Source organism: Sylvia atricapilla, chromosome 10, assembly GCF_009819655.1.
Source record: "Sylvia atricapilla isolate bSylAtr1 chromosome 10, bSylAtr1.pri, whole genome shotgun sequence".
NCBI lineage: Eukaryota > Metazoa > Chordata > Aves > Passeriformes > Sylviidae > Sylvia > Sylvia atricapilla.
The window spans coordinates 9439827-9507756 of NC_089149.1; the positions used below are offsets into that span (position 1 = coordinate 9439827).

At 50.9% G+C, this 67930-nt stretch overlaps 3 protein-coding genes and 2 non-coding genes across 6 annotated transcripts; 4 read left to right on the forward strand and 1 right to left on the reverse strand.

Annotated features, from left to right (window-relative positions):
• The first annotated feature begins 4156 nt into the window (after positions 1 to 4156).
• NMUR1 (neuromedin U receptor 1) lies at positions 4157 to 6796 on the forward strand. The gene is made up of 2 exons (XM_066326448.1): positions 4157 to 5051; positions 6290 to 6796. The coding sequence occupies exons 1-2, from the start codon at positions 4157 to 4159 to the stop codon at positions 6691 to 6693; spliced, it is 1299 nt and encodes a 432-aa protein (XP_066182545.1). The 3' UTR covers positions 6694 to 6796.
• A 16988-nt stretch (positions 6797 to 23784) lies between these two features.
• On the forward strand, positions 23785 to 31586 carry NCL (nucleolin). Of its 2 annotated transcripts, none has more exons than XM_066325908.1 (15): positions 23785 to 24047; positions 24659 to 24766; positions 25349 to 25634; positions 25968 to 26117; positions 26493 to 26660; positions 26886 to 26969; positions 27228 to 27363; positions 27608 to 27744; positions 28071 to 28197; positions 28414 to 28562; positions 28902 to 29025; positions 29131 to 29276; positions 29754 to 29880; positions 30330 to 30553; positions 30801 to 31586. In XM_066325908.1, the coding sequence occupies exons 1-15, from the start codon at positions 24030 to 24032 to the stop codon at positions 30884 to 30886; spliced, it is 2070 nt and encodes a 689-aa protein (XP_066182005.1). In that variant the 5' UTR covers positions 23785 to 24029; the 3' UTR covers positions 30887 to 31586. The 2 variants fall into 2 exon arrangements, with proteins under 2 accessions (XP_066182005.1, XP_066182004.1); XM_066325907.1 differs by having other exon boundaries at positions 23816 to 24047; positions 26493 to 26672.
• Positions 27080 to 27149, forward strand: LOC136365828 (small nucleolar RNA SNORD82). The gene has a single exon (XR_010744428.1). It is a non-coding gene; the product is annotated as a small nucleolar RNA SNORD82 (small nucleolar RNA).
• LOC136365829 (small nucleolar RNA SNORD20) lies at positions 29376 to 29452 on the forward strand. Its single transcript, XR_010744429.1, has one exon. It is a non-coding gene; the product is annotated as a small nucleolar RNA SNORD20 (small nucleolar RNA).
• Positions 31587 to 33767: 2181 nt separating the features above from the next.
• B3GNT7 (UDP-GlcNAc:betaGal beta-1,3-N-acetylglucosaminyltransferase 7) lies at positions 33768 to 41394 on the reverse strand. Its single transcript, XM_066325910.1, has 2 exons — positions 41120 to 41394; positions 33768 to 36676 (listed from the first exon to the last, which is right to left on the reverse strand). Exons 1-2 carry the CDS (start codon positions 41128 to 41130, stop codon positions 35476 to 35478), a joined length of 1212 nt encoding a protein of 403 aa, XP_066182007.1. The 5' UTR covers positions 41131 to 41394; the 3' UTR covers positions 33768 to 35475.
• Positions 41395 to 67930: the final 26536 nt, after the last annotated feature.

Here is a 67930-nt window from a genome sequence, read left to right on the forward strand (position 1 = left end):
GATGCCTGCACTCTGGAAAAGGTGCTGGCCAGTTTCTGAGCAGCTCAGAAAAGGGGATTTGCAGATCTAGAAACAACTGCCACTATTGTGAGAGGTTAAGATGTCACCTGGTTAGGGTGTGTGACAGGGGAAGAGAAGGTAAAAATGCTGAGGTGAGGTTTTTGGGAGTGAGTACAGCTGTTACACAGTGTAAAAGGCCTCTGGAGAGTTAGTAAGTAGAAATGCACAGGAGAGTGATGGCTAAAAAATTATTACAGGAGGATGTCCCACACAGACTAAGGATGGGTGAAACACAGCAAGGCTGTTTGAAAAGGCCACCCCACTGACCTTTCTGTGCAAAATTATCCAGATCTGAGCCTGTTTTGTGCCCTGTGGGTCTGTGTGACCTTTCCTGGCCTTCATGTCTAAAAAAAACATCTTTCTGCTCTCTAAAATTCATCCTCTAGGCTTGTCATCTCCAGGTCACCAAAGAGGGGAAACTTTGAGTAGGCAGCTCCCAGCAAAGAGAGAAGCCCCTTTTACACCCCCATGGCCAAAAGATTTGCTTACTTTTCAAGGGGAGAGGGTTCATTCTTCCCCAAAAGCTTCATGACCCTAATCTGTCTGTACTGGCTATCCGTGCCCTGGAAAATTTGCTGTAGCAATAGCCTGCGAAGAAGCTGCTCATCTGCTTCCTTCTGTGGCAGCAGAATGCAACCTAGGGGCTCTTGCCTGCTTCAGGATAGCACAGAGAGGACAAAGGAGTGTCTGTGCCTCAGTTTCCCTCTTGGGTGCAGTGTCATTCTGAGCCTCAGTGGCTTTTCATGTTCAGAACCAAAGGGTGTTAATTAAATCTGCAAATGGGACAGAGAGATGTGCTACCACCTGGAATTCGGGATCTGACAGCCTGGAGGCACTTGTGATTCACTTTGGAGTGAACCAAGTTTTGTCTCATCCTTGCTCCTTGCAAATCATCCTTCCTACGTGCCTGTTGTCCTCAGGAAGGAAAGGAGGCTTTAGGGAAACAGATGTTGAAGTTTGCCAAGAGCTCAGCAATATCTTCACTGCTTTGTTCCAATCCAAGCAGCCTCCAAACACCCCAGTCCCAGGAGACATCCCCTCATCCTCCTGGGAGTACAGGACACATGAGCCATGGGGGTTCCTGAAGGGACAAGGACAGAGATGCAGAGCTCAGGGGGTTTCTCTGTGGCTGCATGCAGGGAACAGCTTCTGCCCCCAGGATGGGGAGATGGCTGTGTAACAGTGCACAGAGCTCAGGGAGCACCTGGAACTGTGCTGGGAGCTGACTGTGCTCACCAGGGCAGTCAGAAAACAGAGGGAGACAGATGAGGAATGGAAGGGAGTGAGATTTCCTGGAATGCTTCTTTCCATGTTGCAATCCCTGAAGTGGGCTCATGCTGAGGCTCCTTGTGCCTCTGCACTGGCACAGATCTGTTCCCTGCCTCGGGCATCCCCCAGGGAAAACAGCCTGTGCACAATCTGGAGGCAGGGAAAGAAATCCCTGCCTCATCACTTACTGTTTGTAGATCTGCCACCCAGGGGGTGTGACCTGCAACGTGCCAGTTTCCTGGCACTGTCACCCATCCTGGCATTTGCCAAAACAGCCCTGCTGAGCTCTTGCCAGCATCATCCGGCTGCTGTCCCTGTGTCCTGTCCCAGCTGTCACCAGCACTATGCCATAACCCCATTTTACTGCGTCTTCATCCCTGGAGGGGATGAAGTCTCCTTTCCTCACTTCCATAGGAGCAGGCAGCAACTCTTCTCCTTCTCCCTCTCAGTTTCAGACACTGTTTCCAGCTTGTTGATTTCTTCCCTTGAGGAATGTCTTGTTTATACTCATTTACCCTCCAGGCCTTTGGCTTCAGCAGTTCCACTCCTCTGGGGGAAAAGATGATTTCCTGAGGAAAGCCAAGGTTCAGGGCAGCCATAGACTCTTCCTGCCCTTGATGTGTTTGCCCTGCCAGCTCGCCTCTGCTTGATGCAGGAGCAGAGGTAGGGCCAGGTCAGGGCTAAGACAGCCCAGGCTTTGCTGGTCTTGTGCTGTCATCCCTCATCTGCTCTGGAACTTCTTCAACCAAAATCAACGAGGAGCAAACAGTACATCTCCATCTGCTGTGTGCTCTGGCATCAGGAAGAGGATTGGGCCATGCAGGATGCCAGAGGCTGTGTCCTGGTTCTGGTGGCCACCACATCCAGGTGGCTCCTCACATCCTGGCCTCCAGCCCCAGGCTCGGCAGTGCAGGGAGCTGTGCTGGGGTTCAGCCCACGTGGGAGGGGGGCCTGGGGCTGGCAGCAGGTCTCTCCTGGGAGGTTTCTCCGCGTTCCTTCCCCAAGATCCCTGACCTGCCTGCTCCAATTCAGCCCTGCTGGGGCTCTTTCAGCTCAGCCTCTGTGCAGGGTGGGATGGTGCTGGGACGGGCAGAAGGAGGACGTCGCGGGATGCCAGAGCCCTTGAAGGTGTCATCCTTGGGGGGCGTCCACCTGCGCCCTGCCACCCTCGGAGGGGATGAAGGGAGCGGCGCGTGTCCCTGTGCCCGTCCCGCGGGGTGGCGCTGCCCGCGGCCGTCGCACGGAGCGGGAACGATGCTCCGCCGACCCCGATCCCCCGGCCCTCCTCCCCGGCTGCCGGAGAGCCCGGAGCCGCGGAGCCTCAGCCCTCAGCCCTCAGCCCTCAGCCCTCAGCCCTCAGCCTCGGCCGCCGCGGGCGGAGCGGGAGCCCCTGGGCTTCTCCGGCTCCGGGCGGCTCTCGGACCGGTCCTGCACGTCGAGGAGAGAGGAGCGGCGGGCGGAACGGGGATACGCAGCCCTGACACGCGTCCGTGGGGCTTAGGAACCGTGAGTGGGTCCGTGTGTGTGTGCATACACGTACATGTGTGTGCGCGGGTCTGCGCGGCGGCAGAGCACGGGTGTTCCGGGCACGGCGGTGTCAGCACGGAGCACGGGGAGGGAGCTGAGCCGGACACGGAGCACGGGGCGATGCTGCGAGCGCAGCAACTTCCCCGCACCCAAATGTGACGGGAGCCGGCTGGAGCCGCCTGATTAACGGCGGAGTGATCCGGGTGACCCAGGGACTGCACATCTGGAAGTGGGAGACCTCAGGAAGCCGCTGGGTCCATCTGCATTTCCCCGAGATGAGGCCGGACAAGCGGGTGCTGCACAGGCTCCCGCGCCGGACGGTGCCAGGGCGGCCGCGGGGCTGATCGATGCTTTACTCACCACCGAGGCCACGGAAATGATAAATGCCGGCGTGGCGAAGGCTGCCGGAGGGGCAGGAGACTCCTGTGCCGCCCTCCCCGGGACTCTCAGAGTCGATGGAGTTTATTACCTTAACGTTATTTCCTCTCTCCGAAGGGCAGCTTTTAGGCAGCGCTGCTTTTCAGATAAGGAGCCAGCCCCTGGCAGGGGCAGGGTCTCGGCACCGCGATTTGTTTGGCCAGCGGTGGGAAGGGAAGCCCCTGGCACAGCCCCCAGCCTCTCAGTTGACAGCGGACAAGAGGGAGAAGGTGGATAAGGGCAGGCGCCTTCTCCGAGCTGAGCTCCGAGGGGAAAGCAGCGGCAGGATTTCATTTGCCTGCCTCTTAAGGCAGTGAAGTCTCCATCCCCTCCCACACTCCGTCTCCAGAGCTGACCCTGTCCGGCGCAGGGGTGGTGGGACCTCAGCGTTCATCTGGAGTTTCCCAACAAGCCGTAAGTCCTTATCACGTTGGAAAATCAATTTTCCCTCTGGCTGTTTTATTGGTTGCCCTGCCAGCCATTCTACATACCCAGCAGAATTGCGGCCAGAAGAGATTTTTGGGGCTGGCTTTTGGGGGCTGTGTCCTGCTTTGCTTACAGAGCAGGAAAAGAGGACAGCCCTGCTGACATTCCCTGATGGGGCAAAGGGGCTGAGGTGGACTGGGGAGCTGCCAGGGTTGTTTGTGGATGGGAAATGGGGCAGGAAGCACTTGGGAAGCCTTTGGGAGTTTAGGTGGAAGTTTTGTGTGGTTTCCCAAAGGAAAAAAGGCTGTTTCTGGGGCAGGATGGGTGTGAGAGTGCAGAGCCCTGGTGGTCAGCAGAATCCCATCACCCTGACACCAGTGGGGAGAGGGACAGTGGGAGCAGGGGGTGCAGGTAAGTTGGGAAAACATCCTGCAAACCTCTCCATCTCTCCACAGCCATGAATCCCTATGTCAACAGCTCCAGCTCCGAGTTCCCCCTGCCCCAGCAAGAATTCCCTGTGGAGCCCATTAGCCCTGATCTCAGCAACAGAACTCACCCAGAGACCTTTTTTGACCCTAAGGATGCCAACCTGACAGAGGAGCAGCTGCGGGATAAATACCTGGGACCTCGACGGTCCAACTTCTTTGTCCCAGTCTGTGTCATTTACCTGCTGATCTTCTTGGTGGGGGCTGTGGGCAACACGCTCACTTGCATTGTCATCCTCCGGCACCGGTTCATGAGGACACCCACCAACTACTACCTGTTCAGCCTGGCCGTGTCCGACCTGCTGGTGCTGCTGCTGGGGATGCCACTGGAGCTGTATGACATGTGGAGCAACTACCCCTTCCTGCTGGGGGCCAGCGGCTGCTATTTCAAGACGCTGCTGTTCGAGGCCGTCTGCTTCGCCTCCATCCTCAACGTCACGGCCCTGAGCGTGGAGCGCTACATCGCTGTGGTGCACCCGCTCAAAGCCAAGTACGTGGTGACCAGGAACCACGCCAAGAGGGTCATTGTCACCATCTGGGTCTTTTCGGTCATCTGTTCCATCCCCAATACCAGTGTCCATGGGCTGCAGCCTCTCTACGTGCCAGGACGGGGATGGGTGCCCGATTCAGAGATCTGCACCCTGGTGAAACCACGCTTGACCTACAATCTCATCATCCAGGTCACCACCATCATCTTCTTCTTCCTGCCCATGGGGACCATCAGTGTCCTCTACCTTCTTATTGGCCTGCAGCTCAAGAAAGAAAAGATGCTGGAAGCCTTGGGAGCCAAGACCGGCAGTGGCCGCAACTGCCACAACACCCAGGGGCAGAAGAAAGTCAAGAGGAGACAGGTCACAAAGATGCTCTGTGAGTCAGTGCTGGGGATGGCAGAGCCAGAGAGTATATCCCAAGGCTGTGTTGGGAGGGTGCTGGGGAGAAACTGAGTCATGGACAGTCCAGAGCACTGAGGCTAGGTCATCCCAGAGGAAGGTTGCGGGTCTGGCTTGCAGGGTGTTGGGGCAAAGGCAGATCTGGTGATTCTAGTGCAGAGTAAGGATTGCTTGGGCCAGCTCCCTCCAAGCCATACTATATCCTCTCCTCGAGGGAAGTGCAGGGTGAGAAAGAGAAAGGAGGAGGGTTGGGATGGGGTAACCCACTCCCCATCCCTCCACCCAGACCTCAAATCCTGGTGGCATTGTGGGATTTCCCAGAAGGGTGGCACTTCTGCCCAGCCCCACAGCCTCTGTAACTCTAATGGGGCAATGACCCAAGGCTGGATTGAAACATCCTCTTTTCCACTGCTCTTCACCCTCGCTCCCCTTCCCAGCATGGTTCCCAGAGCCGCTGGCCCTCTTCCCAGGAGTGGGAGCTGGCTGCCCTTGGGTGGCTGCTTCTCCCCGGCATGCTGACCTCCACACGCTCCCAGTCCCGTGATGGCACAGCCATGGCAGATTGCCCAGCCCAGCAGCAGAGCGAGGGCTGCTTCTCCCTCACCTCCTAGACAAGTGGTAACTCTGCTTTCCAAGCCACTTGGGCTGGGCTGGGGACAAAGATGGACCTGTCCCCACAATGCCACAGAGATGCATTGAGGCATAGATACGGCAGAGGACCTCAGGACTGCTTGTACATGTACATACCTACACCCTTTCCTTTCCATCAGCAGAGCTGGGTTATAAAACAAAACAAAATCAAAAGCAGAGCACAAGGAATGGTCTCAAATAGCTCATGCTCCTTGAACTTTGCTGGTGAAGGTGGCAGGTTTCCAGAGGATGGATGCCAGTAGGGGAGTGAGTCCCCCAGCTGTGCTGCATGGCTGTGACAGGGCCAGCTGCCTGCCAGTGAGGAGTGCAGAAGTGTAGCACTGAAGGGCCTGAAGTAGCACTGGCAGGAGACGGAGGCAGGAGATCCTGTCCAGACCTCCAGCCCTGCCATGACAAGTCCAGAAAGCACTGAGGGGACCTTTCCCCTCTCCTTCTTCCTCTCTCTCGTTCTTCTTTGCTATGGCCAAAGCTGAAATGGGGCAATTCTTAGCCAGGGACTGGATATCTCTATGGAGTTGGTGATCCCCATCCCCCCAGTAACACCAGCTCCTTGTCTCCCCACAGTCGTGCTGGTGGTGGTGTTTGGGATCTGCTGGGCTCCCTTCCACACCGACCGCCTTGTCTGGAGTTTTGTCTCCACCTGGACCAGCAGCATGCTCCACATGTTCCAGTACGTCCACATCATCTCAGGTGTCTTCTTCTACCTGAGCTCGGCTGCCAACCCCATCCTCTACAACCTGATGTCCACCCGGTTCCGGGAGATGTTCAAGGAGGTGATGTGCCGCTCCGGGCAGCGCCGGCCGTGGGCGCGGAGGTACTCGCCCAGCGTCACCCGCACCACCACCCGCAGCACCGAGTGCGAGGCCCTGCCCAGCACCAACGGGCTGCCCCTCTCTGACCCCGAGGAGTACGAGCTGGAGGACATGGAGAGGGACCAGGACACTCCCCACGCCACGTCCCTCTGCTGAAGAGTGGGAGGATAGGGAAGGATTCTGGGACCGGCTTTCCTCACCACCAGCATCCATCTGACTGTGGCACTCATCCTGTGGTGGCGAGCGGGGTAGGGGTGATGGAGGGATGCCAGCCTCTCTGTGCCGTCCCACTGGGATGGAAAGGCTGGTTGTATCAGCAGCACTGCTCCAGGGACATGGTGGCAGTGGGCTTGCTGTGCCCTGGATGCACTGCAGTGCATCCCACTGTCCTCAGCACTAGGCCTGGCCAAGGCCAAGGCATCCCTTGTGCTGTGGAGACAGCTGACTTCTACGTCAGGGATATGTCAGCAATCCCTAAAAATATTCCATCCCTCCTGGCTCAGTGGGGTGAACTCACAGGTACTGGAGCTGGGGGCTTAGGCATCCCAGGCTGTTTTGGGACACAGGGATGGATGGGTGTCCCCAGAGGTGCTTGCACCTGGGCTGAGACGCAGGGGAGTATGAGAGGTTTGCATGTGATTGTGGAAAAATCCCATGGGGAAAAACGGTTTGTGGGTGTCTTCTCCCTTGAGACTTCTTCAGGGCTGTCTGGCACCAATGTGACCCTGATTTTCTGGCACATCTCTTCAGTGGTGCCAGCTGGTGCCTGGATGCAGGGTGCTGGTACAGCTCCTTTCTCCCAACCTTTCTCATGGTCTGCATTCCCAGCCCTTTGAGGGCAAGGGAAGGAGCACGGCTGCTCCCTCCAGAGTTGGAGTCCGTGGGGAAAAAATATGGGACAAAAGGATCTCTAGGCTGTCTGTAGTGCCAAGGCAGAGCTCCATGACTGTCTGTGTCACAAGAGTATGCTCCCCTCTCCCCTCTCTGACCAGCACGTGGTGGGTGCCAATCTCTTCTTCCTCTGCCCACTGTGGTCACCTGAACTTGTGGAGAATGTGGGAAGCCCTCCTCCATCCCTGCCCTGCATGGGCTTAGCATCACTGAGAATTAAAAAAAGCCACTGACCTCATTTGTGCCCTGCTTGTGTCCCCCAGCACCCAGCTCTGCTTCCAGCATGGGACTGAACCCAGGCCATGTTCCTGGGGAGGGTGACAGGTGGGCCATGTGCCAGGGTGATGGACACCTGATCTCCCTGGGGACTCTGCTGCTGTGGTGGGTCTGCAGGTCCAGGGACACTGAGGGCACGGCAGGGAGGGCACAAGTGGGATGACTGCACCCTTCCTGGTCTCTCAGGGTGAGCTGGGGCTGGGGCCTTTGCAGAGGGACAGCTGTCTCTGGAGCTATGGCCATCAGTCCTTCCCCAGACACATGGCTTGGAAAATGTCACGAAAATGCCAGGGAGCGTGGGCTGGCTGGTCATGCTCTCCCAGGCTGGAAGGACCCATCGATTTCCTGTCTGAGATCAATGCTGCTGCCTTCCCCATGTACACCAGGTCCTGCAGGATGAAATATTGAGGATCTGAAATAGAAGCTGAGGGACCGCCCAAGAAGTTTGAGCTCTTGTTTTGCCCTATTTACTCAACCCCAACTGCCTCATGGCTCACTCTGGAGGCTCCCCTGGCTCAGCATTACATGGCTGTGCCTCTGGTCAGTTTGGGCTAGCCTGGGGCTTGCTTGAGCAGAACTGACTGAGCAAACCCCAGGCAGAGCACTGGCAGCTGCTGCTCTGCTCTCAGCCCCTCCTAAGTACATTCCATGGGACCATAGCCAGGCCAGTGACCAAGAAGAGGCAGGGTTTGGGGCTTGCACACTCCCTCCAGCCCCATCTACCCAGTCCCGAGTTCAGAGGCAGTGCAGCTGGCTTCCCCTGCTCCCCATTCCACAGCCACATCTGCCAAGGGCAAAGCCCTTGAGGGGGTCCTGATGGGTGCTGCTGGGTGAGGGTGGGCATTGGGCTGCAGTAACTTTGCCTTTCAGGGTCCTGCTGATGGCTTGCAGCCTCTCTCTGGAGGATGTCAGTGTGGCCGAGGGCATTGAGATCTGTCTATTTGATCCTCTCTCTCTCCTGTTGGTGATGGTCCTGGCAGGGGACAGCACCCTGGTAGCCATGTGGGGCCCCTTGTTGCTGCTGGGTGGGTGGATGTGACTGATGCCTCCTTGATGGCCATTATTGCCCCATCTCCCTTCACCCAGCTGCTTCCTCAGCCATAAATCTCCAGGGAATGGCTTTTTAATAGGCAGTCGATAGTATTTTATAATGTAGTGACAGACGCCTGTGTGGAGCTTTGGGGTCCCTCGTGCTGCACACCAGGCAAACTTGTCCTGCTGCTCATGAGCAGCCAGGCTGTGCAGGGATACAGCCGTGGCTGCTGCAGCTCAAGTTCCTTAGTCAGTGTCAGTGTGTGTTCCCAGGGTTTTTTTACAGGATCCTCAGTTGCAGCACGGCTGGGATGGAGTTCAGAGCAGCCAGAAAGGTGAGGCACTGGCTTTGCCTTTATCCAGCCTTGTGTTCCCAGCTGCCCAGACATCTCCTGACCTGGGACTCCCCATCCTCCTTGGTGATCCCAAATTCTCCTCTCTGAGATGCACGAGGGGAATATGCAGCTGAAGCCCTGATATTTTGGGTGGTGATGCTGGGCCTGCCCCACCACCTGCTCCACATCCACAGCTGGGCCAGGATCACCCTGGAAAGCATCCCCAAATCTTGGCAGAGATGTAGCTGCAGCACGGCTGGTGGCAGTTCCTGGGTGGAGATGTATGGGCAAACTTTGCTCCCCTGGATGGGTTTTGATGATGTAGAGACTTCCTGGGTACCACATGCCAGCTGGACTCCCAAGAGATGCTGGAATCAAAGACTACTGGGCAAGTCTTTCAATCCTGTAATTAATAGTAAAATCTGCATGAAACCTAATAAAAAAGGAACTGATGTCCTCAGGGAGAATGGTATCCTGAAGAGCATTTTACACCTCTCCACCACTGGGAAGGCCATGGTTGATGACTCCTTCCTGCCTCAGGCTCATTGCAGCCCCCAGGAAGGGAATTACAGAGGTGTTTGCTCCAAGAACAATACTCCCCACTGCCCTGAGCCCTCAGGATCAGCCTGGCCCCTGCCACCTTCCCAGTATAAATTGGAAGGATTATTTCTCCTAGGGAGGTGGTAGAGAAACAAAGGGACCCGAGGAAATGCAGCAGGTGAGGATGGGCAAGTTGTTCCCACTGCTCCCACCCGTGTAACTGGCTGGGGGAATGACTGGTGCACCTTAGGATGGGTGGGCAGAAGGAGCATTCCAAAACACTGCCTGGGAGTCAAATAAATATGACCCACACGGGTCAGGGTAGAGGTGAATTGAGGGGCCAGGAGTTGCAGGGAATGTGTGGATGCCGTTGCTCCGTGTCTTAGCTGGGAGAAGCATCTCTCTGTCCCTGCAATATGGAGCATGTGGTCAGGTTTGGCTCCATGCCACCATCTCCTCTCCAAACACTTTGTTTCTGAAGAGCTGTTCCCCAAAACTTGTCCATCTGTCCTCTCAGACTTACAGCAGCTTCTGTCCCACTGCCAGCTCCTGCCTAATCACCTGCTCCTGGCTGCAGGAGAACCCTCCTGCCCTGCCACCCCCCTGCCTGCTCAGCTCCTGGAACTGTTTCCCCGGATGCCCTGAGTGACACAGTGTGTCCAGAGCCTCTAGTGAAAAGATTTATCACCATAGCTTTGGGGATTAAAAAGCAATCCATCTATGAGGCTGCCCCAGCCTTGTAAGGCTTTTTTTTTTGTGCTGTGATTGTTTGCAACAAGCATGGGGTGGGATTTCTTTTCCTTTACGGAGCCAAACTCAAGTTTTACAGCAATTGCCTTGTATATTTGTAGCCATGATAAATGGCTCCAAGTGTGCCAGAGGATTTTTTGCTGCCCCTTTTCAAGGCAAAATGGTTTTAAGGGAAGGGTTGTTTTTCCCTTCTTTCACACTGCCATGGGATGGGGAAAACTGGTACAGTATGAATTTGGCAAAGCCCTTGTGGGTCTAGGAATGAGCAGTCCCTGTCTAGGGCTGCCCAGCCATGGATGCAGCACAGCAGCCTTTCCCACCAAGATCCCAGCCTTTGTTAGGGGAGGAGGGAAGCAGGAAAATATAGAGGTCAAGAAACTGTGCTGGGTTTGAGCTTAGGCTGCTTTTTGAGACATATTTCATTTATTCCCCTTATTCCAGGCTAGTGGCAGTGGTGAAAAGCCAACACATAATCCCTACAGATGGTGATGGGCAGCACAAGATAGGCAGAGGGGCAAACAGAAATGCAAGAAATCACAGAATCATGGAATAGTTCAGGTTGGAAGAGACCTTTGAATGTTTTCTAGTCGAGTCCCTAGTGTATATATGTAGAATTTGATTCTGCTCCTCAGGGACACCTCTAGGCTCAGTGTTTAGGCCCATACCAGAGGCAGCCCATCTTCCTGCCTGGCTCCTCAGTGGCTTCCCCAAGAGCCAGGATTCTCACAGAAATCAGCTTCCAGGCAGCCAGGCAGTGCAGGGAGGCTGGGAAGAGGCAGCATGAGGAACACAGCCCAGCCAAGGGCCTGGATGGAGGAGCTCAGGTGCAGCTCTGGATGCTCAGGCTGACTCAGCAGTGGTGCACTGTGACTGTCACCTGCACTAGGGACAGTCTCCTCTATGTCACAGCAAACCCAACAGCCCTAGAAGGATGAGGCATGTGCAGAGAAGTGATGGGTCCTTGTACTCCACCTCTCCCCACCTTAGGGCACACAAGGAAAGAAAACACTAGAGCTAGAGAGACAAAGGGCATCTCTAAGAAGTGAAGGAGTGTGTGTTTTTCCATGTCTGAAATCCCACTGTCCTGCTGGCAGGATGAGGGAAGGACAGAGGTGCAATGCACAGTGCCCTTCCCCACAGTCCAGCAGGGACAAACCATTAAAGCCACTGGGCACCTTCACAGGCATCAGCTGGGGCAGGATTAAAACCCCACCACAATGGATTAAAAGAGAGAGACTGGTTAGCCCACACCTTCTCCTGTAGCAATTCTGTGGTTGCTAAAGATGGCAGAATTTATGTCAGAGAAGTCTGTGTGATGCTTAAATTGGTTCATGGGGACACTTTAGTTAAGAAATGAAAGTGAAGAAAGATAATTAACACTGCAATAAGTGGATTAAAGTCGGCTGGATGGCTGAGCTCTGAGGCAAGTGGGGACTGCTAACAACTGGCTGTGATTTTGCTGGCCATCTGACTGGGGGATTTAGCTCGGGGCCCTGAGACTGACCTGGAGGACAACAGTCTGCAAAGGGCTTTCCCACAGCCCCACAAGCTGTGCTTAGAGTCTCCAGCCTACATATCCCAGGGTCTGCCCTGGTCCCTGGGTGGGATGTGGTGGATGAGGGGGCACCAGTCCTCTGGATCTCATTGAGGTGGAGCAAATTCCAGCATGAAGAGGAAGGCTGGGAAGCCCAAACTGCAAAAAGCTAACTTTTATCTAGTGTTATATATATTTAGGACCAGTGAAACTGACCCCTGACTAGTCCCTATTGTCCCTGACGAGGCTCCTAAAGGTAATGGTGTAGTACCTCAAGGGGGAATGCCTCCTTATGAACTATGTGCTTTTCTATAAGGTCAGCTCCTCTTCAAATATGGTTTCAAGGGTATTTGCTTCTGCTAAGGACTTCCCTGTGTTACAGCCAGGAAGGGAACAATAGCCCTTGCTCCTTCACTTCACCATGCCCAGATGGCATTTTCCCCTCCCTCCTGGCACCTGGCAGTGCTTGGGCTCAATCTCTCCAAAATAAGTTTGAATGAAAACAAGTAAGACCTAAGGTATGGACCCAGGCTCAGCGCTAGACTCCAGCTGTCTCTGCTGCAACGTTATTACAGTGGCAGACTTTAATTACGTGGGTTTATCACTCTTGGTGCTTATCATGGCAACCAGGGCGAGTTTGTCTTCTCAGTTCAGGACTATTTAATGTGGCACATTGGAGAAAGCTGTCTGAGAGGATTCAGAGGCCAAATTCATCTTTCTTGTTATCTTTCCTGGGCGGGTGGAGTGACTGTGTCGCCTTAATGACCATCTCACATTAACGATGCTGAGACTGAGCATGAGACATCCCCTCCTGCCCGCCCCCGGAGCTCACATCAGGCACAGGATGGCTCCAGCTGGCCCTGGGGCTACAAGCCAGGTCAAAAGCTGTGTATGTCACATAGGAATCAGCCTGGGGCTGCCAGGATGGGAGGACACAGGTTCCCAGCAGGTATTTGGCAGAGACTGATGGACGGGTTCTCCAAGACCATCTCCATGACCTGGCAGCAGGGCAGGCAGTGCCTCAGGGCAAGACCTGCCAACAAGCGGTAGAAAATGGAGACACAGATAGATCTGGTTTTCCTCAGTTCCTGTGCCTGGCCTCTTCCAGGACAGCTGATAAAAACTCCTTTCTGCCTGACACTTGCTTGTACTGGCTTGCAAAGAAGCTCAGCAGCACTGCCCTCCTTCATCCCCAGGCAGGGAATGTTCCTCGAAGGGGGAAATCCCTGAGACGTTTCCATGTGTCCTTTTGCACGGCAACAGCCACAGCACACACAGGGCTGTCCCCTCCCCAGACAGACCTCCCTGTGGCAGGCACCTGCTTTTCAGTGTCCTTGAGCCCTGAGCCCATTTCTCCCTTCCTGGCATTTCCCACTACCCCTATGACAGCATCCCATCCCCCCTCCTTGGCCATCTCTGGCCCAAAGCATCCCTCCCCTGCACACCAACCCCTCCAGCACTTGGCTTGTTAAATTCCTTTTAATTTGTCATCCCTTGCTCAGAACAGCTGGGACCAATTTGGTGCTGCTGTCACTAGAAAAAATCAAGTTAATGACAAGAAAGACATTATAATTTAGGGGACTCATCAAGCCTCACTGCTGTATTAATAAGGAGCAGGGAGGATATTGCTGCTGCCTGCTCTGCTCTTCTCTCCCACACCTACAGCCCCAAGCCATCCTGGGAGCCTGCTAGCAATGTCAGGCTCAAGCTGACTTATTGCATCGTGGTTTGCAAGCTCTTCACTCCTCTGGTGTTTTCCAGTGATTTCTGCTCTGGCTAAAGGAAGATCCACATCTCTCTGCAGATCTTCACTTCTCCAAACTTATTCCGGCGTCAGCTCCAAACCTCTCTACCAAGCACTGATTTAAACAACCGCCTTGCACAGATGGAAAAGCAAATGGTTTGAGCTGGATTTCGTTCCTATTTTTCTGTGGTGATCCCGACTGACAGGCGGTGAGTCCATCTGGCAAGAACCTGAAACACAGCAGCAAGTGCTGTGCTCAAGCATCATCTGCAAGATGAGAGCTGGGTGAGGACCCCTTCAGGCCCTTCTCATGGAAGAAGGGAGATAGATAAGATGCGTTTCTGCAGATTCAGTCAAGGATGGTCGAATCAGATATACAGCAGCAAAAAGCTGAAAGAAAGAAAACACAGTAAGTGTTGATAATTGGACTGAAAAGCACCCATTTGCATTTATTCTGCAGGCATGTGTTGGGAGAGGCTGGGGTCAGCAGTGAGGCACTCTCTGCATTATCCATGGTTTCCTCTCCAAACCTACTAGAAACAGATTGGGGGATCTTCAGCCCCATTCAGGATGTCCCAACACTCAGCTTTTCTGTCACAGTGATGATTTTGGTCACTGTGCTCGAGCCAGGAATTGGGAGAACAATTTAAAACAACAGCAAAGACAAAGCCAAGCAATCTGATACCCTTTCAATTCAATACCCAGAGGGAGCCAGAGCATCTCCAAGCACAGACTGCAGGGAGACATGGTCCCACTGCAGTCCTGCTCTGTCAAAACCAGGCTTATCCCACAAGAGAAGGATTTAACTTCTTTCTCCAGAAAACAACCAGACATTGTGCTGTGAGCCCCCAGGCTGCTGCTGTACCTCTGAGCCCCCCTGTTCACTGCCTTCACTCCAGACTCAGCGGTGGCAGGAGCAGGATCTCCTTTCTGCAGGTGAGAGCAAGGGCAGCAGAGGTAGAAAAACGGGTCCTGGTTTGTGCCCCTTTGGTCTGAGGCACTGGGCAAAAGAGAGATGGCTCAATATGAGTAAGCTAAGTGACTATTCCTGCTTGGTGCATTTCTGCACCCTCCAGCCATTTCTGTGCTAAATGCACCTTTCAATACCAAGAGGGTGAAGCTCAGGCTGTGGAGCACTGCACTAATCCTGCAGTCATGACAGTGCAAGTACAGCTCAGTGCCCCTTTAGACTCACCTAGATTTGCTTTTAGCTGGTTTTCCAGCAAAGCTGGTTTTCCAGGGCAGGCACCTGAGGATGCACTTATCCCCCCTTTCTGTGTTAGAAGTGGGAATGGCTCTTGGTGCCCCACACTTGGCCAGTCTGCAGGACGCTTTCAATTGTCCCAGCCTGTTTTTTTGGCCAAGGCTTTGGCAGGAAATGGTTGGTGAGACCAAGCTCTGTGTTATGCCCTGCACTGCTGCTGGTGTTCATGAGGGCCTAGGGCAGCCCTGGACAGAAACTGCCTTTCTCCTCTCTGCACAGGCAGCCTTCACCCACAGTGTGATGGGGCCAAAGACAACCCATTAAAATAGAGAAATCTGGCTCCATTGTGGCTGGAAATGTTTAGACTTTCCCTTAATTTTCCCCTTTTTCTTCTGGACCTTTCTCCCAGTGAGATCACCTTTTGCAAACAGGTTTGCTCCCTCCCAGGCTGTGGCTCATCCACTGCGGATCTTTTATCACTTTCACCTGGGTGATGCTGGCCCTGCAGCAGGAAGCACTTTGTGTGGAGGAGCTGTTTCCCTGGAGCCATACCTGGAGCCAGGGTGAGGATGCAGGGACAGGATGAGCCCCAGCAAGGCAGCAGGACCAGCAAGGCAGGCTTGGGCACACCTCAGCTCCAAGGCACAGGGTGATGCCACCTGCACCAATTTCAGCAAGTTTAGGCACGAGGCTATGAGGCTCCCAGCCCAGAGGGTGCAGGGTTTGGCAGCCATAGTGGTCATGATTCATTCTGCTTCTGAAAAAGGGTGCAGAGCAAGCACTGCTCCACAGCACAGCCCCCAACCTCTCCCCATCGCTGCACGGGCACATCCTGAAGCCTCAGAGCAAAGGAGAGTGGAGACACAGCAATGTGTTCCCTTACCCTCACAGCATCCTCAGGAAATGTTTCTTTTCTAATAACCCAGCAAACCCTTACTGAGGCTGTTATACATATGTACCAATATAGGTGTGTATTCTCAGCCTCAGAAAGGCTTTATTAGTGTAAAGGCAGCAGCTCACTCAGTCAGCGCTGCTTTTCCTGGGGAGGTGGGATACTGGAAGCACCAGTGCTCCTTCTCCCCTGGCTCAGTGTTCCCCTTCAGGTATATCCAAAGCACCTGAGGCACCTTCTTCCTCGTCCCTGGGGCTGTAAGCAAGCACATTCCCTTCTCTTTCTTTCCAGACTTCTTTTTTTTAAGGACTCTGTAAAGGAATATACTTAAAGAGGTTCAATTCCAAGCCATGAATCAAATGTTTGGGAGAATTGCAACCTCATAAAGATAAATCAAACTACAAGCAGTGCTCAGAGGTTATTTACCCCACTGAGAATGACTGTAAAATCCACACTTTTTCCAATTGGCAGGGTACCCAGGGAGCCCGCCCTCCCAGACAAGGCATAAGGTGCCAACTACTTGTAAATTATATTCATGGACCTTTGATTGGGCAGATGCTGCATTATTTGACTATGGCACAGGACAGAGAAAGTAATGAAGGCAAACAGTGGCAGAGCCACCAGAAAAAACAAATCAAATAAGGGTTTGACAGCATGATTTGTACTTGGATTTGCTCAGAGAAAATTGCAAGTGCTTTTGGTTTTCATGCTGGAGGTCAGGAAGGGCTGTGTGGGCTCCCCTTATCCTTGGGCAGGGGGTTGTTGACATGGGTTTGAAAGCTTAGGTGGAAATTTTTCCTCTGGTGGATTTTTAGCCCATATCTGCTCTGAAGTCCGTGAAGTGGTTGCAGGTGGAGTAACCCAGCGTGCCATGGCTGGAGGGGCAACACCTCGACCGTGGGGAGGTGGAAAAGAGCTCAGCACAGGATGATCTTGAAAAGGGTTGCTCTCCTCATGATGCTGCAGGTCTTTCCTTCCTCCATCTTCTAGAAATGGCCCTTGAGTATCTCCCCCTGTCCAGGGGACATGAGATTCCTGCCATGTGCTGGGCTCTGAGGTCCCTACAGGTAGGAGCAATACAGCCTCCACCTTCACTGGGTGAGACCCCCTCAGGAAAAGTGCAGTAGCCACCAGCACACCATGTTTTGAGGGTTGACTCTGCTTCTCTCAGCAAGCAAATTGGCCTCTCCAGCTTGGAGCAGTGCTCATTCAGCTCACTCTTATGTGCTTAATCCCAGGCAATGTGTAGGCTCTGCCCTGTGCTCCACATCATGTGCATAATAAATATGCTAAAGCAGACAGCTAATTATTGGGAATGTAGAGCCCGGCAGGAGGTGGGCAGGCATTCTCATGCCTTTGCCATGGCTTGTTATAAGAGGGTTGTACTGTTCAGATTCATCTTCCTGATCCCATGGCTGACAACATCCTAGAGCTGTGCTGGGGGCAGCACTGATGTTGAGAGCCCAGACTCCTCTCCCACTGCCATGGCCAGGGGCTTCCCTGGGTTAGGGGCTGCGCCCTCCTCCATGGTCCTTGTAGCCCTTTCCTGTTCCCCTGCTCCCTGGGATAAGCTCTCGTGCTCCTGCAGGTTGTCACGGCATTAATTCAGCCCTGAGGTGTTTCACTGTGTGCTCCCATCCCACGTAACTATCCTGTTCCTCAGGAGCAGTTCGTGCCCCTTCCTTGCCATGATATAAGCGATTATTAATGCATTAGCGTTGGGCTGCTGGACCATAATGTCTTTATAGTCAATAGCATTAAGCATTTAATTACCCAGCGGGATGAATCGATGGGCTTCTTTCTTTGCTCGACAATTAAAACCGACCAGGAGAGATGCAGTGTAATTTTCAGTGCAATTTTCAGTCTGCTTTAAGCTTCCTCTGCCATTTGGTACACAGGGAGATGAGCTGATGGCTTGTACAGGATGGGAAGGAGAGGACTTTTCCCTAAGAAACCATGTTCTTGCCTCCCTCCCAGGATGCAGACATCATGATCACATCTTGCCCAGCTAAATGAGACACCACTGGGTCATTCAGGACTAGGTTTTTCAGGTCTGAGGCACCAACAGTGTGGAAATTATTGCTCTGAGTCTCATTTTTAACTATGGTCATGGGAAGTTTCAAAGCAGTGGTTTCATCTCACATCCTGCAAGTGGGAATTTCTGTGGTGAGAGCTGGTAAGTGAAACAGCCCAGTGTGCTGCTGGGATGAGGCACAAACAGCCTGAGAGTGGTCTGGGCTGGAAAAGTACCTTCAGCTCTTACTTTTAACCTCCTGTTGATGGAGCTTGCTGCAGGAGGACAGATGGATGGTGAAATCTGGATGGGCTCAGTCTCCCTGATGTCCTAGCTCTGACCTCTCCCAGGCTCACAGGTGGTCTGTACACCTTGACATCTGCCCAGGTCACTTCAGCTCTGCAGGAACAGTCAAGTGCAAAGTAACCCTTTCCAAAAAATAGCCCATGGCTGGACCCTGCAACCATGAGAGCCCTTGGTGTGGCTGTTCCCTCACAGAAGTAAGTTGGGACAGGGGCTTTGCAAGCTGCAAAAATGAGACTCAGCAGGCAACTTTAACTGGGAGAACACAGGACAAAAGCTCTATGGGGAAACAACAGAACATTTCCCACTGAGCTTAAGAAGCCAGCCAGCACTTCCCATTGGCACTGATGCCTGTTTCCTAGAGCAGTTTTGGCTCTTGCTCCCTGGCACAGGTTGGGACATGTTATACTGGGGACACGTGTGTGTGTGTGTGTGTGTGTGTGTGTGTGTGTGTGTGTGTGTGTCTCTGCTCTCCCTGATATTATTTGGCTCTGTTCTGCTTCTAGAGGTAAGGACACAGGGCAGCCCCAGGTTCACCATGACATGCTGCTCACTGCCCTTTCTGAGTGATGGGTGCATGTGGCTCCCAAGCAAGGATGAGCTCACCCCCTCACTCAGACATAAACACAAAAATAAACTTTAATATCACAGAATCTTCTGAGTTGGAAAGGACTCACAAGGACGATTGAGTTCTTCTTAAGTGAATGGTCCAAATGGGGATCAAAATCATCAGGGGAGTGTAGAGAGACTCCTGCTTTTCCAGTTTAAACTCAACAAAGATTCAATTTTTAATTTTTTTTTTTAATTGAGAAGGAAAAAAGGAAAAAAAATATCCCTGGTTTGGGTTTGTTCCAGGCAGAGTGTCTGCCTTCCACTGGCCTTGCGCCCAGGAGCTGCCAGGAAATGGAAATAGCCCAACACAGGCCTGGGAGCAGAGGGAGCTTCCAGCAGGTAAAATGTGAACAAACAGAGACAAAGGCCCAGGTCACTGCTCCGTGGGGCTGTACCAAGGGGCAGATGTGCTGAGCCGCAAGACTGTGCAGATGTTTTACCTGGATGTCTTCACAGCCATCCCTGGAGACCCAGTGCTTGTCTGGATCTTATGCCCTATTGCCCCAGCTCTGGGAGGTGAGTACGATGCAGAGAAATGCCCATGCAAAGAGGAGTTTCCCCCTCTGGGCTGTCTCCACAAAGGTCCTGGAAAGCCTTCCCAAAATGCTGCAGGGCAATGCAGGAAGATGTGCAGTTGCATGGGACTGTGACATGCTCTGGCTCTGGCATTGCTAAACTGGGATCACCTGTAGCTTCTCTCCAGACTGACTTCCTCTGAGTTATAAAGGATTTGCATGCCTGCCTATTCCCATCTCACTGACTTCCACTTGGAGTTTCTCTACTCCAATGGAGAGAGAAAGGTGCCCCCAAAGTCTCCTCTCACCACCTAAATTGCTCCACATCTGCCAATCCTGGTCTGTCTTTATCTCACACCTAGTGCACTTTTCTCTCACATATCCTTTTTTGACTAGGGCTGCATTTGTTCTCCTGCTGAGCAGATCCAGAGGGGAATGCACCTGACTGGGAGGCTGTGTGGGCTTGCTGGGGGTTCACAGGCAGACCACAAGATCCTGCTGCCAGCTCCAGGCAAGGACTGTTGGAGAGAGGAACTGGCCTGCTAGAAGGGACATCTTACAGGAATTGATGCCTTCTGGAAAAAGATACCCCCTTTTTCCCTGCAGTGTACCAGAAATGATCACTACAAGGAATACTTGGAGGTCAAGTGGAGACTAAATCTGCATGTGCAAAACTCCCTAAACTTATAGGTTTCCTTGTTCATGAACCTGAGGAAATGGCACAAGGATGTGCTGGGTAACAGCATCTGCCAGAGTGACAATGGGTATGCCTGGCTCCAGGGGCCCATCCCAACTCCTGCAGCATCCCACCTCAAGAAAGGATGCTTCCCAGAGAAGAAATCCCATACTCTGTCAGGTGCTGTTGACTTTCATCCCTGCAGGCCAGCGTGTCCCAAGCTGCCCATTTCAGGGCAGAGGACTTGCACTTTTCTGTGCATACTTGAATTAAGTGCCATTTGTCACAGCAAGCCCTGCACCCACTTCATCCTCATCACCCTTGAGGACTCTCCTCTTGGCACAGACAGGGAGATAATGAAGAAAAGCCTTAATTAGACTGCTACAGAGTCCCATCTCATTTGCTGTCCTGCATTAATCAGGGCCTGGGGAACTGTGCAGTTGGGAAGAGAGGGGACAAGCCCTGAGTGCCTGGTGCTGCTGGGTCACCATCCATCAGCAGTGGTAGCTGCTGGCTTAGGAGTAGCATGATGGGGTGAGGTGGGCACCAAGGGGGCAAAAGGATTTGTCAGTGGGACAGGGGGTTGTTCAAGAGGTTTTGAGCAGCACCTAGAGCTGGGAATTGGTAAATTTGCTTTTATAGTGGTTTTTTTCTGCTGTCACCTTTGCCATGCCACACATTGGGCCACTGCTCAGACCACATAGCAGGTGATATCAGGCTAGGGCACTCAGGGACACGTTTGATTGCTTTTCTAGCACGTTTCCTCCTTCTCTGAGCAACCACTGGGAGATCCCTGACAAATTTTTGGCAGCCTGCACAAGCCACAGGTAAAACTTGTCCTTTCCCGACTGCACTTGGCTGCTGCTTATATCCGGGCGAGTATCAGATGCGTCCCCGTATCTCCTGGGATCTCCGAAGGAGGCAGGGCAGGATGTCCCGGTCAGATGCACCCAGGGAAGCGCGTCGGGAGGAGCCAGGTGTCCCCACGGGCTCCCACTGGGGACAGGCAGCCTTTTGTCACCATCTAGTGGAAACACGCAGCCGCGACCTGCCACAGGCTGAACGGGGCGTTTGGGGACACACTCTCGCCTCATCTGTGATTCCTGCGGGGTTCCCCCTCAAGCTGGCCACCCAATTTTCCTGGCTTTTGGGCAGCCGCGTTTGCCTCGCAGTCCAGTTCCCCCTCAGCTCTGGGCAGCGGCAGCCGGGTAAAGTGTTCCCAGCGCTGCAAGGCTCGGGAAAAACACAGGGATGAGTGTCTGCTATTCCAGAAAATGAGAATCCATGGCAAGTCCCTCCTGAGGTCTCCACTGAACCAGCTAAATTCCCTTTATCTGTGGAGTTACATAAACACTCCCAAGCCACAGACATGCCACAACAAGAGACAGCCATAAAAGCACCTAAAGTATATTTACAGCACAAATAGAGCTGTTAAACCTGCTCTTTTGGCCAAATTACCCTTCTCACTGATGCTTCTCTGTGACACTTCCCTCGGCCTTGAAATTCCCGTAGCTGCCTGCAGAGGAGCTGGGCTGTGCTGTGCTGCTGGGACAGACCTGCAATGAGGTGTGTCCCAGAAAAAGGCTGGCCTTGCTCCACTCTGGCAAGTGTCTGTTCTCCTGCGCACTGCTGGGGCTGACTGGAAATCCTGGCCACACATGGGATACAGGGAACAGCCCAGCCTTAACACTGGCATCTGCAATATCCTGGCTAGTTTCCTCCCTGCAGCATCCTGAGCCCTTTTGGCCATAACAGCAGCTGCCAGGGTTGGGCCATATCCAGACCTGCTCAATGGTGCGTGGAAAACACAGTCTATGGATTGACATGGAGTGTGGATTAACACAGTGCATGGACTGACATGGAGTGTGGATTAGCACAGCCCCGTGGGCAGCACTGGCTCTCCCTCCTCTGCACAGGGTGCTGTGCTCCTTCCCACAAACGCTGGGTTCTGCTGCAGCCTCAGAGGCGCCAGAGGCAAGGACAACCTTCCAACACACTGCTGGGGAAAGAGACAGAACACAGGCCATACTGAGGTGTCCCCTGCCAGGGTTGGGAACCACGACTGGCCAGCTGCCAGCCCAGACCTTTGCAGATCCCACTGCTGGCAGTGTTATTGGACACATGCAGTGTCCCAGCTGCCAAAACTGCCCCTGGCTAAGACAACAGTTGTACCCTTCTCATGGCAAAGCAGCCTCTCACAGCACTGAGAGGAACCAAGGCCAGCCCCAGCACAGGCAGCAGAGCTGTTCAGGCAGTCATGGTACATGATTTTACTGCACCACATGCATGGTGAGGAGAGTGCAATCAGCTCTTGCTTCAGACAGTTAAAAATCACTTTCAGGTTTCTCTGTCCTACATTCCATCACTCTGCATCCCCTTGGGCCACACTTGGTGTGTGTCACTGCTTCCCCCATGCAGTGTCCCCACTTGGGGACAGCTCCTGCAGCACACAGTGGGACAAGGGCCAGATACTGCTATTTCACAGGCAGAGTCCAGCTGCCCTACACAAGGGGTTTTCCCAAGTGGGATCCCCATCTGCCTGCATGTATGTGACCAGGGCCGAGACACGGGCAGTCCCAGCTGTTCCAGTTCCTTCCCTCCTCATACTGGCAGGCTCTCCACAGGCTTGGCTTATTCCTGGAAAGGCTGATTGATCCCATCACCTCTCAGTGAGGAGGTTCCCTTAGCTATGACTCAGTTTGCCTGGAAACTGCCTCTCCTTACCCAGCAGAGGAGAAATAGGGACTAGGACAGCCTAGGAGACAGGTACATTGCCTCACCCACAGCATGTCCCTTGCTTCAGGTGGCACTGAACAATCCTGGGGTGTCCCCTCAAGGGCATCAGGCCCGTGTAGGACAGCAGTCTACACTGCTGAGTGTCTTTCATTGAGAGTCTGCATTTTTATTCTAGGGTTCACTAGGATCTTGTGTTCCCTAAGTCAGGTGCTTATCTCAAGTAGACCTTTGAAGGGCAAACTGCTAGTCACCCATGCCTGAGTCAGGAGCCCCCAGGAACTGGCTGAATGCCCAATTTGAAGTGGTAGGGGAGGTAAGGCTGTGGGGAAACCCCAGCACTGGAGGCCACTCTGCCAGGTAGGAGCAAGGCAGCACTCAGCCCTGCCAGCAGAGTGACAAGTGAAACGGGTGCCGATTCTGCCCTGGGGTCATTTCTACTTTATAGCCACCGGAGAAAAACTCCACAGGGAGAAAGGTGGTGTCTTCCTGTTGTGACTGAATTCAAAAGCATCCACCAGGCAAGCACAGGCTTATTTTTTTCTTCCACTTTGGGCCTTTTCTCCCAGCCTGATGCAGTGGAGTGCGCCAACTGCAGAGTGCTCTTGTGCCAGCTGCAACCTCAGCAAGCAGCACACTGACCGGCTCCTAGGGCTCCTAAGATGTTTCTTCAAGCTGTCCACAGGTGCTTAGTGCCTCCCGAGGGTCGGGGAGGGGATGCGGGGCGAGGGGGAAATGCACGGCAGCGACAGCACTGGGGCAGAGACAGCGTGGGGCGAACCCAATCCCAAAGCCGAAGGCAAAAGCGCGCTCGGGCAGAGTTCCACGCCGGGCGCCGAGCTGCCGCAGGGCCCCGCAGAGGCAGCCGGCATTGGCGAGCGATGGCAGCGTCTCTCCCGGCCCGGCACCGGCGAAACCCGAGACCCCCGCCCGGCCCCACCACGTGGCCGCCGCCCGCCACGTGCTCTCCCTGGGCCCGGCCCCGCCGCCCAATCAGTGCGCAGGCGCCGAGCTGCCTCCGTCCCATTGGCTGACGCCGAGTCCTCCCGGGCGGACGGTGCGTCCCCCCGCGCTCGCCCCCCGCCGCACGGCGCCAGGGCTGTAACGCGCCCTCCGGTTGGCTGATCGCAGAGCGCCGGCGATTGGCTCAGCGGTTCGATGGGCGGGGGCTGCTATTGGTCGGTCGGCGCGGCGAGCGCGGCGATTGGCCGGGGCGGGGGCGGTGGGGGCGGAGCCTGACGAGGGGCTAGGAAAGGGGGCGGAAGGGGCGCGCGCTCGCTCTTTCGTGTCAGTGCCCGGCCCGGCCACCCGCGCGTCCCCGCCGCTCCCGCCGCCCGCCCGCGGCCCGATCTCCCCCGCGCCGCCGCCCCGCCGGACGCGCCTGCCCCACTCCCGACACAGCCCGGCCGCCGCCCCTGCGCCGCCAGGCACCGCCGCCATCATGGTGAAGATCACCAAGGTAAGGGCGTCGGGGTGCCGCCGCCGAGCGGGCAGCGGACGGATGCCGCCATGACGGGGCGGGTGGGTGCGGATGGCGGAGTATCGGGGAGGGAGCTAGGCCGCCTTTTCTCCGCCGTGCGCTCGGGCCGCGCGATGGCTCCAGGCCTGATTTCCCTCGCTGTGAAGATGGCGGCGAGGGGAGGGGCCGCGGGCCCGGAGGCAGCGGTTTCAAGCCCCCCCCGTCCCGCTGCGCTCCGTGTGCCGGCCGCCGGCGGGGCCGCGGGGCGGGAGGGGAGAGGGCGGCGGGGTGCCGGGTGCGGGGTCCGGGTGTGTGTGAGGGACGCGGGTGGGCCCCGCGTGCGAGCGCGCGCGGGATGGGGGGCGGGGCTACGTCACAGTGCGGCCACGTGGGGCGCGGGGACAGCGAGCACGTGGGGGCGCGCGGCGCTCCCGGGAAGGCCCCGCACATCGGCGAGCAACACCCCGCAAGCCCCCGGGCGGCCCCTTGAGCGCCGCGAGGGCCCGACGCCGGCCACGTGGTGGGGACAATCGCCCGCCGGAGCGAGCGCTAGCAGGCGGCCTAGCAGGGTGAGAATGGGAGCTAAACGTGCTGCTCACGCTCTCTTTCAGACCCCGAAGAATCAGGTTAAACAGAAAAAAATGGCTCTTCCCCCGAAAAAGTTCGAGGAAAGTGAGGAAGAGGAGTCTTCTGACCTAGAGGAAAGCAGCGGAGAAGAGGTGAATGATCTAGAGATGGAGTCAAAAGGATGCACGTGTTACAGAAGTGTCATGGAAGTTGTGGGTTACACTGTAACAGGACATTAATAAACAGTCGGTGTTCCTCACTAAACTGTGGCTAAAGAATAAACTGGATTTTATAACGCCAAAGCAGTGTGGGGAAAGATAGCTCAACTGCTTAGTCTGTAATGTGAGGTTTTTGGAAGTACTGGTGGGGTCTTAAAGCTGTCCTAAAGGTGATAAGCAAGTGGGTTCATCTTTACCCTAGTAATGAGCAATATAAGATTTCTCACATGCAGATAATGTGCAAGTGTAGAAATTCCAAGATGCTGAATGGTATTACACATCACTGGTTTGGATCAGGACCAGAGAATTTAGAGGTGCTTTGATGTTCCATAAGTAGGCTCTTAAAGGAATGAAAAAGCTGGGTTTGAGCTTTATTAATTCATCAGGGTGGGCATTTAAGGTAACAAACTGTCAGAAGGATATGCTTTAGATTTCAGTTGCCATATGTTTGTCTGTCACTGAAGTAATGGTAGCTACAACAGGCCAGCACCAGTCTTACACTAATGTGTCTTTCAGATGATCCCCCAGAAGAAACCACAAAAAGTTGCTGTTACACCAGCCAAGAAGGCTGCAACTCCTGCAAAAAAAGTTGCTACTCCTGCGAAAAAAGCAATTACACCTGCAAAGAAGGTTGTAGCTACTCCACAGCCCAAAAAGGCTGTTGCTCCAACTCCTAAAAAGGCTGTTCTCTCAGTCAAAGGAGCAAAAAATGGAAAGAATGCCAAAAAGGAGGAGAGTGAAGAAGATGATGAAGATGATGACGAAGATGATGATGATGAGGAGGATGATGAAGAAGATTCTGGCAAGTTACTTTTGAAATATGCATTGACTAAAGCTGGTTCAATCAAGTCATTAAATATGAATAACTATGGAATTAAGGGATTTGGATGATTTTAATATGGGTGGGGAATGTTTCATTGATTGAAGAGGGGTTTCGAATGAGAGGTGCGCAGTGAGTAAAATTTGGAGGAGAACTTGGGGCTGCAGCTGCCTTACACACAGCCTGTAAAGCATCTCCTAGTTTCTTGATTGCTCTTTCCTAAACACTTGGACAAAATTTTGGGAAGCTCTCTCTTTTTACCTATACCACTCATCCATTGAACCATAGTAGTAAAGACTTGTACTGTTGGTGCAGATGAGGAAGAGGAACCACCAATGCCTGTGAAGCCTGCAGCAAAAAAACCTGCAGCAGTACCAGCCAAAAAGCCTGCAGCTGTGCCAGCAAAGCAGGAGTCTGAGGAGGAGGATGAAGAGGATGATGAGGATGATGATGAAGAAGACGATGGTATAAGATGTTTATTATTAAACACTTAGAGGGAGCTGGGGGAGGGAGGTAACAAAATGGATTATGGGAGTGAGGCAGTGTGTGCTCAGCTGGTTTTAGCTGGTTGCTGTTGTCCATATTGCTGAATAAGTGTTAATTTCCCTATTGTCAGTAAAACTTACTATTGGTGAACAGGTATTGGGGTTTATTTTGATGCAGTAAAACTCGAGGGAGAGAGACAACTTTTGTGCAGATTAACTGTGTTAAACGTTTTTCCTAAAAACACAGAATCTTAAAGAGGCATGAGAAATGTTTTGCCTAAGAGCATTTTGTTTTCTTTGTTTCAAAAAGAGCTTAACATGGAACTGTCTGAATACTGTGCTCATCTTGTTTCAGAGTCTGAAGATGAAGCCATGGACACAGCCCCTGTTCCAGTGAAGAAAACCACTCCAGCCAAGGCTGCACCAGTGAAAGCCAAGGCAGCACAATCTGAAGATGAGGAAGATGATGAGGAGGATGACGATGAGGATGATGATGAAGAGGAAGAGGATGCTGAGGAGGAAAGTGAGGATGAAAGTGAGTTTCAATGTTTTTGAGACCATAACTCTTTAAAAACAGGAACGGTACCTGAGCAAAAATGTTGTGCTATAATGGTCCTTTGTGCTGATGAGCAGCCTGCTGAGTGACAAGAGAAGGTCTTGTGTATGACTGGTGTAAAGATTATTGCTCCTGTGTTGATTCAGTGTGGGAAGAGATCTGTATTTTTCAGTGTTTTGTTTTCTGTCACAGAACCTGTCAAGGAAGCACCTGGAAAGAGGAAGAAAGAAATGGCCAGTAAAAGTGCACCAGAGCCCAAGAAAAAGAAAACAGATGGTAAGTGATGTGGGATCATCAAATGATGCTTGTTTGATGGACTGTGATTGGACTCTGTTGTATGACAAATGTCATTCTGAAGATCTAGGATGTCAGGGGTGGGGTTTCCCAGCACAAATGATGATTATAAGGGACTTAATACTGAAATGTGATGTCACTTTTGAGCAAAAACTGATGTGCTAAAGCTGTCTGGGGTCTGGCTCCCAGTTTTAAAAGCTGCCTTATAAAAACCCACTTTATTATCTTTTTTTTTTAAAGGGCGCGACTCAGCTTTCTCTGTATTTGTTGGAAATTTGGTCTCCACCAAGGAGTTTGAAGAGCTGAAGACTGGCCTCAGAGAATTCTTCGGGAAAAAGAATATTGAAGTTTTAGATGTCAGAATCGGTGCTTCCAAGTGAGTTCATCAGTAAAATTTTGCTTCTTGTTTCTCATATTTGGCACTAATTTGTTCAGAGGGGTGCAAGTGTGTTGGTGTTGGTTCCCCTTAAGGTGCTGGGATAGTTGCTTGGTGTAGTGATGAGGATTTAATTTTGCCTGGAACTTGACCAGCAGGGACCTCTCTGGGGTTTGGTTTCTGTTTATGGTCTCTGCTGCCAGAGATGGATCAGCTGAAATCTCAAGGATGCTGGTTTTTTCAGGCGGTTTGGCTATGTGGACTTCTCATCTGCTGAGGATCTGGATAAAGCTCTCCAAATGAATGGAAAGAAGCTAATGGGTTTGGAAATCAAACTAGAAAAAGCAAAGAGCAAGGAAACTATGAAAGAAACCAAGAAAGGTACAGCCCAATAAAGAGTTTTGAAAATGCTACATACGGATATACAAGTTCAAACTGGAATTTCTGCAAATGTGATCCCAAGAAATAGTGCATATTGGGAGTGCTGAGGAAGAAATGTGTTTCTTTCTGAGGGTTTAGAACCCGTTATTTAAACTTGATGCTCTTAAGAGAAGTACAGTAGTTTCATCAACTTTTGTTACAGTTGCTTTTGCAACTTCTGATAGTGTGAATGCGTGCTGGATCAGCTTGCTGAGTCTCACTGTACTGGCAGTGTGGATGAGGACGGAGTTTTAGCTGGTAACCTGAAGGTAACTTTATCTTTGCAGAGAGAGATGCCAGGACACTCTTTTTGAAGAACCTGCCCTACCGCATAACCGAAGATGAAATCAAGGAGGTGTTTGAAAATGCGTTGGAAGTTCGGATAGTGATGAACAAGGATGGGAGCAGCAAAGGGTGTGTAGCTGAGAGGACTGTGGTGTGTTTGCTGTTCCTTTATCTCTCAGCATATTCTAATTAGCTTACGTGTCCCTTGTGTACCTTAAGGAACCTACTGCTGCATGAGTTGTCCTGTTTTTTGCAGCATTTTTCTTTTACGTCTTTCCCCCCTCATTCTCAAACTTTGTCATTCCTGGAAAGAGGTGAATGCTTACATTCTTTTCTGTGCTGTAGGATGGCCTATGTTGAATTTAAAACAGAAGCTGAGGCAAACAAAGCTCGGGAGGAGAAGCAGGGCACAGAAATTGAGGGTCGTGCTGTGGTCATCGACTTCACTGGTGAGAAGAGCCAGCAGGAGAAGAACCAGCAGGAACATCAGAAAGGTACTTTCTATACTGATAACATGCATACAGATGACATTCAGGATTCGTTTCAGAAGTTTCTGGGGAATGGCAACTTAAAATACTGCAAGAAAATTAAGATACCAGACCTTTTGCCTGACTTCTGCTTTGCATCCTATGCATTTTATGTCTCTACTGCATGTTTCAGACAAGAGGGGGCAACTGGTCTTAGTGAATAAAACAAGTTTGGATTTGGCTTTGTGGCTCACCTTGATGTGAGGAAAGGGCCACAGGTATTACACCTTGACTAGAGTGGTAACTAGAGGAAGAGAGCTCTCCTTCTCCAGACTTGCACCTAACAGCACGAACTTTTCCCCATAGGAGAGTCGAAGACCCTAATTGTGAACAACCTCTCATACGCTGCTACAGAAGAAACTCTCCAAGAAGTGTTTAAGAAAGCTTCTTCCGTCAAGGTGCCACAGAACAACCAGGGCAGGCCTAAAGGGTATGTTGTGCCTTTCTTTTGACTCCCAGACGGGCATTGCAAGTGACTTGCCCCCAGGAATCCCTTGTTGCTCCCAGGCTGACTGGAATCTTCCTCTCCACACAGGTATGCATTTGTAGATTTTGCCACAGCTGAGGATGCCAGAGAGGCATTTAATTCCTTTAACAACACAGAGATCGAAGGCAGAACAATTAGACTGGAATTCAGTTCACAGAAAGGGAATGCAAACGCCCGAGGAGGAGGATTCAGTCGTAAGTGTTTCATGTGTGATCTCCAGCTGTGGCAGGAGGCGTCCAGGCAAATCTGGGGCTGCTTTTAAAAAAAAGTGCCAACATCATAAGCAAATGTGCTGGATATGATGACTGATTATCTGAAATGCTGATGAAACTTCTGTCAAATTCCTCTAGATAGTCAAGTGCTGATCCAGCAGTGTCTGTGCAGTAATTATCACTGGTCAAATGGTGCAGGCATCTATTTTAAAAAGGGAGCATGGCAAACTTAATTTTGCAGTATCAGGCTGGCTGATGGAAATCCTTTGATGTCAGGCTCTAACTGCAGTCCTGAAAGGTTTTCATGGATCACAGGTGCTTGAGCTGTTCCTTCAAAACAACCACTATATCCCTGAGAGCTGTTCTGGGAGCCCATAATGCAAGCTGGATGTGATGTTATAAAATGGAAAGTTGCCTTGCTCAGGCTGAATGAGTTCTGAATGTGCTCTCTTTTCACAGAGCAAAGCAAAACATTGTTTGTCAGAGGCCTTTCGGAGGACACCACAGAGGAGACGTTAAGAGAATCATTTGAAGGCTCAATAAGTGCGAGAATAGTCACAGACAGAGATACTGGATCATCTAAAGGGTGGGTTAAACATCACCTGGGCTAGATTCAGGTGCTGCAGAGCACCTCACTTTAGCTGATCTTTGCAGTGCAGGGTATTTATCTTGCTTACATGGGTGGTTCTGTGAAACTGGTAAATAGGGTAGGAGCAGAGAAAACACAGCTTTGGGTCCACCGGTGGAGGGCAGCATGTGTTTGCTTCTCACCTCTTCTCAATGAGCTCCTTCCTGCCCATAAATCTCCGTGGCAGCTGATGGATTCGCACGAGAAGAAAATTAACTGTTCAGTACTGGCAAACTCACAGTGGAGTTCCATCGATTGTGATTAGCCACTGCTGTCTTACAAGTGACACATCCTGTGGGATGCAGACGTGCTCGTGTTTGATTCAGAAGGGATTTCTGTCGGGAACCTGTAGGTGGTGCTGCAGCTCCCGGAATGTGACTGACTTGCTCTTATAACCTGTTTCCTAGGTTTGGGTTTGTGGACTTCAGCTCTGCAGAAGATGCCAAAGCAGCTAAAGAAGCCATGGAAGATGGAGAGATAGATGGAAACAAAGTGATCCTCGATTTTGCCAAGCCAAAGGGTGACTTCCAGCGTGGCGGTGGATTTGGTGGTCGTGGTGGCAGAGGAGGTGGCCGAGGAGGAAGAGGAGGTGGCTTTGGTGGCAGAGGTGGTGGCAGAGGTGGATTTGGAGGTAAGAGGAAGCAAGTACTGCTGCTTTGGAGGGGGTGTGCTTAGAGATGAACCCAAAGCTGTTCTTGAAGTTATGGTGTGGAGCTACCACAGAGCAATGAACGTGAATTTATTTTCTGTCCTGTGCCAGGATGGGTTTGGAAGGGCAGTGGTATTAATATACCACTGCAATATATTTGTGTGCATATGGATATATATAATAAATACTATATTGGTAACTCTGGTTTTTACAATCATTTTCTTTCTAGGCAGAAGAGGTGGCTTCCGAGGAGGCAGAGGAGGAGGAGGAGGTGGAGATAACAAGCCGCAAGGGAAGAAGATCAAATTTGAATAAATTTTCCCTCTCCTTTCCCTTCTCCTGCTCTCCAAGACTATCTGAAAGGACTCCGGGGGTTTTTATTCTCCTTTGATCTTGGCGGAGCCTTCGGAGGACATTCCAAGAAGCGAAGCAGTACTGTGAGCCACTTGGAAGATAAAATTTTCATTTCAAGGAAGAGAGAGCAAGCCATTTTGTCTGCTTGCCTGTTCAAATGAACTTTTTAAAACAAAAGAGTGGTAGATGTGGAATTTACCCCTTGTCTGTGAGTTGTCTTGAATTTATAATGTTTTACCCATGTACAATTTTTTTTTTTCCCTATAAACTTCTGTGGCATTTTTGCTGTAAAAATGCAGAATGTTTTATCATTTGTGCTTCAGCACCCTGTCTTGGACAGATTAAAGGACCTAAACTGGTTCGTGTTACTTCTCTGCCACTAAATGAAGCCAAGGCTGTGAGGAACAGGATCTGTGTAGCCTTCCCTCTTAAGGTGAAGGTCATTAGTGTCACAGCAGCAGCTTCTAGCCTGTGTCAGCTCCCAGCAGTGTATGTGTGCTGTTTTAGGCAGTGAGGGAGAAGAATATGATGGCCAAGGTAAGCTCTGTAACCACAACCATATTTTTTTTCTTTTTTTAACTGAAGATGCTGTGATGGTGCTTGCTAGCCAATTGCTTTTCTACTTCCTTTTAAAACAAAGTAAATCAGGTCTTGTACTATGGCCCTGCAGTTCAGTTGCTCTCTCCTACAGGCATTTTGTCTTGTGCTTCATTCCAAACGGTCTCCCTTGCCTCTAAGTTTGAAGGAAATACATAAACAGGATCTAGGGAAAAGTGGCTGCTTTTTTTACCAAACTCAGGCGTGCTGCCCTTCTTCCCACTGGGTCAGGCACCAGTCTGGGGCTGGAGGGACTCAGTCCTGGCCAGTAACAGTGGCCAATGTCGCCAGTTTTTCTAGCCAGGCTTGGGATGCTGCCCTGTAATGGCAGCTGTTGGGAGTACGTGGTTTTCACAGACCTGTGGGTGCAGAAAACACGGGTGCATAGAAAAGCAGGGCTGTGTATGTGAGCCTTCTGGGCACAGGGTGCTGCAGGACTACTCCCCCTGCCCTGCTGAAGGGTCCTGCCCTGGCCTTTGGTATTTGGCCCGTGCCAGTGACCTCCAGCTCTGGCTGTGGTCACAGACTGTTCCACCTTCTGGCACACTGTGCTGGCACCTGCCCTGCCCTGCTGAGCCTTTGCAGCCGCTCATGCTGCAGTGGCCACTTCTCCCTGGCTTCCCAACAAGGAGCCGTTTGCCAAGGGTCATTCCCTGTGGCTAAAACCAAACCAGTGGTGTGTGAGGTCGCTTCAGCGGGAGGGCTGTGGGGTCAGTGTGCCGTGTGCGGGGTCAGTGTGCCGTGCGCGGTCGCCATCGGCCATTTTGGAGCCGCGCCCTCGGCCCGGCGGCAAATGGTCGGAGGAGCGGGCGCGGCCGCCAGGGGGCAGCACCGCCCGCGCGCCGCGGCGTTCCCGCCGTGCCCGACGGGGTGTTCTGAGGGGACGGCCCGGGCGGCGCTCGGCCGGAGCCCTTCACACCGGCACATCGCCCCGCTCCCCGACACGTGGCACACAGTGGCATGTGACACTGTGGAGTCGCACCGGAGAGGGAATGGCCAGGAGTATCCATGAGTGCGTCCACTCAGCATTTGCGTTTTGTCCGTGCATGTGAAATTTTTGGGGCCCTGGAGAAGGCAGCTCCAGTGACAGATGGCCCCGTATGTCCTGGTCCCCTTTGCTGGTCTCTCTGCTCCCCAGCATTGGGAGTAACGCAGCTGGGTGCCAGCCCTGGAAACTGAGCCCCCTGGTGCCCAAAGGCCAAGGCGAGACCCAGGGGTTCACCTGAGGCTTTCCTTCTCTTCGCCCCAGCCAGGTTCAAACCTCATGACCAGGGGTTAACACATGCTGGTGTTTTGGTTGTGGAAGTGAGCAAGGTCCTGCTGTGGGGAGGGTAACAGGGACCAGAGGTGCCTCTCTCCTTCTGCGCAAGGAGAGAGTGCCCAACAAAACCAGAGTTTCCAACCCTGCTGAGGTGACTTTTGCTGCAGAGGTTGACATGAGAAGCTCTTTCCTGCAGGGCACCAGGAGAATGTGAAGTGTAGCTTGAAATGGAGGTGGAGGAGGGCCTGAAAGAGAGAAAATACCCAACAGCTTTGTTACCCTTCCAGGCTCCACAAGGAAGCTGTGCCAAACTGGAACAGGGCAGCTACAGTGTCCAGATGCCCACTCCATGGAGTGGTTTTGTCACTGTAGCCTCTTGCCAGGTTTCATTCCCAGCAGAAACTCACTAGTAATAAAACGAGGTGAAGGCTTGTAGGATTTTTTTCTTCTTCATTTAACCTTTATTTAGAAACTATAACATTCACCAAACTACAAGGTTTCTCTGTACAGGTCCCACCAGGTGAAGAACAACACTGAGAGATGTCTGCACACCACCCTGGCTCACTGTACACATTGCTACAGAGAGCGAGAGCTGACCCTGCATCCAGCATAAATGTACAGCCTAAAGTACTGTACCTGACATAAATTATGGAGGTATCAATTTGGAAAGTGTTTCTGAATGCACTCCTGTTGGAAGAAGGGAGGGGAGAAGAAAAGGAAAGAGTTGTGTGCTGCCTAAGCCCAGTAGGTACCAAAAATGCCCTCAGGACTCTGCCCTGCTGCTCCAGGCACCCGGTGCATTGTACATCCAGTTTCACAGTATCATTACCAGCTGAGCCTCGGGCAGCACTGGCTCTTTATCTTCCTCTTCTTCAAATCTGCATCTCATCTGAGCAGGGCCATTTTGAGAGTGGTGTGGTTTGGTGTGCCTTTTTGACTGGTTTATGCCCTTTTTTAGTTGTTTTTGTTTTGTTTTGTTTTGTTTTAACCTAGGGAATACACTTGGAATAAATGGAGCAGGACAGTTTCCAAAACGCATTAAGAGAGAAAGGGGAAAAAAAAGGCACTGCACAGGGGGACCTTTGAGGTAGTAGAAACTTTTTCCTTTTAATGTCTGGCACCAGAGAGGGAGAGGCAGCAAGGGCATATGTGCCCGTGTTTCACCGTGCGTGGTCAGGGCCATGGATGTAGCTGTGTATGTCCACCCCCTACAGGGATATCTGGTATGCTAGCCCTACACACAGGGACATTGTGTGTGCAGACCCTGTGCGTGGGAGCATGTGTGTGAGCATCTGTGGCTTTGCACATTCCTGTGGCTTTGCTCATGCCCGCAGTCAGTGGCTGGAGAATATCCGTGGCCCTCGTATGGCCACGTCTCTGTTGTGTGGTTTCCACCAAAGCAGCCAACCCAGGGCTCCCCTCAAGAGCTTGTGGCCCTTTCAGCCAAAAAAAAAAGGCTGTGTCTTGTGACACCATTCCCTGTCAGGCTCCTGCATCTCAGCCTATAGAATAAACACTGCAACAACCCTGAGAGAAGCACACGTTAAACACCAGCTTTCTTACATTTTGTCCCCTTGGACCCTGCTCCTCATGGCAGAGCAGAGCCAATGTTTCCAACCTACCCTGGAGCATTGCAGTTGCTGACAAACCAGGGCTGAACCCGAAGCAGCCACACACAGGGCCTTTGAGGCTGTTGTGCCCTGTAAGGCAAAGCTGCAAGGGCAGCTGTGCAGCACAGAGAGGGTCTCCCCACAGCATCCTTTAGGATCCCCAGGAATTAGGGTCCCAGAAGTCACAAATCCCTGGGGCACTCCAAGGCGGGTCACCAGTTTTCTCCACCACTTCCTTGGCCATAGGCAAGGGCAGCTGGCCTAGCCTCTTTCCTGCCAGGAGGAACAGATCCCTGAGGAATTTCAGCTGGGTGCATTCCTCTGAGGACATGCAGTAAGGCTGCAGAGGGGCTGGAGAGCCAAGCACAGCCCACGCTGGTGCTGGGAGCCACTGTTGCCTGGGACTGACAGGGACAAGGACCCCAGTCCCCCAACTGCCAGGCTGAAACCCTAATGGGGACTCAGGGCTGTTGAGGGCCAGCCTCAGAGAAGAACCCCTTTCCCCAGCTGCATATGGGGACATAGAGGATTTTGGTGAGGGTGAACCCAATGCACACAGGGTCAATGTTACCAAAACCTTGCATGGAGGAGAAATTTGAGATAACAAATAGAATCCTATGATTTTTGAGTCAGGAGGGGCCAATGCACTTGTAATTGGCTGAACTCCCTTGAAGCAGCTTCCCTGGATAGCCAGACCCTGAACATCTCCAAAAAATGCCAGTGCCACATCCCTCCTTGCCTCCCTCCATCCCTCCACTCATCATGCTGCTGTGGAGGAAGTACCTAAAGCAGAGCACAAACCTCTTTGCCCTCTCTCCATTTTGTGCTAGACTTGTCGTGTTTTCTTGGGTTTTTTGTCGTTTTCAGCAACCCCCAACCCAGCTGGAGATACGTGAACCACAATACAGTACAGAACAAACAGTATCACAAACTCTGTCCATGAGCACAGTGTCTCTGCCCTCCTCACCCCACAGGGCAGTGCCCCTGAAGGATTTGTGTGCCACCAGCAGAGGCTCACCCCACCCCAGAGCAGGGATCAGTTGTCCCAGCTCCTACAGTCTCAGCGCTCCAGAAAGATGGAGCTAAAGGACATTGAGTTTTCTTGAGCATGTCAAGTTACTGTGGACCAAGTCCCACATGCGGAGCAACTCTGGAGGCAGCAGTTTATGAACCACCAACATACTCCGGTAAAAACATGGCTCCTTGTTCATCTTGCTGTTCTTGTTTTTCACAATGCCAAAAGTTTTGAAGCCCTCGTGCCCAACAGGTGACACTCTAAGGACCTCCAAGCACATCCCTAGGAAGACATCATCGATGGGGTACAGCTCCAGTGTCTCTGAAGCTTTATGCAGCCTCTTGGCCAGGGCTCCATCCATAATGAAGCCTCCACCCCCTGCATAGGGTGGGTAGATGTTTTTGTTGTAGAGGGCACTGGGGATGTAGTACTTGTTCTCCTTCCTACGGATCGGCCTGGCCTTGTGGAGGACATCCCCCACAAAGAGGTTCTGTCCCTCCTTCTTGTCCTCCAGGAACTCCAGGATATTGCTGGGACTCACAAACACATCATCGTCACCTTTGAAGATGAAGTGGATGTTGTCACAGTAGATGTCAACCCACTTCAGGAAATGGACCTCTTTTAGGGTGAGGTTGAAGAAGCTGTCCAGGAAATCCCACTGCAAGATGTCCCCATAGATGCGGTTCTCATAATCTAGCAGTTTCTGGTGGTTGGCTCTCTCCTCCTCCTTGGATGCAGTGCCCAGCAAAAACAGCGTCCTGATCCTCTTGCCTTCCACCTCCTTCTGCTGGCCCCAGGTCCTGCGGATGGCTTCGCGGCGGTCGTGCTGCGTGATGATGGACTTGACCACGATGAGCAGGTAGACATCCCCACTGCACTTCTCTGGGTGGTTGATCAGCATGGGGAAGTAGCGGCAGTGCCGATAGAGCAGGAACTGCTGGAAGTTGCGCTCCAGCCCTTTGAACCAATCCACCTTGCTGAAGTTCTTGTTGGCTGAGCAGTTGGAAGTGGTGACATCCCAGGATTTTGTTTGCTTTGCCGTCGTGCTCTCCTCCCTCACAGGAGCTTTGTCCTTCAGTTTCTTCCAGAAAGTGCTGCTGATGAAGAAGGCGTTGTCTCTCTTCTGTGATTTCAAGGGCTCTGAAGGGGGCAGTTCTTTCTGCTGCTGGCCCTGCATGAACTGGCTGGGAGCCATTCCACGCTGCAGCACCGTCACCGTAATGATCAGCAAGAAGGAGAGACAAACTGTTTTGTAGATATTCTTCTTCCTAAAGGGAAGAGACAATGAGTTAAGGAGAAGAAACTATGGCTTCAGGAGGCTTGTCTGCAAAAGCACTTCCTTTCAAGGTCATGGGATGCTTATAATCTGTGTTACATCACCTTTTAAGGAGCAGAAACCTTGTGAGAAGAGCTGTGGGACGCCTCCATGCATACTCTTCCCAGCTGTATCCTGCTTGTGGGGTGGCCCTGGGGCCACACTTTGCTGTAGGGACAGGCACAAGGTATGTGGGGGTGGCTGCAGTGTCATCTGATAACCCCAGTGCTAGGATCAAGGAAGGGTTCACAGGGAAAATGAAAATGGGATGAGAGAGAGAAGTCAGGGCAAGAGTTTCAGCAAGGCAGCTGTTTCAGAAGAAAGTCCCAAGGGAAATCGCTGTTTCAGCCATCTGAAAATTGCATTTTAGGACAAGAGAAAGAGGGAATTATATTTTCCACCAAAGCCTTAGCTCCAAGACAGACATACTATCCATGGCCTAGACTGGCATCACAGGTAACACAGCACTGAGAAACCAGAGCTGGGAAGACCACAAGAGTCAACATTGCTGTTTCATTTCAGAATGGCACATCAGGACAAAAAGCCATGAGTCAAATTTCACAGTTCAGTGGGAAAAAGACATGCCTAACCCTACAACCACTTTGGAACCAGTATTTCTGGGGGTACTCCTGGGTATTTTGGCAGCTGTTGGGTCCCATCGCTTCCTTTGTGGTGTTAAGGAGCAGCCAATGCAGGGCAGATTGCGTGGGCAGATTTTCTTAGCCTGTGACAGATCAGGTGTCTGCATGAGTAGATCAGCTGTGCAGGGCATGAGTAGATAAAACTCAGTTCTTCCTGGGGCCATCCTGCTGCTTTCCTCTGCTGCAGACCTACAGCCCTGGGAAGCTGCTGGCTCATGGGACAAACTCTGGGTGGAGCTCATGACAGGCTTGAGCTTGATCCTCCTGAGGTCCTTGGGATTATGGGAGGGCTGCACTTGGAGATTCCTGATGCACAGTTCCTCCCCAGCCTGCTTTCCCCCAGAGCTAAAGGTGGGTTTCTGATCCCACTGCCACAAAGGAGGGAGGCTGTCCTCTCTGCCCAGATGCACAACATAGCTCCTGAGTGCTCAGCTCAGCTTTGCTCCACAGCTTGCACATCTGCACCACCTCCCTCCTGGCCTCAGTCCTGCGTGTTCCCACCACCTTGGGCCATCTCCCTTGTGCAGATGAGCACTGGGCATGGGAGGATGGCAGCTGAGCTCCTCGTCTCCACTCCCAACAGTTTCCCAAGGGCAGCCCCATCTCTGTCTGCTCTGGCAGAAGGTGCTTGGCAGTCCCTGGACCTCTTTTTTCCTGCCACTGGGTTGTGGAGCTGACAGAAACAGACACAGCACTTGTCTCAGGACACCCTTGTGCTTGTCCTCTTAATGTCAGAAGCACATCTCGGCTTAGGTGACACCACTGGAGACAGCCCTCAGCCCCCTGCTCCTGTCAGAGCCACAAAGAACCAGAATCATCTCTAGTAGGCAGATGGCACCTTCACTTCAGGGCAATCCAGAGAAGGAGCTTGGGGCGGAAAGCTGAAACATTTAACTCAAGTATTTTCCAGATAGACAAAACAAACAAACAAATAAAAACAACAACCCCAAACAAACAACAACAACAAAAAAAACACCACCCAAAAAAACATTAATCTCTCCTAGACCCGGGGACTGGATTGTGATCAGAATCACCATGAAGCTGCTGGAGTTTTGGGCCTCAGGCTGCACCAAAACACATGCTTGGTGGGACACCGCCTAGGTCATCAGATTCCCCAGGGCACGAGACAACACTGTGATCGAGGATTCCACTCACCCTGAAATGCAGGAATCCCAGACAGAAACCAGGAGCTTTCAGGAGCTCCTCTCTTTGGCTTTGCCCTGAAGTACAAAGAACTTTTGAGCCCAAAGTTGTCGTGGGAAAACTGTGATCACTAGTGTGGACTGTGGGAGCGAGCGTGGAAATAAGTAATTACGGGTAAATGGATAGATATTCCTCATCCGGTTTTATATGTGGCCACTCATCTGAGACTGATGAGGGAGCAGTTCTGATTAGATCTCACCATTCCCTTAACCCTCTCCAGCCCTGCCTGCACAGCTTTTAACTTATTCTTACAAACCCTTCAGCTCCAATACAATTTTGCTGCAAGCATAGCCAAGCAATATTTAAAACCTCTGATCCATACCCGGCAATGGTGCAGAAATAACCCCTATCACCCCCGTATAGTAATTTCATTTGCATCTAAGCCCATCCCATCCAGTCCTGTCCCACCATTTTCTTCCACTCCCTGCCACAGGAGAACAAGCAATAAAATACCCAGCCTGAAGGATGCCTGAAAGTTCCCCAGAAGCCAAAGGGCAGGAAATCACTGATAAAAACTAAAAATTTGCATAGGTAGGGCTGTCATTAACTGGCAGAGGTGGTCCCAGCCTAGACAGACTGCCTAACAGAGAGGAGCTGCATGGGTGCACTGACCCCCATTACTCTCTTTGGGTCCAAGAGAGAAGGTTCTGACCCAGACCTGAGGGGACAATTCCAGCTTTTATTAAGAGGTGGAGCGTCGAATGGCATAGGTGTGTTTGTAGGTGAGGTGTTGCACAACTGCATAGAAACTTACTCCTCCTTCCTTCAGTGGACTCTGTTTCCTAGTTCTCACCCATGCAATTCCTGCTTTGTTACAAGAACCTATTGGGGATTTTTTTCCTACTGATCTGACTGCAAACCACGGGGTCCCACCAGGTCCAGCAGGAACCGGGAGCCCCACAGCGACCTCTGCCCTGCAGAAACCCTGCCCCTGCACTGCCAGGAAAGCGACGGTGACTGGGAGAACCCTGAGTCACAACTGCAGACAATTCCTCTATCAAGCCAAGGATTTGGGAGGCAAAAGAGCAACAGTTGTTTGTGCATCTTTTCGGATCATGAGTCTTTCTGCTCTGTGGTCGCCTCAGATGCGAAGTACTTTAGGTACGGAAAAAGTAACTCCTGCTTTCTGGGGATGCATTGGCAAGGGAGGTGCTTTGGGTTTGTTGCTATCGCAGAGAAGTCACCCTGCCAAGCCCCAGGAGCCTTCTTTGGGGCACAGCCCCCAGCTAGTCCCCACAGTGTCCCCAAGAGCTGAGGACACCCAGCACTGCAGGGTCCAGAGGTGGCAGCCACAGGGGAGGCTCCCATCGGTGGCAACCAGGTTTGTCTGCCCCAACTGCTGGTGCTGGTGCCATCAAGAGAGCTTTGAAAAGGTCTTAACACGCAGTGTCCTCTTCCTTTCTATCCACCAAAGAAGCTTCCCCTGTGAGGTCTCTGCGCCACCGGGCAGCTAAACATAAACTTCAAATTAGAGGTGGGCAGTACGCCTTTCAGGTGTTGATGCTCGAGGGCAGATGAGGCCCCGGGAAACAGGGGCTCTCTATCCCTATCCCACTTTAGACTCACATGAAAACCTCTTTGATCCGCCAGCGCTATCTATTTTTGTGATAGGGTGTTTTTCTGGCCTCTCAATGAGACCCAGTCACTGGAGGCACCGCCAGTATAGAGTCCTATCCGTTGGCAATGCCAAGGATTTGGAGAGGGGATCTTATAAAGGGGCAAATGCTGGGCAGAAAGCACCCAAATGTCCCCAGAAGTAACCTGTGCAATAGATGGGTGTAAGCACCAAGTGGGGCCGCAGCTCGCCATGGGAGTGCCCGGAGACGCGTCCCCTCCTCACAAAAGTCGTTGGTTTAAGGACAAGGTGGTAAAAAAACACTTCTGGGGAAGAGGCAAGAGCCGAAACCCCGAGTGTTGCCGCCGACGAGGGCATTTGCCCCCAGGCTGGCGCTTCCGTGGGACAGGGACCCCACCGAAGCAGGGCTGGAGGCCCCGCTGCCCCCGGCCCCGCCACACAAATCAGCTCTTTTCAGGGAAAAGCTGGGAAAGGCACCCCCAGGGACTGGGGGGCACCAACCGGCCGCCCCTGCCCGTTGCCCTCATCCTGCCGCCCGCCCGGCCGGAGCTGCGGTGCCGCGGGATGGAGAGAAATTTGTGTCGGGAGCGGAACCGTAGAGAGCCTTCCCCGGGGTACCGCGGCCGGGAAGACACCGCCTGGGAGCCCCGCAGAGCCGCGGTGGCGGGAGGGTCTCTCCTGGGATGGGGACAGACGGGCAGGGGACAAATTACAAACTCCGTCCTTAGTCGCTTCGCCATGCCCATTCTCCCCACCAGGGCTGCCCTTCCCGGGCCCGCCACCCCCGAGGGGACTCTCGAGAGGGATCCGGTGGGGAGGGGACCTCGCAGTCCCGCGGCTCTGGGCAGGACGCAGCGTCGGGACGGCGCTGCCGGGCAGCGGGAGCGGAGGACACGGGACAGCGGAGGCAGGGATACCGGGATTCGGTGCGGGAGCGAGCGGGGCTCGGGCTCCGCGCTCCCCGGAGATCACTCACCACTGGAACATGCTGGGAGTGGGACGGGGCGGCCGCTCCGCTGCTGGCCGGGCTGCCCGCGGTCCGGGCGCTTCTCTCTGCGCTCTTCCTCCTCCTCTTCTTTTTTCTTTTACTTTTTTTTTTTCTTCTCCCTACTTTTTCTCTTTTCCCTCCCCTCTCTCTCCGAGGTGGAGCCTAGAGATGGATGGCAGAGCAGGTAGGTTAACTCTTGCCCTGCCCCTCTGGCCCGTCCCCCCCGCCCGCCCCAGCAGACGGACACCTCCCCAGTTCCCGGGGCAAGGAGTGACACCGCACACGTGTCCCTGAGGACCCTCCCCGCTGCGGATGGGACACTCACCAGGATCTGGGAACTCGGGGGTGTCCGAGTCCGGCTCCCCGTGTCTCTGCCCTCTCTGGATGCATTAGCTCTGCCCCAGAGTCTTTAATGCACCTCCTGGGATCCCCACCTCTCCTGGGACCCACCCTTCCCCCGTGACGCACATCGCGTTCAGGTTCCACACCTTGACAAGGGCCAATACTCTGCCCAGGACCCCAGTCTCACCAGGCATCCACCAGTCCTCTGTCCAGGACTCACACATTTTCTGGGACCCACAGGTCACCTGAGGGTGTAGGGAGTTGACGAGGAGTTGCTGCAGCAGGAAGGTGCCTGCTCGGCATGCTGGGACCTCTCATGGGTCAAATTTCCAATAGCATCACAGGCAGGTGAGGTGTCCTTCCAAACTGTTCCTGCAGCCCTGGTTCAGATACAGTTTCACCAGCGTTCCTGTACAGCCCTATCAGCATGGGACATCCCATTGCCCATTAAGTAGATTAAAGACCTTCCTTTCCTTTTAAATATAACATTTCAGTTGTGTTTTTCAGCCATAAAAATCAGTCCCTGTAATTTCTGATAACTCTCTTTTTTGTCACCCTCCCAATCCCACCAGCTATTCATGTCCACCATGAAGCCATGCCGGGAAGCCTGCAGGAAATTTGCAATATTTCCTTTCCTGTCCAGCAGAGATATCCCCATCCCTTTCTGAACAGTTCCTCTGCATTTTTCATGAGTGATGTGGGTCAGGGTCTCCCACAGCTCTCACAACCCCCTGGACACACTGAATTTCTCGTGGGAAAGGCTCTGCTTTCCATGACGGGACATACAGAGGCACCCACACAACCTCTGCTATTCAAAGAGCACCAAGAAAACTCCACATCCAGCTCAGTTTGGGGAGGAAGATTGCAGTGCTTTCTCCAGATCTGTTTCTCCTTATCTCAGCTTATCACTTTCCCAGGTGCCCTGCAGCTCTGTGTCTTGGGGGCTGTGAAAGCTCCCCAGGAAACATTGCCCAAACAGGCTGCACCAGCTGTACAGCATCCCATGTTCTTATCACCACCAAAAGTCCGTGCATACCTTCCCCGATTCCTTTTCAGTCTGTTCCCAATGCCTATAGGAAAATTTGTATTTGCTCCACTCATGACCCCAAGAAAATCATGACAGTAAGATTCACTGAGCATCAGCTTGACCAGAACAGGCTGTGAGAAGGACCCACCTCATCCCTGCAGCACAAGGGATGATAAGTGCACACCAGCCCATGGCTGGGAATTCACCCCACTCTTCACAGAGGGGCTCACTGTGGAGGAAGACCCCACTGGAGAATGGTCCTTGCACAGAGGCATGAAGGAATGTGAACAGGAAAGCCCAAATTTCCTTGCAATTTGTCCTGGGACCATGATGGGGACAGGGATGGCAGCATCCACTCATGGGGAGCTGCAGTAAATCCCAAACCACAGCCCCAGGGTGACTGCTGTCATTCCAGGGCACCCAGCAGCCGTGGGTGTGACAGTCACTCGGGGCTCTGTGGATGCTCCAGCATCAGCACACCCAGCCAGCAGGGACAGGGCTGGCCGTGGTGCAGCCTGAGGGCTGTGCTGCTCCTGTGAGCAAGTGGCACTGCTGCACGGTAAGGAGGGCTCCTGGCAGCCTGGGGCAGGGGGCTGTGCCAGCCATGCTCCAGCTTTCCACCTCTCTGATGGCTGCTTCCCTGCAGGAAAGCTGTAGGGCCAGAAGTACAGGACTTCCCAGAGTATTCTATTCAGCTGTGCAGGGTTTTGGCTCAAATAACTCCCTGCCTTCCCCTTTGTGGGAAAGAGATGCACATCCCAACTGTGTGAGAGCACTGCAGGCCTGGGATGTGATGGTTGCACAAAGCTTTACCTCTGATAATCATTAAAGGCTCAAATCCCATCAGGTCTGGGGCTTCTGATGCCTGGAAAAAACACATCCTGGGCATCCCTGGCACTACCAGCTCCTGTTTCAAGGATGAACCTGAAAATGAAGCAGTTTTTGTTATTATTGTTATTTTTTTCATTATTACATAGAAAAGCTCAGAACAAAACCAAGTTTTCAGCTCTTCAGATTTGCCCTGGGAAAGCAGAAAAGCAGCAGGAATAACAAAATCCATCTGAAAGCATATTTCTTTAAAAGTCTTACTCCACACACATTCCCTTGCCTCTTTCCAGCACCCAGCAAGAACAGGTTTCACCTGAGCAGCCACAACCACTCTGCTGAGAATAAAACATGAAAAAGACAAACCTGAATGTTTTTATTCACTTCAGCAGACTCAGCCAGCAGCATATCCCTGCCATTCCTGCCCAGCCCTGACTCCAGCAAAGCAGCTGAATCTGTAGCTCTGCCCCTCCTTCTCTGCAGGACCCATCACCTGTGTTTCTTAGGTCTGAGCCATTAAACTGAAATTTGGAGGCACCAGGTGCCTTTTTGGCTCTGTGGGCAGAGCTGTGGATTTCTAGATAAGTGCTCTTGGGTGGCAGGTGCTGCTTGGGCATGGAAAAGCCGAGTTTCTCTGCCTTGCACAACACCAGTGACATTTGAGGTGTGCTGGGCCACTGCAGCCCTGGAAGAGCTGGTGGGGCACCTGTGAGGAATAGCATTTGGACACGCTGTTGTTGCATTGGATGAGGATGTAGAAAGGAAGGCAATGCACAGATTTTCCTGGGTGACACCCAAGTGACAGCCAGGGTGACACCAGCTCCTGCTGGCAGCAGCCATCTCCATATCTGACAGCTCCTGGGACCCATTTGGAGTGGGACCAGTCCCAGTGCCACACACTCACCCCCCACCCGAGCATTATCCCAACTGGTGGCACTGCTGGAGATGGGGAGGGGCAACCTGTGAGGACAACAAAGCTTTGGAGTTGGCATCAAACAGGGCTCCAGGACATTGTCTGGGTTAAGGGAAAGGAGGAGAACTGGGGTGATGGCCAAGTGGCGCATTTAGATGTTCTCAAAGTGAACCAAAATGCTTTTTCTTGTTTCAAGAATCTTCTTTTAATTTCAAAGTGGACCTGAACTAAAACGTTTCATTAAAAATATAGTACAAAGAAAGAAGTGAGCTTTTTTTATGAAGCTTATGTAATCCCAGAAGACTGGCTAGTGGCAGATTGACCCAGCCAGTGTTTTCCCACTGATGGTTTGGAATTTGTTTCACTGGGGAAAGCTGTACTGGTTTCTTTGATATGTTTTTTTCTTTGGTGTGTGTGAGTGTTGTTTTCTGATTTATTTTCATTCCAGCAAATTATACATACAGAAAAAACTCTCACTTCTTCTTCCAGGAACTCTCACACCTCCTGACCACTTGTGCCAACACTGTGGTCCCTGGGCTGGGTTTCCCACACAAGCCAAGGTCCCGTTGCCCTGTGGAGACACACAAGCCAGCCCTCTCCTCCCAAACCTCTGAGTGCCTGGAGCAGGACCAAGGGCTCAGCCTGACCCAAGACCAGCTGCACGGGGTGGTCACACTTTTAGGTTATTCTTTGTTAAACCACTCACCTGTGGTGTACCATGGAGCAGGGAGGGAGGTCAAGGCTGCAATTTGTTTGGCTGAGCCAGACATGCACCACATCAAGACTCTGCACACACTCAGGAGCAAACATCCTGGATGTGATAGGACAGGGAATGTTCCTTTCTTCTTCCATGTTTGTTTTCTAAACTCCTTTCACGATGCTATGGTAAAGAGCAATCCTGTGAGACTCGCCCGTCACGGTGGCTCACACGTGGGATGCTGAGAGTTGTGACCCACCTGTCTCTGCCTTAGTCCCAGGGAAGGTTCCCCAGGCAGTTGGGATTAATTATTAACCTGATTTATTGCTGCATCTTGGAAGGTGGAGCAGACGTCATCAGCCCATGACGTGGGACACGGGAAAGACATCCACCCCCACAGAAAGCTCCCTCTGCTTGCCCACACTAACAGGGCCATAAACCAGACCCTGGGCGGGGGTGAGTTATTTTACTCATTAACCCCAGTGCCCCGTGGCTGTTTCCATCCCAGCGCCTCTGCCAGAGCGGGACCACGCTGGCTTTCAGGATGCAGGAAGAGGTTTTCTGCCTTCCCACAGCCAGCTGCTCCATCCCACTCCACCGGCCTCAGCATCTCACACACTGAAACACTGGGGGCTGCCAAAACACCTGGAGCCACAGCTGAAAGCCACACCCTCTGTCCTGCCTAGAATCAAACACTCCGGGATTCAGGAGTCACATGATTTCTTCCAGAGATAGGGGAGTAGTGTAAATTGCTTTGCAGGGTGATGGCTGGGCCAGCCCCCTTTGCTCCTGGGTCCCCAAGCTGCTGTTGCCCTTTGCAGACCCAGCTCTGGGATGCAGCTGAAGCTGGAAGGGAAGTGCTCTCCTGGTCATTGTGCCAGGAGCTACAGGAGCAGGGCAGGGGGAAGCACTCTGCAAACCTGGGTGAGCAAACCCCAGGCCCAGACCCACCCAAAGGTTTGTGTCCTTGAGCTGCCCTTTCCTCATTTTCCCCAATGAGAAGGCCCTCTCCAGCCTCAGGGCTGCTGCCTAGTGAGGATGCTGCCTTCTCTTCCCATGGGGTTGAAACCCCTGGGACACCTGGGTGTCCTGGGGAGCCCTGTGTGGCTGTGCTGTTGCTTTAAAGCAGAAGCTGGATCCAGCTGTGACTGCGAGTAACCCTCACCGCAGCCTTGCCCAGGCCTTTTATGCGTTTTCCAGTGGTTCCAGAGGCGCTTGGCGGCAGCGTGCAGGGGAAATCAGACTCAGTCGCTGCTGGTGAGCAGAATGGGAGGGGAAAAGGAAAACATTTCCCTTTCCAGAGGAGCAGGGGGAGCCCAATGCTTCAGCTTGGGAAGCGGGCACAGAGGGGGCAGGCTCTGGGGCATGATGCAAACAGCCTGAGGGTGGGCACAGTAAGTCACAGGCCCTGGCTTGTCTCTCCCAGCCCAGCATGACCCAGAAAGAGGTGCTGACCCCAGCATGCCTCAGTTTCCCTTGTGCAGAAAGCCCCAGGGTCTGGGTTTTTCCTGAGAACCTAGGGTAGGATGGCATCTAGGCACTGAAAAAAGCCCATGAGGACATAAGAGGGAGAAATCTTAGGGGATGTGAATGTGGGGTTTGAGGTGCTGCCCAAAACCAGAAAGGAAGGAGGACAATGGGGTGCTTGGCCTTGGGAAGGGAAAGACCTGTCCTTGTGCTGAAGGACAATCACTTCCATCCTGGACCCTCCAAAGAGGTGGAGAAGAGAAAATCAGGAGTGTTGGGAAAGCAATGTCTTACCAGCAGTGAAAACAGGAACTCTGCCTGGAGAGATGCTCCTGCCCATCGTGGGGACCATGGGCCTGCCCAGCCCTTGGCACCCTGACTATTCTGCCACGCCGGCTACGGGCACAGCCTGAAGGTAAAGCCCTGGTTGGGCATCATCCCATGGAGCTGCTCTCCCAGCTCCAGCCTGGCAAGAGCTGGGCTCCAGGTGCCAGCACAGCCCTGGGAAGCTGTGCTGGCTGGGGGCTGGCATGGGCCCAGAAGCCATGAGCTGCAAGGAGACGTGTTTTCCATTGGGCAGGAGAGCACTCACAACGTCTCTCATGAGTCAGATGGAAAGGGCGGCTCAGGAGTCACCTGAGCCCGGCGGCTGCCTGCCCACGGCCCCTCTCCAGCCCCAGTGGAAAAACATACAGCCCCATACATGCCTGCTGGGACCCCGAGCTCTGGCTGGACTCCCTCCCAGGATGGCAGATGCAGAAATGCTAACATTAGCCTTTTTTGGCCAAATCGGTTCAGGAGAGAGGCAGAGACAACTCAGACATCCCTGGCTCTGTGGCTCTGCTCAGCATTAATCATCACTCTGCTGCTGCTCGTCGCCAAAACCTGGGCTCTGCTACAGCCACTGGTGGATCAGTCACCAGCAAGAGATGGAGAGAGGGAAAAGGAGGGCATGTGGAGTGCAGACTTCCCCTCTTTGGCTGGGGCTGCTGGACTCAAGCCATGGCAAAGCTCCCTGCTTCCGCATGCACAAGAAGGGAGGGCAGTGTCCGCAGTGCCACCCCTGGGCAGGCACCCACTGGGCACAGGGGATGACCCTTGCATGGGCACTGCTCCCCAGCCCAGCTCAGGGAGCTGGTGGGAGAGGTGACAACAGCAATTTGCTAGCCTGGGAGTAGTCGAGACATAAGAGAACCCTCCGGAGAGGAGAAGAGAGTCGGCACACCCAGACGCATTCCTGAGGTTTGGTTTCCATGGTGGGATGTTCACCCGACGGTGAAGTCATTCTATGCTGTGGGCTGGGATGGCCAGTGAGTTAATGCATGGATCCAGCTCCTTCCCTGATTCACAGCAGGAGCAGCCACAGCCCCGTGCCATCGCCGGGCTGACGGTTCTTACGTGGCTCTGGCATTTCCAGTGTCTTGGTGCAGGGAGGCTCCAGACACCACTGCTGCCTTGATCTCTGCCTCACCAATGGGAAACCAGCTCCTGCACAGGGTGGAGGACAAAGTGATGGCTCTCCTGGGTCCTTCCAGCCCATTTATATCATCACACTCTGCTCCCCATCATGGTTTACTTTCCCTTCATCCTCCTGCTGTCACTGGTGACAACAGGACAGAAATGCACCACCCTAAGAGGTCATTCCTGCAGGGCCAAAGCTTTGAGGATCTGCCCAACACCAGAGAGAGGTGGGGAAGGATAGAGAACTGGGCATCAGGGAAGGAACAGGATGGAAGGCCCATCAGTCCTTGGGGGGAGGTGGCAGGGACACTCCCTGGCACAAGCAGCTCGTGGTGCCAACGCCGAGCACGTGGCTGCAGAGTTCAGCGATGAGGCTCCACAGATCAACAAACCAGAGGTGTGGTGGGTGAACTAGCCCTGAAATGTCAGCCAGTAAGTTGATAGGATTATTCTCAGACTCTGGGGTGGTTTTCTGCAGGTCTGGAAGGCACAGGGATGTGGCCAAGCTGCCCAGAGCCATCAGCTGCCCTCCCATTTACTCACCGGTGAGACCCTGTGCTTTTGGGCTGCAGCTATTTGTGCTAAAGGGAAATATCTTAGTCTGACTGTTCATCAAAGTTCAACTCCCTCACAGTCCAGTCAGCTAAATCCCCATTAAAAAGCATATCCCTTTAGGATGCAGCTCCTGATCAACCACCACTGCAAGCACTTTCTGCACACTCTCCCCCTCCTGCTCTCTCCAGCAGCTGTGGGCTCCAGGACAGGGGCAAGCTGAACCCCAGGGGGCCTCTACTCTTCTCTTGCTGGTGTCTTACATGAGCACATGATGCCTCTGGAAGACAGTAGGACATGCCTAATCCTCAGACACATCTCTGGGCAGTAGTACCACCATGTGCAGAGCTGTTTGGTTTTGTGATAAAACCGGACATTCCCATATATGCTTGCATCCAATCTAAACCAGAAATCCCTCCTTGTTTCTCATCTCACAAGGATCCAGGCAGAGATGTCCTCACTGAGACCACCAGGATGCCACTCTCCCCTTTGGAACTGCCCAGAGCTATGAGCAATGTTGCTTGCTCCAGGAAGTTACAAGCCACCTCCTGGCTCTGCCACTGGAGGTGACATCCCTGGGGACCAGGAGTTGATGCTGGGGATGTGTAAGGTGCTGGCACAGCCTTGCAGCCGCCTGGGTGTGTGTCAGCCAGACTGGGAAGTGCACAGCCAAACTGAGCCAAAGAAAACCAGCAGCTCCAGGGATGTTTTACACCAGCCAGGATGGAGCCCCAGCCCTGTGCTCGGGGCACCAAAATCTGACACAAGATAGCTCCCTATCTGAGGGACCCCAAGGATCTTTCCAGGGCTTTTCCAGCTCTTCCCCAGGCTTTGTTTGACATCCAAAGTCACATGGAAGTCCAGTGGTGGGTGCAGACAGACCCAGGCTCCATTCCCCCTTCCCGTTCTCATCCCTGACCCCTCGCAGACACCCAGGTGTGATGCAAGGCTCCCTCGAATCCCTCCCCCGCTGGAAACACCATCTCCCAGCCTCCCTCCTTCCTCGGGCCCTTCTGCCTCCACTCCAAGCTAATGAGATCCATTTCGCCACCTTTCCCTGGGAAGCCAGCCCCTCCTGCGGCAGCTCTCCGCTGCTCTCCTCGCCGGCTCCCAGCTGCCCTCCGGCCCGGGTGAGTCACGCTCAGCACACACTGAGCCCTTTCAGCAGCCCGAGGCCCCGAACACTGTCCCAGTCTTCCCCGCTGCCGACACAGGCTCCCGGCCAAGGGGAGACATCCACGCCCTCCCTGAGAGAGCGCCTTTCATGGCTGGGAAGCCAAAGACCTTCCCGGAGTCACCGGGGCCAGGATGAGGCACAGGCAAGACCGAATGGGATGGACACGCAGACCGGGTCGCTTTGAGCAACGGCCAGCAGTTAAAAAAATAAATAGATGTATTTGAGAAGAAAAAGGTTTACAAGCTTCTAATGGGACCGTTCTTGGCTTGGACAGATGAAACCTGTCAGGAATCTTTTCCTCCTTTCTGGCTTCACCAAACTTCCTCTGACCAACAGCGGGGCTCTGTCTGCTATGCGGGGATGGGGCCAGAGAAGGGGCTTCTCTGTTGCCCAGCTCCCAAACTAGCAGTGGGATGGGCATCACCATCCAAACCACCCCCTCACGTGAAAACGTTGCAAAATCGTCCATCAGAGGAGCTGCTGGAAAAGCCACTTGCAGTTTCTCAGGGTTGTGCAGAGAGCGGGCTGGAGCCACACTGCTGCAGGGCAGAACCAAGCCCTGCACTGCACTGGGCCCTGCTTGTGCAAGGGCACTTGCTGGTCCACCCCAGAGTCTTCGTCTAATGGCCAGGGGTGAAGTGCTGGAGGCTGGGAAAGTCCATGCATGGAGTTGTAGGGGAGGGTGGTACCCCAAAAGGAGCCTTACCAAGCTGCCACAGCCTCACCAGGGCTTTTTGCTGTCCCAGCCTCTCCAGCAAGGCGTGCATTCCTCAGGGCACACAAAGAGCAAGGTGACCTCTTGTGACCCTGGCTGACACGGTGGGGATGTGCACGAACACAGCGGCAACCTCCGGGCATGAGAATGCATGAGTATTCTCTGCCTCTTTCCTTCCTGCCTCTTGCTGTGTTTTTCACCTGTCATTTTCTGCTGTTTGCCAGAATACCCAAAGTCCTTGACAAAACGGATTCCTCTGTCTGTCCAGGGAGTTCACCATTACCACAGCTCTCAGCGCAGACTGGACAATGGGGACAAAGGGGTCTCAGCCAACCTCAATCCGTGGGCAGCGTGGCAGGGTCACCAGTGTAGCTGAAGCTGTGATTTACACCCGCAGAGAATTTGGACCCACACCAAGCTCAGCTCTGGGCTTGGGAACAGAGTAAATGGGAAAAACCTACAACCCTGACTGTGCTGAACTGCAAGAGTCAGCTGAACAGGCTCAAGGGGAATCTCCACCAGGGGTTTGCTAATGACTGCCTGACAAACCTCTGCTCTTGCCCAGGCATTGCTCCTTGTAGGGTTTGTTTGCCCTCTTCCACAAGTAGGGCCAGAGAGGGGAAATCTCAGAATCTTGGTGGGAGGAATGCAGTAGCTGCAGGGCTGAGATGTGCATCACGGCCGCCCTCCCCTCTGGGCGCTCGCCAGGTTTCGGTAGCAGTGAAGTCCCTCTTCAGCTCCTATCGCGAATGAAACCACCACAACAAATGAGGGTGTTTTATAAGCCTGGAAAAACGCATGAGGTTTTGCAAGCTGTGGTTAACCTGGGAAAGGTCACCTGGAAACTGCACTCCTGGCTGTGGGGTGAAGCCATGTGTGTGTGGACACCAGCACCAGCTGCCCCAGGGGAAGGACACATCTTGTCACCAGACACTGCTGTGGTGAGCACAGACTCGAACTGCCTTGGAGCAGAGAGCAAGTGCTGCAGCATCAGGCTGCAGAAACCTTTTCCACTCCTCCTCTCCTCAGTTTTCCTCCCAACATTGCCTCATTTTGTTAAGGAGCAGGGGGATGGATCCTGTGAACCCCTTAGCACAACCCAAGGAGTGTGTGGGGAGGACAAGACCCAGCTTTCAGGGCAATGGTAGCTATGCCAGATGCTATGATGCTGAAGGAGGGTGGTGGCAGCCACAGGGACAGTTCACGGATGAGATTTAAATATAGACAGAGCCCCGAGATTCCTAGAGCCCAGAGGGACCCCATTTCCCAGGCCTAGTGTTACTGAAGTGGAGGAAGGGCCAGCGAACATTTCCCACGGCCAAGCCCTGCAGGGCACTGTGTGCTGGGGTCAGCAGGGGAGGATGGGAGCCCTTGCCTCTGCAGGCAGCTCTGTTCTGGGCTGGTCCTGAATCCCAGGTGGCTCCCAGTGGAGCAATCTGCTCACAGGGCTGACACAAATATCTCCACTGCTCCCGATGGCCTTGGGATCACCCATCCACCAGCAGAGCCTTGGGCCAAGCCGCAGCTCTGCCAGCAACATTATCTTCATTGCTTGCAAAGGGAGAACCAACACATTTCACACCCAGGAAACACAGAGATTCTTTTCTCAATAATCTGGAAAAGAAATTGATATATGTGTGGAGGAAGGGGAGAGGCAGAAGAATGTATTTATGGAGCATTATTCGTCACTGGTTCCTGCACGGCCAAGCTGGACAGCTCTAACCTGCTCGAACCTGCTCCTTTGTGGTAGAACACATTGTTTGAGTAAAACCCAATACTAGCAAACTCACTGATGCAACAGAAACCTGACCAGATGCTGCCTACGCAGAACAATACAACAGGAAAAAGCAAAGTTCAGGTTTAAAGCAAAAGGAACAGGGCATGAAGAGATGTGTAGCACTGGCACTTTGCACCCCATTAACTGGGGGTGGAATAGCAGAGGGAAACCTGGGCTGCGTGTGGTAGCCCCAGTCTTTGGCATGGGCTGCCAGTTCAGTGGATGTGGAGGAAAAGTCAGATCCCTCGTAACAGCTCTTAGCTGACGTGGGCACAGCATGAGATAAGTTATGTAAAAGCAGGACCAAAACTTGTTTCAACTTCACTGTGAAGTCAGTAGTATGTCAGAGCTTCCCTCCTGAACCACAACAGTGGGGGAGACATGGTTGTCCGGACAAACACCATCTATTTCTCACCCTCAGGGTCAAGCATGTGAGCTTCAAACTGTGCTTGGAAAAGAAAATAAGAAGCTAGTACTGATCATGTTGACATTCGAAGTCTCCAGACAATCTCAGCATCCCCCATAAGCACAACACTGCTGCTGTTCCTCCAGCTGCACCCTCCCTATGCACAGAGCAGTTCTTGCACACTCACCATGCCCAAATAACTTTATTTTGCTGAAAGAACACAGCAGACAGCAGTAAGCAAGCATAAGAATCACCCTTACCAACATGAAATGGGACCCCCAGATTAAACAATAAGGATTAAAATAGGACCCCTCCTCAAACTTACTCTCTACCTTTTTGGGGTGCTGGTCCCCAGCAGCTCCCCAGCCCTGCTGCCCACACTCCAGTGAGGCTCAGGGGGAAGCCCCACATCTCCCCTGCTTTTCTCTTGCAATGTGCCCATCTCCCCTAAGGCAGGTGCAAAGCTCTTTCTTGCTTGAAGGAGACACTTTTAAACTATTACATTTGCATTTGAGACAACCATCCATCACAAAGGTATTTCTCAACTTCTTTTTGATGTGCAAGCTCTGAAAGTAGGTGTGGTGGTAAAGTTTCCATTCCTGAATCTTTACAGGAACTTCAATTTCATACTGATTCAGCCTTTCCTGCACCACGGCTATTGTATGACCTTCTCCATGGTTAAGCCTAATACAAACTAATTGGTACATACACACCTGAACGCAGGTCAAACTCCAGGTTTGAACTGCTGTAAGAAAATCCTGAATACATATAGCTCTAAATAATAATCCAGGCTGAAATGTAGCTGCCTTGTTGATTTGGTGCTACTTTAGCAAACCAGAGTTTTTAGCTTCTTTTCTTTCCCCATCCTTTTGTTTCAGAGCCCAAGTCTGTTTAGGGCAGTTGCAAATCTATTGCATCAATTCATGATGAGACACAGAAGAAAAGCTCTTCATGATTAAAAAACTCATGTTCTGATCCATAGGACTGAAAAGGAGCCTGCAACAGCTCTGGCACAGCCAGGCAGTGACAGCCTGACTTGAAGAGCTGCTGTGGTAGCATGAACCTTTCCTGAAGTGGTGAAAAGCAGGCACCATCCTGTTCAGTTGGCGGTTTAAAGGTCCCTGCCAGCGACTCCCTGGAGACGGAGCAGACAACCAAGAGTCCGAGATCTCTCCTTTTGGGGTTGTTTGCACATCCTCTCAGATCTCCCCAGAAGTGTTCAGGAAAACCCTCAGTTTCTACTCTCTAACTGGTCTGTGTCCAGTAACTGGGTGCCAGCCCCACACCAGCCTCTGCTGCCACCCACCCAGTTCCTCTGGTGTCCAGCTGGGCTCAGGGGAGCTTTTGCCTCTCCTGAGTTTACCGTGCTTCCACTCCTCACATACTGTGGCCAGTCAACAACAAAAAGACACAGCTGCCGTGGCTGGGGCCAGGACAGAGCTCGTTTTCTCTCTAGTAGCTGCTGTGGTGCCGTGTTTTGGATCTGGGACCAAAACAGTGCTGATAAGGCAGGGGTGTTGTAGCTGTTGCTGACACAGCACGAAGGGCAGCTCTGTTTCCCACGCTGCCCCACCAGGGAGCAGGCTGGGGGTGCAAAAGACAATGGCAGGGGACAGAGCACACACACAGCTCACCCCCGCTGATCAAAGGGACATCCTAGACCTTGTGCCAAAGTGCTCAGCAATAAAAGCTGGGAGAAAGAAGGAGTTATGATGTCTGTCTTCCCAAAGAAGGGTTATGCATGATGAAGTAACTGTTCTGGCTTTCCTGGAAAAGGCTGAACACCTGCCTGCCCATGGGAAGCAATAATGAATTCCTTACTTTGCTTTGCTGGCACACACAGCTTTTGGTGTACCTACTGAACTCTTTATCTCAAGCCATGGATTTTCTCACTTTTGCCCTTCTGCTTCTCTCCCCCATTGCTCTTGGGGCTGAGCTGCCTCCCAGGGTTAACTCACCACACACTCCAAAGGTTTTGCTGATAATACCCCGTCCATCATCTCCCACATGCCTAAGCAAGGACATACTTCCTCAGGAGCTGATTTCCTAGCAAGAACAGGGTATTCCTGGTACAAACTACACTCATAGCCCAGAGAAAATTTATTCAAGACAGCACGTGGGTCACACCAGCACCTGTGCCAAGCTGCAGGACCAGTCAGCTTTGCAGAAGATAAGGCAGCTTGAGAGCTTACTTCTCTGCCCAGGACAGCTGTGTGGGAAGAAAGAAGCAAAATATGCCAGATCATCTGTTATCACACAGTCCCATTCCTACTGCCCAGAAATGGTTTAAGAGGTGTCTAATGAAGACCAGAGATCTCACCTCTGGACAGGTAACACTGGAGGGCTGAGTTGCCCTGAACCTTGCTTACTAGGAAATGGCTTTGCATAAAGTATTGACGTTAGAAGGTAGAGGTAATGAGAGATTTTAATCAGCCCCAGCACAAAAGGAAGGGAATTCCTGCGTAATACCAGAGACTCTAATTTGAGATCTTTTTGGGATCAGGTCTGTTTGCAGGAAGAGGCTGTGGTACAGGTGACAGGAAAGTGGCTACAACCAGCAAGCACCAAACATCCAGCCAGTTTTCACAGATGATTGGGACAATCATCTTTCAAAGCCTCCTTTGCCTCTGTAATGCATGAACATGATCCAGCCCCACAGAATAATTGCCATTGCAGGAGAAGATAAGGCAAGATAACCCCCCCCAGTTCAAACAAAAAGTTTTAGAGAGGGAAGGAAGCAGAGACAGGAAACTACAAGGACACTCTTCAGAGAGGCCACTGCTGAGGATAAAGGGACAGATTTTTTATGAATGTGCTGAGGTTCTCTCTGAAACTTATTTTAGGCACCTGAACAAAACTTAGCAGCTTTGTGCAAAAGTTTAAACAGTTCCCTGCTGCCAGCAAGGAGCAAGTGCTTGTAGAAAAGTAGCTGCCTCCTCAGAGCTGCTTGTGGGGGAGCTGACTGGGTTGAAACACAAGAGATATTTCCTTCTCACTAGGAACAAATAATGAAAATAATGGGATGTAGAGCAAGAAAATATCTTTTTCAGATTGGACTTCACAGATACAAATGTGTTACTGTCACCAGAATGGTGTCAGATCACCTGGACTGGTTTTGGTTAAGAAGCCTTGGTCTCTGCCCTGTTCATGGACATGACCCAGGAGCCAAATCACTCGAGATGAAATTGGTTCTCACTGCTGCCATTTCTGGGTGGCTTGGGCAGTGACACAATTTGCTGACACTGCTTTAGTTGCTGTAAATGTGGTTTCAGAGAACCTTAGGAGCCCCAGCATGGTCTGAGATTTGTGGAAGTTCACAGTGGTTCACACCCACCTTTCTGCAATGCTCAACACAGCTTTGTGAAAACCTGCATCCTCACCACCTCAGAGTCGCCAGGATAACAAGGAAACAGCCTTACCATGCTCTCTCCCTACTCCTGCCCAAAACACACCAAGGTTCTAAACTACAGCTCAGGAAAGAGCCATTCAGACACTCAAAGTTTTTCATTTAGGTGGAAAACAAATCAAAAGTCAGTTATTTCTTTCTGCAGTGGCCCAATGCTGAGTTTGAGCAAGATGATGACACTAAATGTCAGGCCAGCTCCAGACACACATCACTAAGGAGTCAACCAATTTTTGAGTTTTGGGAGAAGCAAGCCAAATTCTTCTTGCTGTTACTGTCTACTGTGTTAGGGGCTAAAAGCCTTAAATTGTGGACCAAGCTGCTCAGGGTCTTGTGTCACACAAGCACTGAGGCTGACTATGAGCCATGGGACCAGTTTTGATGGCTCAGAATCCATTATTTTCCCCCAGCTGCAGTGTGGTTACACTAATGCAGCTGCTCTGGACAGACCCAATCCCTTAAACTGGGCACAAACAGAACACTGCAAGCTGCTGTAGCATGGAATGATGGGGACCCTTGAGAACTGATGTTGTGCTTTGCCAGGGATCATCCCCTGAGCTGGTGGCTCATGACTAGGAGCTCCCTGGCATGGAGCTTTTCGTACAGTTAGTCAGGGTGGAAATTTTGGCTGTTTCAAACAGCCCACTTTCCACAGGCCTTGAGGGTGGAAGGGGCTTAATTGAAACAGAACTGTTTTCCAAGTCCAGAGCTGCCACATTCCATTGCCCAGCTGCTCATTTGGATGAGGAAGAAATAGAAAGGAGCCAGTTTCATGGAAAATCATGGTAGGCCATGATCTGCAGAATTAATGAAAAAAGTCATCTGCTTAACAGGAGCCAGTCCCCTACAGTACTGCAAATCTGATCCTGGGGGAAAGCTGCTGGAGAAAAGAGTAAAAATTTCAGGGAGACTGTGCTGCTTCACAAAGAATTCATTCGGTGCTAATGGTTCTGCTTCTTGCAACAACATGAAGCACGCTCCCAAAAGGCAGTGCATGAGCAGACAGGAACAATAAAGTGATTTGTTCTCAGGAAGGATTCAAACTCTGCCAACAGCCGGATCCAGGCAAGGGCTCGGACAGTCAGACCGGCACACGGCAGCCCAAGTGAGGAACTGTATCACTTGGCACACAGCTGCTATTTCCAGCACTTTCATCCCATCCTCACTCCAGCTCGACTTTTTCAGTCTTCAGAGGAGGAGCACTAAATCTGGCTCTACAAAGGCCAGAATTTTTCCTTGAGATCAGTAGAGGGAGGTGTCCTCGAACTCCTAAAATCCCACCGCAGGTGGTCTGATTTTCAAATGGCCTCAGCATTTGTAGCTGTCAGTTACAGACTAATATAAAATGCACCTTAAACATCTACAGAATAAACCTTATGGTTTCGGGTATCTGCTACCTTTTACTTGTCCTGTTTATTTGCTTACTCAGAATTAGCTCTCTGCATTATTAAAAGAAAAACAAATAAAACAAAGTAACACTTTAAAAGTCTTTTAAGATGAAAGCCAGCAAAGGCATACTGAAAACCATTTTTGAGATTAAATGCAGTGCTATGTCACTCAAACGCAGAGTGACCAAAATAACTGACACTCCCCAAATCTGTTGACTTCAAATTATATCAGAACAGCATTTCCCATATTTGAAGAAGAACAAAACATTAAAGTTGTCACCTGGATTTCCTACTGCTTATATGAAGCATTCTCACTTTCACTGCCATCAATTACTGCCCTAGTTTCTTGGAAACTTGGACCATATGCCAAGGACTGCTGAGAGAACTTGTACTAAAAGGAGGACATGTTCCAGAAAGTTATTAGATGTCCTAGGGTGTGCCACTGAGCCTGTTGCTCAGAGAGCACCAGGTCCTCAAAAAGTGGAAATTTGCTGTAACTGAATACAATGTCACTGCAGGGTAGAAAGCAGCCTGGAGTTGTGAGGAAACTTGCTTTGAAATATCAGATCCCAACTCCTGACAAGATGTCAGGCTACAGAATTACTGGTCTGATAACATAGTAGGACAATGTTCTGTGTTCTGCACCCAGAAGTTGGTTTCTTTTTCAAGTCCATTAGCAGCAGATTGCCATAACTTGGCCAGAACAGTCTGGTCTCAGTCTCTTTTGTTTGTCTCGAAACATCTTGCTATTTATCACCTGTCAATAAACTCTCAAGAGTCTCCCTCCTTTCACAGTTTCTATGAATAGGCTGGGAAAGTGCAGCTGAGCCAAGAGAAGTCTACACAGCTCATTCACAGAGGTATTTTGGTACTGGGTTCCCACAAGATCAGTGCAGGTTTGCAAGGCTATAATTATATATAATAATATATATCCTCTCAGCTTGCCATGCCCACACACCTCCTCGAGCTCACACAGCACAGGAGGTGTCCAGGTGCCTGGCAGGGCTCACACACTCTTTCCTTAGATTAGAGCAAGGAGCATCCTCCAACTGTCCCACATTTCCTCTCCTGGGAAAGTGCTTGTTCCAGTATTCAGTCAGACTTCAAATGTGAGGATGGTCCAAACTGCCAGGAAGTTCTGTCTCAAAGATAAATTCAAGCCCCTAGCTAAACAGTAAGTCTGGATATTCTTAAACACCTGCAAGGAAGGCAGTGCGTTTGCTTTTCTGCTACCACTACACCAAGATGTGCATGAACACCATGCAGAGCTTTTTATCTCTGCCATCTCCCCCATGATTTATAAAGATTAGTGACACTTTGTCTAAAGGCACAACTCAAAGCCAACCCAAGCAACCACTGTCCCTCCCCATCACAGAAATATTTTCCCTCCAGAGAACTTCCTTGCTTGTCTTCCCTTACACACTTAACTTGTATAACAATTTATACTCTTGACACCAAACCCAGTGTTGCTGATTGCATCCCACGTGCCTGGGCTCTCCTCATGAGAGACCACAAACAATGAGTGGGTCATGCCTGCTTGACAACACTTCTGAGTAAACAACATTACCTCTGCAGAGGCAGGCCAGGGTGAACTGGAGGGAGCTGTGTTTTCCACGTAGATGGAGATAAAAACTGTTGGGGACAGAATTTTTCAATAATAAACCAGAGTGAAATGTAAAGAAATGCACACAAGAAAGTTGTATGACCCCTCAACCAAATACATCAAAAAGAGAAAGAAGAAAAAAAAAACCCTTAATGCTCCTTAAATGCTCCTTAAGGAGCATTTTTATCTAGTTACTGAAAGATAATTTTAAAGCACTAGTACAGAAAATGAGCCCTTTATGCAAACTTCAACAGACTTACACAGTGTCAAATAACCCTCTGCATAAACAAAATGACACTGGATACAGTAGTTACATCCAAGAGGCATGGTAGCACCACAGAGGACTTTGGTCCCGGAAGAATTTCCTTGCAGATCCGCGTGTCAATTGCAGTAATTTTATTTGCTTTTTGTGAAAGACATTACAGCCATTATCACACTGCTCCCACCCAGGCAGCAATTTCGACTGCTCCTGTTCCCCAGGAGGGTGTTGAATCTAGCAGCTGCCTCTTCGCAGCCCATACAAAAGACACCCAACAACTTTTCAGAGTGAGGTGCCAAATTTGCTATGTGTGTGCTACTGACCTCCATTCAGGGACCTTTCTACCCCAAACAGCGCAGTCCTATGAACAAAGGCTGAACTGACATTTTTCATTGGCTTCAAATCTTCTGACTGCCATCACAGGGGCTTTTTTGTGAATAAGACAGAGGGAAGGAGGACATGTTACTTCCTCGGCCTCTCAAATTACTGTTCAGCTGATAACTTATTTCTAAGCACATCCATAGTTTGTCTCAGGTATCTGAAAAGTTAAGATTCTCAGGCATTAGTATAAAAACAGTCTTGGATTTCAAACTCCATACTCACACAGCTAAGAGAACATGGGAAAATACACATATAGAGGTCTGCATTGCAACAGGCCTGAGCATTCTCATTCCCACAAGCACACACACTTCAGTTTGTTCCTTTCAGTCCAACTCGGCAAGAGGCATTTTGGTTTTCATGAATCTTGATCTGCTGGAGCAGCTGCCACACCTACCAGCCACCTCTGCTGGGTATTTGACAAGGAGTGGTGAAGTTTTTACCTCAACTCAGAAAATCAGTGAGGTTTTGGGGCTGTTGTTCAACCCTCATCCAAAAAAAAAAAAAAAAAAAAAAAAAATTTAGTACGCTCTCAACACTTTTCCAAAGCTGCTCTCCATCTTACAGAATCAGATGTAGCATGAACATAACATAGATCCAACATGAAACTCAGCACTGCTGTAAGATAAATAAAACTCAGGCACTCCGTGTTATTCATGTATGTAAATGAACTGCTTAACACTTCAGTGTTAACAACTTGGCTGTTGATGTTAAGTGCTGGAAAAAACCCAGAGTTTCAGAGGAAATTCTGCCTACCCTGGAAAGCCAGGAGGTGAACTTTTATGGCTGTTTTCCATTACTGCCTTTTTGTGAACCAGAGGACATTTTTCCATTAGTTGTGTTTATCAGTTCTGAGAGGAGGCAGATAAATCTAAGCAGAAGTCAGAGATTTTCTGTGACTTCTTTGTCTGGCATGGGGATCTGTGTGACAGAGGCTGTCAAGTGCCTGTAGTCATTTCATGTCCTGTGTAGTTTGGGAGCTAAAGCCCTACTCTGCCTGCTTGGTGTTAGGTTGGTGTTACCGAGTAACTTGTAACTTCCACATGAAATGACTGGATTTTAAGCTACAGGAGGTCTTATCCTACACAACACTCCCATTCCAATTTAAGGTCTATCCAAAGGAGTTTCCTGAACTTGTGTGTGAGAGCCCTTTCTGCAAACATTTGACACAGCACCATTGATGTCAGTGGGTCTGAGGCAATGACATCAGTGGCCTTGGCTCTTCAGTTGCCACCACAATTCAACACCATGTCAGAAGCACAAAGCTTTCTTCTGACTCAATGGAAATGGCTTTACAACTCTTTACTTTAGGGGAAGGCAGTGTCGCTATAGCATTTGCTTTACCTTTCTGGCTGTGTTCCCCTTGTTTGTTTCTCAAGGTAAAACCCCAAAACCAAAGCCTTACCTTCCCCGTTTTCATACTCATTAAAATATTTGTTTCTGAAGTCTGACTATGGCAAATACACTGTCTGCTTTTTGCACATCTCTGCCTCAGCAGCAGCAGCCAAGTTCCAATGTAAACTGCATTTATGTGTCCCAACAGCTGTCACATGAGGGGGTGTTACTAAAAAGCCAACCCCCAGTGAAGACTTTAGTGTATCCTGGTCACTATTATCGTTGAGAGAAAGAACAACGAACAGCAGTAGCTTTGTAATTCACTGGCAGAACTAACTACTGCTTTTTATTTAGTGGAAGGATTCCTAATCTCTCTTGCCTAGCCAGCACTTCATATGCACCAAAGACCAGCACAAACTCCATAAAAACATAAACAGTTATTGTTCTGAAGCGAAGAACATAAAAAAAAAGCAACAAAGACCAAAGAAGATGGAGCACATTTACATGTAAAGAGAAAGTTGCTTCTAAGCTGTTCAGATTCTTATAGTTTCTTCTGTGAATGAAGAAGCAAAACTCTTCATTCCAGGGGGAAAAAAACCCAGGAGATCTTTCATTAACAAATGTTAAACACTAGAATTAAAAAAAAAAAAAAAAGGAATAGGAGTAATTACTACAGATAAAGACCTCAGAGGTGAGCATAGATGCTGCCTTGGGCACTGTAGGAGTGTTTTTCATCTGCTACAGGTCAACCAGAAGCTGATAAAATCTCTTCTCCTCAGGGTCTGGAGGCCATAGAGATCTTGTCCCACACAGGACTGCTCTGGGCAGGAAGGCTTTGCACATGTGGCAAACACTGTCCCCCTTCACACAGGTCCTTCAAACACAGACACCTCCCAACCTGGTCTGGTCATACAGGCAAAATTTTAAAAAAAGCAATTGGCAGGCTGCTTCCACAAGCAATAACTAAAAAATACAGTTGCTTGGTAAGACTCCTGGGCTGAGCCTAGATTCTGTTTCCAAAGGCCAGTTACTCTGACACAGAAGGCAGAGAGCAAGAGTTTCTTCTCAAGGTGGCAATGTCACTTCAGAGTAAATTATCAGAGAATATCCATCTCCCATGTCAGTCCTGGGCTGCTGCTGAAACCTCTAATTCTAATAACAAGGCCCTTGTCTTAGCCAGCTTTAGACACCACAAAGGCATCCCATCAGATAATCCCAAATCCCCGTGCAAGGCCTGCAGTGTCAACAACCTCACTCTCCTCTGCAGGTCACCAGTAAAGCTCATTTCAGGAAGCTGGCTCTGTCCTTCAACAATGTGACAGGTGATTCTCGAGGAAAGGAACTGTTCTCACTTCCTGTAGGACTGGCTGCCTGCAGAAAAACATTGAGAAAGGGTCTGTCAGCTGAAAGCAGGATTTATTACAAGACAGAAGCTGCCTGAGGGCAACACTTGTTCAACTTGTACAGGGACACAAACATCACAAAAAAACATGCAGAAAGGAAAGGCACTTTAACTCGTGATGCTGCAACTTAAAACTGCAGAAAGTATTTATGGTAACCCCTTTTCAGGGGATATTGAAAGAACTGAAAGTGCGTCACCAGAGCCCAGCTGCACTCCTGACAAAAAACATTCCCCATTCTTCTGGTAGAGATTCTTGTACTGCTCTAGATCCAATGTGCCTTAGACAGAACTTGGTACACTGCAAACAGCTTCAGCATGTCCATGCAAAGTTGCCTGGAGCAGACAGAGAATAAGGATCAGAGTGGATTAAACCACACAACAATGCCCACACAGAGCACAATTGAAAAGGTCGAAATCTGGAGGTGCCTATGCTCCCTATGGAACCCTATATTCCAGCCATGCTGCCAGTGTCATCCCTGTGCCAGCTTGGAAGTGGAAATCACAGAGGATCCCAGCATGGCTGCTTTTATTTGGAGGAGCTTGCCTTTTCTCTAGAGTTCAGCTAACAGCAGGGGCTGCATCTTAGGCAGGAATCTGGCCCCAGGCTTGTAGCTGCACTAAGTACCTGGGCTTCCTCTGCATTCCTCAGGCATTCCACACACTCCCTGCTCCAACAGAGGCAGTCCAGCTAGTTCAGGTAGGTTTACATAAAACCAACTTGTTTCCCGAAAATACACCAGCAATAAATACTAAAATCAAGCTAAAAATGTGCCTCTAAAATAAGTGAATGCATTAAGTAAAATTTAGAAAGTCATCTTTTTCTCATCATGTCCATCGGCTATAAAAGATTGCATTTCTCTGGCAATACCAAGAAACCCACAAATTAGTCGTCCACTGGAGCAGAGTCTCTTGATATGTAAAGTCCTACATACCTATGCAGCAGGCAAATGGGAGGCAGCAACTGCTGGAATCTACTGATTGCTGGTATCTGTGCATCTGATACCATTTTTGACCTACAGGTGAGTCAGCAAGGAAATTAAAGGAGCAGTAAGCACAGAGGTTTACTAGGAAACATTAGGGGCTCACCTGCTTCAGGCCCTTCCCTGCATCTTTAAGTAACAGCTGAGAATTACCTTTGAGAACCTCAAGCTTCAGCACAGGTGCTTAAAACCCTTTTTAATCCTTTAAAAATCTGGTCCTTACAACCTTCATGTAAGGATGTAACTCATCCCACCTGTAAACATCTGTGTGAAAGCCCCTACAGGATGGACAAGAACTTTGCTTGCAAGGTGCTCTTTCTCATCAGACAACAAGGCTGGATCCACGTACACAGAGTGAGTGAAGAATTAGTTCTTTCCAACAGTTGTGTTAGCAAATAATTTAGTTTCTACTTTTAGCAGGAAGAGTTTACCATTCAATTGCTGACACTGTCTCATGGCACATGTGGACAGATAGAAAATGGTAACGTGGAGTCCCAAGTGAAAAATTGGGAGAAATGGTAAATGGACACATAGCAAGTTGGGATGCTTGTTATATGTTCAGCATACATTCCCAGCAAAGAGAAGATGTATAGTGTAAACCAAATAAACAATAAAAGTTAGAAGAGCTCAAACATCTGGACTAACAGATCACATATACTGAATTCATAGAGAACTCCAAGTGATCTACTTTAAAGCAATTTAAAAATAAAATACATTCAACACTGTGCCACTGGAAAAGGATTTTGCTCCAGAGCCTCCTAAAAGCAACACTGGTATATCACATCTTTCCTAGGACACTCTCCCGAGTAGTGTAAAGCTGCCCTGGGAAACTAGAACATGCAGAAGATTTTTTTTGTGCACACACACACTCTCCTTTTCCTTTCTTCACTAGGGCTTCTTTTCAATGGGCCAATGCTTTTGGAAATGAACCGAAACAGGAACCAGGGAGAGACTCTTGGGTGTTAACACCACATCCAGTCAGGGCAGAACAGTGCTGCTGTCACAGGAAACAGAGAGCACTGATGTCAGAGGTAAAACTCAGGGCACATGCAGCAAAGGTAAAACTGAAAGAGCTTCATTACCTCAGCACAGGAGTGTTGAAGCAAGGAGCCTCCAGGTCAAAACCTCCTTTCGCCACCAAGAACATTCCCTTCCAATGCCTCACCTGTACTGCCTGAACGAAACCACACGACTTCTCTGCACATGCAACTGTGTGGAACAATGAATGAGCAACACAGAAGGCTCAGAATGCTCTTTTCAGCTCTGTTACTGATTTACTAGGTTATTTAAATTCTCTTCATTTCATTTTCCGTATCTGTAATGAGTAGCTAATGATATACACCTATTTCGAGCTTTTTGGGAAGAAATTGACTTACTATGTTTTTGTCAAATGTTTCAAGGTAACAGAGCTAAAAGAATAGAGCTGATGTTACATTGTAATCAAATAATCATCACTAAATTTGTTGTGATGCATTTGCTCCTGCCATTTTCACTGATGATGGACACAAAGTTGTATTTGAATCCAGCTTTTCCTATCCACACATCTAGAAAAAAGTTTGTTCATTACTGAAGAATGCACCTTTCTTCCCCCTCCACCCCAAAAAAGCTCCACAGCTGACACACCACACATGTTTACTGGTGTGTGAGCATCCAAGATCAAATTTTCCTCTGTATTGAGCTTGTGTTGCCTGGCTCAAAGCAACTGTCCGTCATTTTCCTCCATCCTCAAGTCAAAGCCGCCCTCTCTTCTTAACCTCCCCACAGATGAAGCACTTGCTATAAACTTCTGCAGGCCACAGCACGGCCACATGGTTCTAGAGTACCAGTCTCCAGCAGAAAGGAGACTGCCATAAGCAGCACACTGTGCTTGGCTCTCTGCTTACCAAGCTGCCCTGAGCCATCTCCTGAGCTGCCTAACATCTGCTCTACATTCAGCTGCAGTGTAGACACACCCAGGGATCTGACTTCAAGTTACACAGTAGGATGAGCAAGTGTCTAAAGAAAAGGAAAAACTCTGATGACATCCAGAGAAGGTCTAATCTGAGACTCATAAGCTTCCCCAAAAACTTCTGAGAATTTGGGCCACTTTTCTCTACCCAGAGACAGGAAAAAGCATGTCTTTTAACTGCTCACATGACAGCCTGGAAATAGGAGCAGTATTCAGCAGGATACAATTACACAGCTGTACATCCTGCACATGACAAGTACAATGTCATATACTCCTGGCATATTTGTAGCACATTTGTAGCAATGTCATATACTCCTGGCACTACTACTTCGCTCCTGAAGAGTTTCTATAATGCTCCCTCCTTTCCCTCCCCAAGGAATGACAAACAGAACGATGACATTTTCTACTTACTCTGTCCGCTCCTTGTGGATGATCCCGAGGAGCCTGGATGGCTTGTCTGTTTGGTCCAGACTGAGAGAACTGGGGGGCAATGGCTGGGACCTTTCCCTTTCTAGGGCTGCTGCTCTGCCCATCAGGAGTGCGAGGGATCTTAGGTTTGCTGGTGAAGGCTAAGGCAAACTCCCTGGAGGAGGAGAGGGAAAGGGTTAGCAATACATGGAGAAGTATGTATGCATAGGAAGTCTGCAACCAAGTGACACCTGCAGTGCTGTGACAGCCTGGCAGGTGCTCAAACCTCAGGGAGATTGCAAATGGAGAGGAACATGGCACCACAGGTAGTGCCTGGGCTGTGTACTGACTGCACAGCCTCTAACCTGGCTCTATCGACCTGTCCATCCTACTCAAACCTCACTCTGCGCACAACAGGAGTGGACAGGTTCAGTTAAATTCCCTGCAAACCAGTAACTGATCTTTAGCTTGTTTTCTGTTGTGTTTATCACATCCAGTGACTCATTCTGGGGTGCAAAAAAATGCACAGATATGCCACAGCACAGGAACACATCCTTTTAGGGGACAGACATCACAATTTCTCCCAGGCATAGGTCAGTCTTGGCCGACATAGGCAGCCTCCCTGGCTCCTGTCTGAGATAAGATTTGTAGAACTCCCTGAAGGCTTTGTCACAAGAGCAAAAAAGCTGTGATGGCATCTATAAAATTCCCTAAACACACAGGTTCCCTGTTCACATGGAGAACATAAACCAGGTGCTACTATTTCACAGTCTGCATGTGCTGCAAAAATACCATTCTTTAAAATTTAGTCAATAAATGTGTGAGGATACACTGTCCTTCCTTTCTCCTAGCATAGTTTTTCCCAGTTACAAAAATGGAGGCTACCAGGAAATAGCAAGTCTCTAAAATGATTCTGAATCTAAATTGATGTTTGCTCTAGTGAATCGATTTTTCTCTTCAAAGGAGAAAAGGTTAAACTAAAGTAACAGCTACATGAAAACTTCATCATATTTAAGAAGGGAAATAAGAGAACCAAAGGCAAGACATCGAAAAAGATAGGTGCTGTCTAAAAATCGGTGATTAAAATAGAAAGTCCCCATGTTATTAGCTCCATGAAAAGAACCCTTTGTGACCATCAGAAGGGTGATTAGGAGGATTTTCAAGATATTTAATCTCCCCTCCTCCCCTGGGAATGCTGTTGAGTCAGTGTTGATTAGCCTTTCCAAAGCCCTGCTTCACCTTGCAGGGAGATTTGAGCAAGTGTTCCTTTTGTATTTTAAAACGCATTATTGTCTGTATTTTGCATATGTATATGCTAACTATTAAGGCCAGAGATGTGCTAACTGCTCTGCTAAGAACCATCACCGCAGCCCTCTACCTATGACTATTACAAATGTTAACACTTGTCTCAGCTTCAAATGGGAGGTGGCAGATGGCAGCAGAAAGAGACTGGTAAAACAACACCAAAAAATAAGACTGGCTAAATAAAACCTCAAGGCGTGGACCACAGAGATATTTAAACATCTTTATCTCCATATAGCAGTGTAATTGCTTTTTTTGTCATTTAACTCACTCTGGTATAGTTCAAGTGAATTGGGTTTTCAATTCACTAATGCTCGTCATAATGTGTACTATGATGTTTCTAGGTAGATTAAAAAGAAAGAGTCACCAGCCTCAAGGCAGTTTTTGAGCCACAAAAGAGGTGAGGGGCTTTTTCTTCCCTATTCAACTACAGGTAACACACCCTTGAATCTGTATTCCCATACACTAGAAGTGTTTTATAGCCATTCAATCATCTCCACAGTTTCAGGGCAGTAACCTCGGCAGCCAGACCGGCGACAGAGCAAAGCAATGCAACCACAGTCATGTCACTTTACCAAGGAAAGAGATCTCACACAAGATGGTTCACATCTGTGCAAACTCTTCAGGAAAGGATTATATGAAACAGGCTGGTAGCAAAAACTGTAAAGGTGAAAAAATTCTGGTGTTTTTCTGAGCATGCAGAACAGATCTGGCTCTCCATGTGTTCAAGTTATCACAGAACCACTTCATCTTTTACCGCATCAATAAATAGATTAAGATAAACAGAAAAAACCTGATCCTCAAGATAACATTTAAATTGCTACTTGTTATCCTTTAAAAGTTGATAAGCTGAAGAAAGAAGAAGCAAAATCTAGTGTGGGAAACATTCTTCAGCATTTGGTAAAGGAGTCACTGATGACAAGGTGTGCTCAAAGAAAAAACAAAACAAAACAAAAAACAACCAAACAAAAATATCCAAATCCACAACAAGCTCACATAAAACTCTACATTTGCATTGAGAAGAAAGAAAACTT

Coding starts and splice junctions, on each gene's coding strand:
- NCL (XM_066325907.1), top strand. Junction 26,673..26,885: donor GGAGGAAAGTGAGGATGAAA/GTGAGTTTCAAT, acceptor TTTCTGTCACAG/AACCTGTCAAGGAAGCACCT. Junction 27,745..28,070: donor TATGAAAGAAACCAAGAAAG/GTACAGCCCAAT, acceptor TTATCTTTGCAG/AGAGAGATGCCAGGACACTC.
- NMUR1 (XM_066326448.1), top strand. CDS start 4,157: ATGAATCCCTATGTCAACAGCTCCAGCTCCGAGTTCCCCCTGCCCCAG. Junction 5,052..6,289: donor ACAGGTCACAAAGATGCTCT/GTGAGTCAGTGC, acceptor GTCTCCCCACAG/TCGTGCTGGTGGTGGTGTTT.